Genomic DNA, 71073 nt, shown 5'->3' with positions numbered 1-71073 from the left:
AAAATATTGAATCCCAAATCTTGAAAAGAAACTTTAATATACATTATTAATGATGATGCCTTGGTATAGAAGAAGGCTTGATGAATTAAAGTAATGGGATTGATGATGCCTTGGTATAGAAGAAGGCTTGATGAATTAAAGTATTGGGATTGATGATGCCTTGGTATAGAGAAGGCTTGATGGTTTACAGAATGATATTAGTGGATCGGAGTGTCACGTACCGACACATGTAGGGGATCGGGTGTCACGAACCGACACGTAGAATTAGGAGATCGGGTGTCACGAACCGACACGTAGAATTAGGGGATCGGGTGTCACGAACTGACACGTAGAATTAGGGGATCGGGTGTCACGAACCGACACGTAGAATTAGGGGATCGGGTGTCACGAACCGACACGTAGAATTAGGGGATCGGGTGTCACGAACCGACACGTAGAATTAGGGGATCGGGTGTCACGAACCGACACGTAGAATTAGGGGATCGGGTGTCACGAACCGACACGTAGAATTAGGGGATCGGGTGTCACGAACCGACACATAGATTTAGGGGAGCGGAGTGTCACGTACCGACACAAGAGAAATAAAGATAATGAATCTTGAGAGATGTTAATATACTCAATCTAATGAACATGATTCCCAAATGAGTATGGTATCGAGACTTCAGTCCTCATGTGTGAACTTCACGGTAATTGTTAATGATATAGTATTTGTTGTTGCTACATGTTGAGTATCATAGTTGATTTTATGATATTATTCGGTATATATTGATTTCTATTTTGAGTTGGCCGATGATATCTACTTAGTACCCGTGTTTTGTACTGACCCCTACTTTTATGTTTTCTTCTTGTTTATTTGTGGAGTGCAGCAAACGTGCCATCGTCTTCAACTCAATAGTAACTCTAGCCAGTCTTTATTATTCCGGATATCAGGGTGAGCTAATGCTTCTAGCTTGGACTGGATCTTCTTCCTCATGTCTTGATGCCTTGAAGTTCCGGCATGGACTAGCTTTTACTTGTTTTAGCTTTCAGAATACTCTTAGTTTAGTAATTTGATCATAGATGTTCTTGTGATGATGACTTCCAGATTTTGGGGATAATAATAGTTATTGATTTTATTAATGAGTTTAAGTCTTCCGCATTACTTTCTGTTGATGTTATATTGAAATGTTAAGGCTTAGATTGGTTGGTTCGCTCACATAGGAGGGTAAGTGTGGGTGCCAGTCACGGCCCGGATTTGGGTCGTGACAAACTTGGTATCAGAGCATTAGGTTCGTTGGTCTCATCACACAAGAACAGGTCTAGTAGAGTCTTAAGGAACGGTAGGGGGACGCCTTTACTTTTCCTTGAGAGGCTATAAGACTTTAGGAAAATTTCACTCTTTCATTCTTTCTTTCGTGCTACTACTTGAGTCCAATTGGTATCTAGGCGATACGAATTGGTATCTGACCATCTTCACTCTCTTTCGCAGATGGTAAGAACTAGAGCAACGACTACGTCAACACCAACACCGGCCAGACAAGAAACAACGGAGCCAGCCACTGGGGCTGTGGCTCGAGGAAGAACAGCGGCGAGGGGCCGTGGTAGAGGTCGTGGGAGGACGTCCTCTAGGGGAAGAGGACGAGCACCTAGCCCATCTGATACTAGGGCAGTGACTCCTCCACCGACTGAGGAGGTAATAAGAGAAGGGGAGGATGGGGAAACTGAACAAGTGCGAAATGAGGAAATGCCACCCCAACCTACCCCAGAGATGATCAATCAGGTTCTGGCTTATCTTAGCGGGTTGTCTGATCAGGGCCAGACACCCCCAGTGTTCTCTGCACCAGCACCACAGGCTCCGGAGGTACAACATGCGGCTACTATGGCTCCCCGCATGGATGTTCCATTGGAAATAGGCACGTTTCCACGCCTAACTAATGGGCCTATAATGACAAGTGATCAGCATGAACTTTTCAGTAAGTTCTTGAAATTGAAACCTCCAGTCTTCAAGGGTGCTGAATCGGAGGATGCTTATGATTTTCTGGTTGACTGTCACGAGCTACTACACAAGATGGGTATAGTAGAACGGTTTGGTGTGGAGTTTGTGACTTATCAGTTTCAAGGGAACGCCAAAATGTGGTGGCGGTCACATATCGAGTGTCAACCAATAGAGGCACCACCTATGACTTGGGCCTCATTCTCTAGTTTGTTTATGGAGAAGTATATCCCCCGGACTTTGAGGGATCGGAAAAGGGATGAGTTCTTGAGCCTAGAGCAAGGTAGGATGTCGGTTAATGCTTATGAGGCTAAGTTTCGTGCACTATCCAGATATGCCACTCAACTCTGTTTCAGTCCTCAAGAGCGGATTCGCCGGTTTGTGAAGGGGTTGAGGTAAGAATTGCGGATTTCGGCCTTACAGATAGCGGCAACGGCAAAATCCTTCCAAGAGGTGGTAGACTTTGTGATAGAAGTGGAAGGAGTGAAGCCAGACGACTTCACCACAACATCGACATCAAAAAGGCTTCGAAAGGGAGGTGAGTTTAATGGTTCTTACACTAGAGGACAGGGTTCGGGAAGTTACTCAGTCCGACCAATTCAGTCTTCACTACAGACTGTAGTTGGGGGACCACTTCAGACCGGTCAACACTTCTCCGAGGGGCATATGATCGACTCCAAAGAATGTTATGGATGTGGGGAGATTGGACATATTAGGAGAAATTGTCCCAGACCGAGTTACAGACCCCCAATAGCTAGAGGTAGAGGTGGTCATGGTAGAGGCCGTTTTTCTGGAGGGCGTGGTGGTCGAGGTAATAGTGGTCACCAAAACGGCAGAGGTAATGGGCAAACTGGGGCCACTACATCACAACATGGTAGGGGCAACGGACAGACGAACGATAGGGCCCATTGTTACGCTTTCCCTGGGCGGTCTGAAGCGGAGGCATCTGATGCTGTCATCACAGGTAATCTTCTGGTTTGTGATTGCATGGCTTCTGTATTGTTTGATCCTGGATCCACGTTTTCTTATGTATCTTCCTCATTTGCTAATGGTCTAAATTTACATTGTGAATTACTTGATATGCCTATTCGTGTTTCTACTCCGGTGGGTGAGTCTGTGGTAGTTGAAAAGGTATATAGGTCTTGTTTGGTGAACTTTGTGGGGAGCAACACTTATGTAGATTTGGTTATCTTATAAATGGATGATTTTGATGTAATTCTGGGTATGACTTGGCTTTCTCCGCAATTTGCGATCTTGGATTGTAATGCTAAAACGGTGACGTTAGCCAAGCCTGGGACAGATCCGTTTGTATGGGAGGGTGACTACACTTCCAATCCGGTCCGCATCGTCTCCTTTCTTCGTGCTAAGAAAATGATTATTAAAGGGTGTTTAGCTTTCTTGGCACATCTCAAGGATGACACTACCCAAGTACCTTCGATTGAGTCGGTTTCAGTAGTTCGTGAGTTTCTGGATCTGTTCCCTGCAGATCTTCCTGGTATGCCACCGGATAGGGATATTGACTTCTGTATTGATCTTGAACCCGGTACTCGCCCCATTTCTATACCCCCTTATAGAATGGCTCCCGCGGAGTTAAGAGAGTTAAAAGCACAACTTCAAGAGTTATTGAACAAAGGCTTCATTAGACCAAGTGCATCTCCTTGGGGTGCTCCGGTTTTGCTTGTAAAGAAGAAGGATGGGAGTTTTCGAATGTGTATAGACTACAGATAACTAAACAAGGTAACCATAAAGAACAAGTATCCTCTTCCCCGCATTGATGATTTGTTCGATCAGTTACAAGGTGCTTGTGTCTTCTCTAAGATTGACTTGAGATCCAGTTATCATCAATTGAAAATACGGGCAACGGATGTGCCAAAGACTGCTTTTCGAACGAGGTATGGGCATTACGAATTTGTAGTGATGTCCTTTGGTCTTACGAATGCCCCTGCTGCGTTCATGAGCTTGATGAACGGGATTTTTAAGCCATATTTGGACTCTTCGTGATCGTATTTATTGATGATATATTGGTATACTCAAAGAGCAAGAAGGAACATGAAGAGCATTTGAGAATGGTATTGGAAATGTTGAGGGAGAAAAAGCTTTATGCCAAGTTCTCTAAGTGTGAGTTTTGGCTAGATGCGGTGTCCTTCTTGGGGCACGTGGTTTCTAAGGATGGAGTGATGGTGGATCCTTCTAAGATTGAGACAGTGAAGAATTGGGTAAGACCCACTAATGTGTCGGAAATAAGGAGCTTTGTTGGGTTAGCTAGCTACTACCGCCGATTTGTCAAGGGATTCTCTTCTATTGCTTCCCAATTGACGAACTTGACTAAGCAGAATGTCCCATTTGTATGGTCGGATGAATGTGAGGAAAGCTTTCAGAAGCTCAAGACTTTGTTGACTACCGCACCTATCCTTACCTTGCCAGTAGAGGGTAAGAACTTCATTGTTTATTGTGATGCATCCTATTCTGGTTTGGGTGCAGTACTAATGCAAGAGAAGAGTGTGATTGCTTATGCTTCAAGATAATTAAAAGTGCATGAACGTAACTATCCCACTCATGATTTGAAATTGGCCGCGGTAGTGTTTGCATTAAAACAATGGAGACACTATTTATATGGGGTTAAGTGTGAGATCTATACGGATCATCGTAGCCTACAGTATGTCTTTACTCAGAAAGATTTGAACTTAAGACAGAGGAGATGGATGGAGTTACTAAAGGACTACGATATCACTATCTTGTATCATCCGGGGAAGGCGAATGTTGTAGCGGACGCTTTAAGTAGAAAGGCGGGAAGCATGGGAAGTCTAGCTCACTTGCAAGCTTCTAGACGCCCATTGGCTAGAGAGGTTCAAACTCTAGCTAATGACTTGATGAGATTAGAAGTAAATGAGAAGGGAGGATTGTTGGCTTCGGTGGAGGCAAGATCTTCCTTTCTTGACAAAATTAAGGGAAGACAGTTCGATGATGAGAAACTGCGCAGAATCCAAGATAAGGTATTGCGAGGAGAGGCTAAGGAAGCACAAATCGATGAGGAAGGTGTTTTGAGAATCAAGGGAAGAGTATGTGTACCCCGCGTCGATGGTTTGATCAACACTATTCTGACAGAGGCTCATAGTTCAAGGTATTCTATACATCCGGGCGCAATCAAGATGTATCGTGACCTAAAGCAACACTTTTGGTGGAGTAGAATGAAGCGTGACATTGTGGATTTTATTGCCAAATGTCCAAACTGTCAACAAGTAAAGTATGAACACCAAAGGCCCGGAGGAACACTTCAGAGAATGCCCATTCCGGAATGGAAGTGGGAAAGAATTGCAATGGATTTTGTGGTTGGTCTTCCGAAGACAATGGGTAAGTATGACTCCATTTGGGTGATTGTTGATAGGTTAACTAAATCTGCTCATTTCATTCCGGTCAAGGTGACTTACAATGCAGAAAAGTTAGCCAAACTTTACATCTCGGAAGTGGTGCGATTGCATGGGGTTCCACTATCCATCATATCAGATAGAGGTACGCAGTTTACTTCTAAGTTTTGGAAAACATTGCATGCAGAATTGGGTACTAGGTTGGACCTTAGTACTGCGTTCCATCCCCAGACCGATGGTCAGTCTGAGCGAACGATTCAAGTGTTGAAGGATATGCTTCGTGCGTGTGTGATAGAGTTTGGTGGTCATTGGGATAGCTTCTTATCCTTAGCGGAGTTTTCATACAATAATAGCTATCACTCAAGCATTGATATGACCCCATTTGAAGCATTGTATGGTAGGAGATGTAGGTCTCCCATTGGTTGGTTTGATGCGTTCGAGGTCAGACCTTGGGGTACTGATCTCTTGAGGGATTCGATGGAAAAAGTGAGGTCTATTCGAGAAAAGCTTCTAGCGGCGCAAAGTAGACAAAAAGAATATGCAGATCGAAAGGTTAGAGACTTAGAGTTCATGGAAGGTGAACAAGTCTTGTTGAAAGTTTCAACAATGAAAGGGGTGATACGGTTTGGAAAAAGGGGTAAACTAAGTCCAAGGTACATTGGACCATTTGAAGTACTTAAGCGAGTAGGAGAGGTGGCTTATGAGTTAGCCTTGCCTACAGGGCTGTCCGGAGTGCATCCGGTATTCCATGTGTCGATGTTGAAAAGATACCATGGGGATGGAAACTACATTATCCGTTGGGATTCAATTTTGCTTGATGAGAACTTGTCTTATGAAGAGGAGCCTGTTGCTATTTTAGATAGAGAAGTTCGCAAGTTGAGGTCAAGAGAGATTGCATCCATCAAGGTGCAATGGAAGAATCGACCGGTTGAAGAAGCCACTTGGGAGAAGGAGGCGGATATGCGAGAAAAATACCCACATCTGTTTACAGATTCAGGTACTCCTTTTCGCCCTTGTTTTCCTTCTTTTGATCGTTCGGGGACGAACGATGGGTAAATTGGTATCTAATGTAACGACCCGTTTAGTCGTTTTGAGCAACAGACTTCAATTCTGGAAAAACTGGCAGAAGCGACGGACCCCACGACGGACCGTCAAGGGCACGACGGACCGTCGCAGGGTCTCGTTTCAAAACACTTAGAAAACCTGAAATTGGGTACTAAAAATCGACTCTCTGAACTTTGTGACGGAATGGCAGCACGGACCGTCACAGGTGTGACGGACCGTCACAGACCCTTGGTGGAAATTTGGGTCTCTAAACTCTGCGACGACCTGCAGGACGGACCGTCGCAGGCACGACGGCCCGTCACAGGTTGCGCAAATCCCAGGCAGAATCGGATTTCCTTACACGTTTTAAGGGACGTTTGGGACTATTCTTTCCTTAATTATAGATTTCGTGGGTTTATATTAATAACTCAAATTCTTGGGGGTTAAAAGAGGTAACCCTAAGTTAATTAGTGGGGTATTATTGCCATCTTTTATTCTTAATTATATGAAATAGGGTTTTGAATAAGAAAAGAGAAAAGAAAAGCGAGAGATAGATTGATCGATTGAGAGAGAGAGAGAGTCGAACGAGGAAGAAGAATATCAAAGCTTGGGAGATTGCTTGTTGATTCCAATTCTTCGGTGGAGGTAGGTTATGGTTGTTTCATGCTTTCATAAGTAAACTCTTAATAGTGATTGATATGTATTGTAAACCCTACTATATGCTTAATGGTATGTTTGCATGAATATGATTATGTGATTGTGATAAGATAAGCATGATGAAAATATTGAATCCCAAATCTTGAAAAGAAACTTTAATATACATTATTAATGATGATGCCTTGGTATAGAAGAAGGCTTGATGAATTAAAGTAATGGGATTGATGATGCCTTGGTATAGAAGAAGGCTTGATGAATTAAAGTATTGGGATTGATGATGCCTTGGTATAGAGAAGGCTTGATGGTTTACAGAATGATATTAGTGGATCGGAGTGTCACGTACCGACACATGTAGGGGATCGGGTGTCACGAACCGACACGTAGAATTAGGAGATCGGGTGTCACGAACCGACACGTAGAATTAGGGGATCGGGTGTCACGAACTGACACGTAGAATTAGGGGATCGGGTGTCACGAACCGACACGTAGAATTAGGGGATCGGGTGTCACGAACCGACACGTAGAATTAGGGGATCGGGTGTCACGAACCGACACGTAGAATTAGGGGATCGGGTGTCACGAACCGACACGTAGAATTAGGGGATCGGGTGTCACGAACCGACACGTAGAATTAGGGGATCGGGTGTCACGAACCGACACATAGATTTAGGGGAGCGGAGTGTCACGTACCGACACAAGAGAAATAAAGATAATGAATCTTGAGAGATGTTAATATACTCAATCTAATGAACATGATTCCCAAATGAGTATGGTATCGAGACTTCAGTCCTCATGTGTGAACTTCACGGTAATTGTTAATGATATAGTATTTGTTGTTGCTACATGTTGAGTATCATAGTTGATTTTATGATATTATTCGGTATATATTGATTTCTATTTTGAGTTGGCCGATGATATCTACTTAGTACCCGTGTTTTGTACTGACCCCTACTTTTATGTTTTCTTCTTGTTTATTTGTGGAGTGCAGCAAACGTGCCATCGTCTTCAACTCAATAGTAACTCTAGCCAGTCTTTATTATTCCGGATATCAGGGTGAGCTAATGCTTCTAGCTTGGACTGGATCTTCTTCCTCATGTCTTGATGCCTTGAAGTTCCGGCATGGACTAGCTTTTACTTGTTTTAGCTTTCAGAATACTCTTAGTTTAGTAATTTGATCATAGATGTTCTTGTGATGATGACTTCCAGATTTTGGGGATAATAATAGTTATTGATTTTATTAATGAGTTTAAGTCTTCCGCATTACTTTCTGTTGATGTTATATTGAAATGTTAAGGTTTAGATTGGTTGGTTCGCTCACATAGGAGGGTAAGTGTGGGTGCCAGTCACGGCCCGGATTTGGGTCGTAACATTTACTCTACATTTTAAAAAATTTATCTGTTAAATGTCCGTTTGGATTGATTTATTTTAGGTATTTTTAAGTTGAAATAGCTTTTAAACAATTATAAAGTGTTTGGATAACATTAAAAAGTGCTTATAATCATTTATTCATTTTAAACCCAAAATAACAAAAGTAAGCCAAAAACCATTAATTTAAAATTCTAACTTTTTACTCAAGCTAAAAGTCAATCTAAACAAACCCTAAAACCTTTATCACATAACATCAAGTACTATTAAAAACTCAAAATACTTTAGGTATAGTTATAAATTCATACACTGAATAATTCAAATGCGATTCAAAAATCGAAATACTTTAAATATGTTTTTGACCTCCGACCCCATCACCTTTATACAAAGCTCCCTAAATAGCCAATACCTAAAGAGCCCACCCCCACCCTCATCCCTTATAAATATAACTAGAAAAAAGAAAAAAAGAAAAAAAATCATATTTACGTACTCTCTCTCTCTTTCTTTTTGTGAGAGAGCTTTCAATTGTTCGCAATCGGTAAATCCTTTCTCGTCGTCATGGATTGAACCATAAATCAATCTCTCTGATCTCTCTTTCTCTCTCTAACAGCATGGCCACTTCCTTCTCTCTCTAGGATTTTGTGGTTTGATTTCATAAAATTTCTAGTTAGGTAATTGTAGGGGTTTTTTCCAGTTCTTTGTACGGTGAAGCGTGAAGTTTTCTTCTGGTTTTCGAGCTGAGTTCCTCCAAGTCGTTGGCTTCTGCAATTTCTTTTACGTTAGGTATGAATTCTTCTTCTTCTTCTTCTTATTATTATTAATAGTTTAATTTGTATTTTGATATGCAATTCGAATTCATTTTTCTTCTTCTTCTTCTTCATTTTGGGTGACATTTCTTTAAAAGGATTAATTTAGAGTTTTGGAGCTACTAATCATAGTTATTAGGGTTTAATTGTTATGTACCTTGATGTTGGATGCTTAGAATTACTGCGGAATTGATTTTGACTTTTATTTTTTCCCTTTCGAAAGTTATAATTTTTAAAAGTGACTGAGACTGATGCTTGGTGATGATATATTTTTTTTATTTGCATTGGCTATATATGTGTATTTGGGGAACACTTGCTGTTTGATTTTCTTTTCTTTTTTTGTTTGGGTTGGGTCAATTCAAATTTTTATGTGTTATTTTCTGTTGCTTTTTCCAGTTTTTTAAAAGCATGGTATCACACACTAGGGTTCATTTGATTTTGTTTCTTGCGCTTTTCTGCTTAGATTAATTGTACGTCTTTTTTACAATTTTAGTTTTTGCACTAATTGAGACTGAGCTTTTTTTTTTTTTTTGCTTCATTGGTATGATTTCTTTGGGGAGCATGTCTTGTTTGTTGGTTGCTGTTCAAGTGTGTTAATTGTCGGGGTTTAAATTGGGCTTTTATGTGGTTTCGAAATGGAATTGGTTTGTTACACTTGTTGGTTTCCATTGATGTCAGTGTACAGGTTTGTTCTTTGACAACCTAATGACATAGTTCACATGTCATTTATTAATTGAAGTATGGTGTTTTATGTTTGGTGGTCAGTCTTGTTGTTGGCAGCTTTCTCCTAGGGGAGTTGGTACTATAAGCGAATGTGCATAGTTAAGCTGGAATTGTTAAACATGGAGAATCCATTAAGAAACTATGTTTTTGTCTCAATTTTGTTTGGCAGTATCTGGATTGACACAGAGTTTAGGCTAAAAGTGCCTTCCTTCCATACCAAAATCTTTGTTTTTCTTATCTAGCGGGACGTACAACACGGCATGTCCTTGGTGAAATAGGAATGTAAAAATTAATTAGATGCCATCATCTTGAGATAGAGACTATAAGATGAGTTCCAATCAAAATTGTGACAGAGGGAGTATTAAATATTGGTGTGAAGAGTTAAATATTTAGCCAATTAGATTTAATTTGTGGTGATTTGGTCGTTGTTCTTTGATAATTTTCATGTCATAGGAGGTTATTCCTTCTATGCCATAATGCAACTGTCCTTGAAGTAGCATGTTATCATATCTCTTATCATCTGATCCTTTGAATGTAATGTGATACCCTTCCCTGTCGTTCGTTCCTGAGCACATACATGGGAGTTAGCTCTATACATTAGGAGTCGTTTGGTAGTTGGTTAAAGTTATGTTGGTATTAGTAATACATGGACTAATTATGAGGGAATCCATGTATATCTTATGCAAAAATTAGTTATGCAAGGCTTATTTATTCATGTATTACTTATTTCATCTTCTGCATAAAATAATACATAGATTCCCTCATAACTTATACATGTATTAGTTATGTGAATCTCTAAGTTTCTAACCTAAAACTAGCTACAACGTATCAAGCTGACCCCTAAGGCTGTCCACTGGCACTTATGTAGTATGTTCAACTAACCTACGTTGTGAACAACTGTCTCCACAGTCTGAATTTGCCTGTAGTAGTACTCTTTTGTCCACATTGTTCAACTCCTTTGCCCGGGGGTCCAAACTCCAAAGAATCCTTTGGCCCAGCAGGTTCTTTGATACCCTGCATCACCTGTGATGTTTTCAAATCTTGCTTTCTGCTCGACCAATATCGAAAAAAATGATGCTTGTACCGATCTCCTTCTATGGGTACTTCACTCAGACATTTCCAACCATCTCCCCCAATTTTGATTCTTGCTCACTTGAGATGTTATTGGGTTCAGTTTCTTCCTCAGTAACTACTTATCCACCTCATATATTCTCAATTTCAATGTAAACCTTTTGCGACCAGAGGTGTAATGAGATCCTGCTGCTCACATTAATCTTCTGGGAAGCTGGTAGACAACCTGTCGTGGGGCTCCAGCAGAGCAAGCTAATATTTCTTGTCCTCCATCTCTACTCCTTCCACAGAATTTTTTATGCCATTTACCTGTTTGGGAACTCAAACAAGAACATATTCCTGTCCATATCATAAATATTGTCCCCAAAGGCAGCTGTCCAAGAGATGGAAGTTCATTTCTTTATTCCGTTTTGGTGATGTGATTTTCTGACTCCTCGTGAAATTTTCTGATGCCACACTTGTTAAGAAAGCCCTTTTTTCCTTTCCTCCAGATGCCTTTGTATGTCTATGTAATACAGATACAACAACATACCCAGTGTCATGTAATCCCACAACCAGGGTCTGAGGAACCTATCTAATACATATGTCTCCACTATTTGTAGAGACTAGACTCCCTGAGAATGTTTGATTGTCATTTAATCTCGCACGAAGTTTTAGCAAAAGTGTAACCTTTGATGCTGTGTGGCTCTGTAATTTTCAGTTGGTTGTGGCATTTAATGAACCTTTCAATGTTGAAAGGCTATTTCATTCCTCCCCCATTTAATATGATCTCAGGAATTATTATTACTGGCTTACCTTTCCCCTGAAGCGAAAGGATGCTCATGTGCCTGCCATATACATTAAACTTCCTAGTGCATAGAAATTCTGATAGTTTATGCTTGGTTTCCATCTTCTGATTGAATTTGTCGTCTCTTTCGATGCCTCTTTGAGAATGTTGCAGATCCAAGACACGTGCTAAGAGTCGATTGTCTCATCATGTTACTCCTTCTTTCTACCGAATCATACTAGCTCTCCTTGCTATCTGACTACCTGGTAATATCAAAGGATTTGAATCCGGCATTGAAGTATATCCTATTGTCTTCCAAGCTGGAATAACTCTGGACTTAAAAGAAAGAAAGAAAGAACGAGAGAGAGAGAGAAAATTCCATACACAAGGTGAAATGGAATTTTATACTATATCTACTTTTTTGGTGTAAACAGTTGTGTATAGTAGACACAGATCAGATTGTAGATTTGATAAGAAGTTTGTAATTGACACTTTTTGGTGGTGGCCAGCATGCCCTTAATGTTGAAGAATACAACCTTACCAGTTTTTTTTTAAAAAAAAAAGAAACAGAGAAAGAGAATGGAGATCTTGTCAGAGATGACAGGTTGTGAAATCTTAAAGAAGAAGAAAGAGAAAGAAGACTTTGACAGCAATCACAGTAAACTGAGCTACCGAGCTGTTCAAATTCCGGAAAGAGGCTGTTCTTGGGAAGTAGGATAGAGAATACCTCAGTAGACGCGCCTGGGAGCATTTTTTTCCCCATGCAAGTCTGTACTATTCTGCCTATTTTGTGACTGTTCTCCACTTAGTGCTTGTAGGGTTGATTCATCCGGTCCAGTTTTTCTAATGAACTTATATTTAGGATCACAAGTGAACAAAAATTCTTTTAGAAGTACTTCTTCAATCACTCACTTTTTTCCTTTTGATTGGTAGAAGACTTTTGTGTCTTCACTTATCCTATTTTGTTCACTCACTTTTTTCCTTTTGATTGGTAGAAGACTTTTGTGTCTTCACTTATCCTATTTTGTTCCCTTAGGTTCATTTGATCCCTTTCTTCCAATGGAAAACTTTTCTTTTGTGGAATAGTCATAAATTTGCAGTCCTTCATATAATTGTATCCTGTCATTCAACAAACTCTTCATTCTTTCCCTCTGATCATATGATCAAAATTCTTTCTAGTTCAGATGACAAATATATTTAGCTTTCTAGTATTTCAAGTTCCCTTTTCCTTTTTTTTACGTGCCTATGCATCAATATCTAAAGCAAACGAAGTTAGCTTGTAATTGCGAACTCTAGACGGGAGCATAAAAGTAAAACCATAATCGTGTATAATGTACATAATGTCTCAAAGGGTTAGATTCATGTACACTTCCTGCATGTTCGAGGTTCGCTCATTTCCTCAACTTTTGAAATTACACTTACACTAACTCTGTCTTGGATGTTTTCTGCTAAAGTAGAGATAGTTACCCGTTATTTGCCTTGTTGTTTCATGACTATGGTCGTTCATCAACAATTATTCTCTCTCTCCTTCAAAATTGATGATTTTGTGTACTGGTGACACCAAATGTAACTCAAATGATCACACTCTGGAGAGCACTATGAGGGTTTTGGGTTGATATGTTTCTTTGTTCTCTAGTATCCGGCCATAAAAAGGGTTGTATTCTATCGTTTGAGTCAACTATTGTTCTGTTTCATGTCATCTAATCCCTGTGTTGTTTCCTTTTGTGTTAGGTTTTGTATTTCTTTAATTTCCAAATTTATGATGTTTGTTTGGTTCACTAAGTTTTAATATTTGGATGATGCATTGAGATTTGAATCAATTCAGACTTTTCAGTAGTCATAAAAGATTATTCGCTTATTTTTTATCTGAACAATTCGATATCCTCTCTTGTTTGTTGCAGGAGCAGAACTATAAATTGCTTGCAGGAACCTTGACATATGCTTTCTGTTGAGACTTGAATCACCAGCATGGATTTGAATGCCTTGCCACAGCCAGAGGATGACGACGAGATTTTTGGACAACAATTAGAAGATGAACCACAAGAACCTATTTTACGTAGTGATGAGCGTGCAGATTATGTCACGAGTGCTGTAGAGATTTCACGTCGCGTATGTTTCTGCTTATACTGCTCGCTGTATCAACTATTGAACTGTACTACTACTTGAACTTGCTCGTTTATTGGATATTTCTTTTTGGCTCCTTGTTTGATACATGTCTCTTTTATCTTGGTTGTTTCTTTGCTGCTTGTCATCGGCAGAGCAATAACTAATAGAAAGCTTTGTAAAATAAAATTTTGTTAAATCAAAATCCAGAGGATGTGATTGATTTATTTTAAAAAAAAGTATCCTGAGAGTTGAAATCCCCTAATTGCTCAAGGAGCTTACAACATGTAATAAATCTAAAGAGTTATTTAAGCAAAATGGTTTCTCCAAGAACACGATGAACTTATTTTACTTTCCTCCTGTAATTGCTTCCCTCCCCCCTATTTTTTTTTGCTTCTCCCCGTTTTAGCCCGCAGGCAGTTTGGGCTCATCAAATGGAAAAGGGGAAGAGTGGTTATTGAACAGTGGAAAATTCAGCATTGTTGTTGGTAATCTGGTTATCTCCAAGTCAGCTATCTCAATGATCTAATTTGAATTATCTTTGGTTCCACACTTTGTACCTCCTTTTACCAATCTCGTCTCCGTCAAATGGGGGAGAAAGTAAAGAAATAGAACTTGCTTCTTTGATAGTGGAAGGATAGGAACATGGGAGTAAGTGCCCATAGATTGGGGTATGTTCTTGTGAATCTTATTATTGTGGAGACTTAATTTTCCTTTTTAAAATTTTTATTTTTCTAGTTTTCTATCTCTTACCTGTCAAAAAATTATTTTCTAGTTTGCATGCCCTCTTTCTAAATGCTGTTTGTTTTAGGAGCGGGAGGAAAGGATTCAAAAACTTAAAAGACAACATCCAGATGATAGACCAGCATATCCATCTCAACCACGAATGCAGGATGAGATCTTTCAGCCAAAGAGACAGAAACCTAGCAGCAGACTTCCTCCAGGTTTTCTTTGTACACTCTCTCTCTCTCTCTATATATATTGTGTGTCACTTATCCCCTTTCGCGTGTGTGTGTGTGATTTATTGAAGTAGCAATAGTTCCTGCTTCCATCCGTATAGTCCATCTTTCTTTTTGCTCTTGTCATCTAAGTCCATCTTTCTTTTTGCTCTTGTCATCTAAGTCCATCTTTCTTTTTGCTCTTGTCATCTAAGTGTAACTCTAGGTTGCACATAACTTTACTGTGCCTTCTTTGACTATTATCTTATCATACGTTCTTAATTCTCTCCTTTTCCCCCCTTCCTTGCTGCTCATGGTTTGATGACATCATTTATCTTTTGGATTGAATATGCAGGTTGGTTGGATTGTCCTGCGTTTGGACAGGAGATAGGCTGTATTATTCCTTCAAAGGTTCCATTGGATGAAACTTTCAACGATTGTGTTCTTCCTGGCAAAAGATACTCGTTTAGGCAAGTCGTCCACCAACAGAGAGTTTTAGGAAGAAAAGTGAGTGTTAACCTGAATTTCCCTTAACGTGGTTTTTATCTTCAGAAATATGTGATTCCTTACAGCAATGATGATCTTCTCCTTCTGTGTATACCTTTACAGTTCTTTCTTGTTACTGGATTTTCAATGAAGTAACCTTTAACAATATAAAAAAGTTTGATTCGTAGATGTTATAATGGGGAAGAGTTTTATTGTTGTTTGAAGCTTTTCTTGTTTCGTTGTTAGTAATGCTTTTATTTGTTGTATATATCCTCTAGATTCTAATTTTGACTTAAATTACAAGTTGAATCAGTGAATAACCTGCTGCATAGAATATGGTCTTAGGGATGTTTTATATCACTATCTTAGAGATGTTTTATGAAGCTGTGGCTTATATTCTATTTTGTTTTGCCACTTAGTATGATAGGATCATTATATGCCTTGTTAATTTTGTCCTCTTAATTCATTTGGGTTACTTTCACAATCATTAGACGCCTTGTTTATTCTGACCTCTTAATTCATTTGGGTTGCCTTGACAATACAGGATCTTCTAAACTACTACTGACTCATTGCATGTTAATTTCAGCTTGGTATGGTGATTGATCTCACCAATACAAGTCGATACTATTCATTGTCAGATTGGAGGAAACAAGGCATCAAGCACGTAAAGGTTGGTACATGGTAATAAAGTCATGGAGGAGAAAAGGTGATGAGGGCATATTTTTTCTCTCTGATTTATTGTTGTTGTCCTGATTTTTATTCTTTCACGTGTATCAGATTCAATGCAGAGGCCGCGGTTCTGCACCTGACAATGAGTCTGTAAATTTATTTGTCTCTGAGGTAATTTTATATATGTTGGTTGCATGTTTAGTTGAATGCTGTACCTGAGAATAAGCTTGCATTACTTACCATGTAAAGTACTACAAGTTTGTTTGCGTACCTTTATCCATACATGGTTAGATCTTCGCTGTTACTATTATCATATATGTTACACTTGGTGCAATTATTAATGTGTGTTGTTTGCCAATCAAGTGGAAAACTAAGTTGATGACTAATTTGTTTGTAATCTTCTAGGAATAAAAAGGAGAAGCTATTTTGAGAATGATAGGGCCTTTGTCAAAAATAAAAATAAAAATAAAAATGATAGGGTAGATATTTTGTAATTTTATGTTATATAATGAATGTGCTCTATTCTTATCGAAAGAAAGAATATAATCCATTCCTTCAAGTGGAGCCTTGGTGTAACGGTAAAAGCTGTCATTGTGTTATTAGATCGTCACATGTTCAAGCTGTGAAAATAGTTTTTTGTGGGAATGCAATATAATGTTGTGTACAGTAGATCGAATATGGTCTCCTTGTTGGGTTTTTGTTATCTTTTTAGGTGATATTTCCTCCTATATTGTGACTATGCATCTACTTGATGCCTTTGTGATTTATAGAACACTTCATCAAAAAGATATGGTCCCCTCTCTGGACCTGGACAGTGGAAACTTAATGCACTAGGGCTCTACACTCTTATTAACAGGAAAAGGGAACATTGTTGGATCCTGCATTTCCTTTTTGAATTGTCCCAATTCACATAAGATGTCAGGAGAGCCTTGACACAACAGTAAAAGTGGTGGTCCGTCCTTCCTTGGACCTCATATATTATGGGAGCTTAGAGTACTAGGACTACCCTATCTTATTAATAGGAATATGAATGTCATTGTAACCTGCATCTCCTCCTTGGGTAGTCCCAATTCACATAAATATCATGTATCCAACCCCCCAATCCCGTAGAGAAGATGTTTCAATTTGACCAAGAATCACCTGATTTTATGGAAGGAAAAGAAAGCATTATGAACTTGAAAATCCATTTTAATCTTTTTCTTTTTCAGATGTGAAAAGTTGTGGGTAATACTGTATTTGCAATGGAAACTGTATTTTGTCAGAATTTATCTCAGATTAAAAAGATTTGTATTTCCTCAGAGTATTCGAAAGGTGTTCTGTTGACCTCTAGTTAGGTTTTCTTAGTATTAGGACTTAGCATTGATGAGAAGCGTGTTGTCATATGTGTTTTACTCTGTTCAAGGCTTTAAGCAAATAAAGGCTAACTTTATCACATCTTCGCTGAATGTTATATCCTATTGAATGGAACTTGATACTAATATTTATGGCTTCTATGAGGTTTCACAATTTCTTGCCCGTCAGAAACATGCAAAGAAGTATATTCTTGTTCATTGCACACATGGGCATAATCGCACTGGGTTTATGATCATTCATTATCTTATGCGCACGCTGCCAATATCTGTCAGTCAGGTCAGTAATTTTGCGATACTACATCCTTCTTGCTTTAAACTTAACCACATATCTCTGAGTATGAATAATGAGAGTACTTCTATGCAGGCAATTAAAATTTTTTCTGACGCTCGTCCTCCTGGGATCTATAAGCCAGACTATATCGATGCCCTATATGCCTTCTATCATGAGAAAAAACCTGAAATGGTTGTTTGTCCACCAACACCTGAGTGGAAAAAATCTTCTGAGCTTGATTTGAATGGTGATGCAATGCCAGATGACGATGATGATGGAGGTCCTGCAGCTCCTTTGACTGTATGTGCTTCTGCAAGAGAACTTTCCTCGTAGATATTGTTGAACTTTATTAGTGGTTGAAGTGTTTGATTTTTTCCTTCTCTGATGAAAGTGTAAGCCTTTAGTTGTTTTTCCTTCTCTGATAGAAATGCAAGCCTTCGGTTTCCACTTCTGTGGTGTTGAATTTGATTGAATGTGAACACTAAGCTATTCTAGTTGATCTCGATATTAGAATGAGAAACCTATCACTTTCTATCTTTCTGATACTTCTATGGTGAGAATTAGTGGAGCTTGATTTTGAGTGCAACATTAAGCTTGATTATGGAAATTGCCAATATATGACATTCCCAAGTTGTTTTGTCAATGGAGATTGTAAATGAGGAACTCTTGAGTAACGACCTTGCATACTTGGGATGCAAGGATTGCCACAGCTTTTTGAAGGCATGATTCCTAATCGGAGATTACTTGAATCAGGAAGGGCTGGTCATTAATGCCTCATGCCTGTCTAGGCTAGATGTATTGAACCACCTTATGCAAGTCTCCTTTCGTCAGCCATGAGACGTTCCCATGTATGGTCTTAATATTCACTTCCGTTTCGGTTTGATGAAATTTGTACCATAAAATGTTCATATGTTATTCTCAGAGTGAGGACTTCTTTTCCTTGGACTCCAACTAGTTTTTGTCAGGATATGAATCCTCTATATAATTTGCTTTATTGCACTCAATTTCATTTCAACTCTGGAGTGATAATTAAGAAAATGATCTCTTGTTCTCCTTTATCGTTCATTCCCCACCCAGCAACCCTTTATGAGTTAGCGGGTTAAGGGTGAAATAAGTAGCCAAAATTTAATGCTGAAGATTTTTGGGTCATATCTTCCGTTTTCTTAATGTCCGTCCTGGGTGGCTTAATGTGATGATAAAGGTTTCCTAGGATTGTTCTTTCTTGATTGAAAGAATTCTCCTATAAATTCTGAGAACTCTGTACTCCGCGAATTTCTTTCTTATTTGCATTTGAGTGTTTTTACCTCCATTGACAGCCTATTTTATCGCCTTTGGTCCCCCATCAATTTAGACACCCCCAAGAAGAATCTAGTTTTTTTTAAAAGCTTGACAAAGGTCGCTAAGCAGTGGTAGAAGAGATCTAACTTTTGCTTAGACTTAGAGAAAGCATAATATTTTCTAACTTGAAAAAGAGTCTCATAAAATTGTTTAAAAATACACATACTAAAATGGTGTCATATTCGCTGACCTTCTAGAAAGATCAACGAGGTTCACTCCACCAATCAAAGAAAGACGCACCCAAGAAGAAATCTAGTTTTTTCTTTAAAGTTCAATAGAAGTGGCTAAACAGTGCTAGAAGAGATCTGACTTTTGTTTAGACTTAGAGCAAGCATAATATAGAAAGATAAACGAAGCTCGTTCTCCTTTTCTCTAATCTTTTGCTTGGGAAAGAGCATTTTGATGTTTTGGTATATTCTATCATCACTCCTTCACTGCTTTTGAAGGTTTTGACGATTAGGATTTTTATCAAAAATGGTTATTGAATAATTAAATTGTAGGACTGCATCTACATAGGAAAGCTAGTGTACACAGACATTCAACTTTGTTTTTTGGATGTTGGATTTGATTCACCTTTTACTATTTGAAAGTTATGTTCCAGAAAAATAAACTTAACTGAGAGAGCCAGAGAGTTGAGCGAGAAAGGTGGGCATGGTGGTGTAGTAAAGAAGGTGTGAATGGGGTAAAGAGAGGCAAGAAGGGCAGTGCATCCGGGGGGAGGGTGTGTGTGTAAAATAAAGACGGGAGGCAATGCCGATGGAGGGAGAAGGAATGGGGTTCGAGAGGATTGTACTGAAGTGAAAGGAGGGGTATTATTTGTGAAATCATGTTATTCTTTAAGAAGAATGACTAGCTATTGCTTGATGTCGCCTAATCTACTACTCCATGCCAGTATACCTGTTGTTTCTTTCCATTTGCCATTTGTTGTGTCCAAAAATATGATCTTTTGTTAAATGAGAAGTCTCTGTTCCCATTATTCAAACTAATAAAAACTTATATTACTTCAAATTTTTCGACATCTTACCAACCAATTGTTCCACTTTTCACATTTCTAACAATTGTCGAGAACACTGTCCTAGAAAACTCAACTTAGTAATCTATTCAAATGGTGCAGGATCTACTGTACAAATTCAGCATGATAACATAATTAAGGTTACAGATGCTTGTGATTATGTTATACCAACATGTTATGGTTTTTTTGGTCTCTATGCTTTTGCAGTGGACTAAGTTTTTTCGAACTTTTTGGCATCTTTCCAACCAACTGTTCCACTTTTGACATTCCTAACAGTTGTCTAGAACATTGTACTAGAAAACTCAATTTAGTAATCTATTCAAATGGTGCAGGTTCTACTGTATAAATTCAGCATGATAACATAGTCAAGGTTACAGATGCCTATGATTACATCTTTATACCAACATGTTATGGTTTTGGTCTCTATACTTTTGCAGTATACTAAGGTTTATTTATTCGACACAGCTTTTATAATTTGCTCATAACTCATTTTCTCCCTTCTCAGGACAATCTTGAAGCACAAGTAGTAACCTCAAATGATGACATTTTGGGAGATGCAATCCCACAAGATCAGCAAAATCATTTACGACAGTTCTGTTATCAAGCACTGAAAATGACCCCAGGGGTAGGAATTTTGCAGTTGGTTCTGTTGGTGTCTTTATAATTGTTGCATTAAATGGAAATTTCTTGTATTGTTTATGTCCGTTACTTTTTTTTTTCTGACCTTGCTGTGGACTCACTTTCTATTGTGCAGTTGTGGATTATGTAGACTACTTACTGCAAAATATAGATGTGTGTGCTGTTTCAATTCTAACTCATAATACCTTTTGGTGTATTTGCCTTTCAGGGTAGAGGCCCACAATTTCCTGGCTCACATCCAGTCTCTCTTGACAGGTTTGGTTCCTGTCCTTATTCGGGGAACTTTAACTTCATTATATATTTTTTTTTTGGTCTAGTCAGGCGTAACCTTAGGTCTAGCTTATCATGCTTAACCATGCATACAAGAGGCCCCTTTTCACCTAAATTAACTTTAAAAGCAAGAAACATGTTGATTTTTCCCCAAATCAACATGTTTCCTCGACACCACTGAGTTGGATTAATTAAAATGTTGATTTGGAAAAAAAATTAATCTTGTTTGACTTGTTTAAATTGTGTTACTTATTTATTAAAATGCTAATTTATATATCAAATACAACAAACAACAAAATAGTCCACTACCATGTATCAATAAATTATCAATAATATGCTTAAAGGATAAATTGAAGCTTGTTAGTGAATATGGGTCCTGTCACTCCTGACTCCAGTGATCTTTGTTCTTAGAGATGGTGGCGTTTGTTTTACTGCAAAGTTTGTTACAGTGGCATGTAACATGCTAAATCACTTTTGAAAATATTATCATGATTATTTCTTTATCCTCTTCATGTGTCTAGTTCCTGCTTTCTTCAGTTTAAGCTTAAAGGTGTTGAATGTGATTAACAAATAACAGCCTACTTGGTATAGAATAAAATTTGGTGGCTTCTTCAGTTTAAGCTTAAAGGTGCTTCTTTCGATAGTTTCTTTTTCTTGCTATGAGACAAATAGTTGAGTGCTGTTCAGTTTCAATTAATAAATAAATAAAAATCCAGTTTTGGAAAATAGTTGAGTGTTGTTTCATCACTTATTAAGTGCCTAAATTGGCTATTATAGTTGGATTTTGGCTGGTTTATCTGAGTGATTTTAGCTTATGATATAAAATGGACTGTGCCATCTCGTAGGATTTTTGCCGATCATGTATGTATTTCTGTTGTTCTAGTTGCAGTTGGATTCATCATGTTTTTCATAGACTTTTGGATGACAGGTTCAGTGCTAACTATACTTTTTCATAGGGAGATGTAGTCTTCTTCATGCTTGAGCTCTTACAATATTATTTGGTGCTAAGGATGAAATACCTTATTTGTTTTGTTTTGTTTGTTCTTCTAATATTGTTTTACTTTGCACGATGACTTGTCCATCAAGTTTTCTGAGTAGTTGATGCAGTGTTTTAAAAAACGTTTTTGGAGCGAGTCCCTGGGCGAGTCTCGGGGTGGGGTGTACCAAAAATGCTCTAGAGCGTAAATTATAAACGTAGGCGTCGCCCTGAACATAAAAACGTAAAGTTCTGGGCGTAAAAATGTACACCCGGGCGTTTTTATTTTTTTTTAAATATTTTTTGCTTTAAATCATATTTTTATTATTGGTTTAATGATATTTCTCAAATAATAATTATAATACTTTTTTCTTCATTATTAATTATTAATACTTATCGCAAATAAAAATCATAAATTATTATTTGCGTATTTTATTAGTAATAAAACTATAAATTTGAATATACATGAGACTACTGTCTCGAGGCTTATGCCTCGCCCACACCGTATAAAACGCCTCGCCTCACGCCCCCCTGCCTTTTAAAGCACTGAGTTAATGTATTCTTTTAGATATCTTCTACAAATTTAACTCATGGATAACCTTATTGTATTGTCATACTTGAACCTCATGTGGACTCCGACATGGATATTAATATATTCTCTAACAAAACAATTGTTTATTTATTAAACTGGCTAGTTGCCCTACAAACTATGGTAGGATCCCGGACAAAACATGGAAGGTGAAAACCCATAAATTAAAATTCACCCAAGGTAATTGTTATCGTGTTGCGCAGGGAAAACTTGCAGTTATTAAGGCAGCGTTACTACTATGCCACTTGGAAGGCTGATGGGACACGGTATATGATGCTGATCACGATGGATGGTTGTTTCTTAATTGATAGGCATTTCAACTTTCGGAGGGTTCAGATGAGATTTCCTTGCAGACACACTAATGAAGTATTCTAATATCCAGTTTGCTATTAGGATGTTCTGATCTTTTCTTTTCCCTTTTATGTCTCACTGTTGGAAATTATCTGTACATATGATTTATCATATGAAATTTTCATATCTTCTCCCAGGGTTTAGCCGAAAAGACCCACCACTTCACTTTACTTGATGGAGAGATGGTAATTGATACTTTGCCTGACACACAGAAGCAGGAAAGGAGATACCTAATTTATGATATGATTGCTTTGAACCAATTGTCTGTCATTGAGGTTGGATTCTTCGATATGAAACCACTTCCCTTTTCTTCTTGAAAAAATTATGTTAATCTATACGCTTGGGGGTCTCTCTTCGTATATTATCTGTACATTGTTATTGCTCATTCTCTGTTCTATAATTTCAGCGACCCTTTTATGAACGGTGGAGAATGATCGACAAAGAAGTGATTGGTCCAAGGAATTATGAACGTCAACATATATACCAGAGTAGAAACCCTTATTATAGATATGAGTTGGAGCCTTTCAGGGTATGTTTCGTCAAAGTGGAATATATTATCATAAGATTATTTATAGTTATTTTCTAGTATTATTTGTTCTACGAAAGTGCTGCTGATCTCTCAATGTTTATCAGGTGAGGAGGAAGGATTTTTTTCTGCTCTCTACTGTCACGAAACTTCTCAAAGAATTTATCCCAAAGCTTTCACATGAAGCTGATGGTCTTATTTTTCAGGTGCTAAAGAGTACCTATACTGAATTGCTTCTTGTTCTAGTGTTGTATTGGACTTGCTCCTGAGGAGTTGATTTCTTACATCACTTAAGATGTTTCCAAATTATATGGGATGTATGTTTTGATTGCTATGTTGAAAAATTCACTGTGGAAGTGGTTTCGAACCTTTATCTATGTTTACTCTTATGTTGCAGAGAAGTAGAGTTAGTAGCACAGCCTCTTGCATGTTATTGCAAATGACATGTTTATGGCTAACAGTAGCACAGCCTCTTGCATGTTATGTTTATGGCTAACAGTGATGGAAATGCATAATCATACAGATGAATTTAGGTTCTGGATACTAAGCCACTGTTTTCTTTCTTTGTTAGGGTTGGGATGATCCTTATGTTCCTCGTACGCATGAGGGTCTCTTGAAGTGGAAATACCCTGAAATGAACTCGGTCGACTTTCTCTTTGAGGTTGTATTCTGCTCTCCTAGTGAATAGAGCTGTTGCTGTTTCCTCCTTGTACTTTTGGTTTCTTGCTGTCGTTATGCGCCTACACCTTACCTTTCAATATCATTTTTCCATGCTATAAGTGTGTTGAGATAGTTATTAAAATGAACCATTTTAGCTTTTAGGCGAGATGATCACACACGTAACATAATATTAAAGCAGGTAGTGGTTCTTAGTTCTAGTCTCGCTGTCACAGAATAGCCTTTGTGAAGTGGATCATGTTTCATGCTCTCCTATTGGAATTAAGTGTGATTTCTCTGATAATATGGCAGGTGGTTGACGATCGTGAATTGCTTTATCTACATGAACGAGGGAAGAAGAAACTAATGGAGGGGAGTAGAGTTGTTTTCCCAGGTCAGAAATCCCCAGTTATATCAGTTGTATACTTGAGGTGTCATGAAGGAATGTTTCCCTTAATTGGGGTTTAGTTGGGAATATAAGAGACTAATATCATCCACAGTCCACACTCATTAATTTTATCTTTTTGGAACTGTGAACTCGTTAAGATTTTATTGCTGTCTTGTATACTTACTGAGCCGGGTGGATGTTTTTTCTTAATAAAATTTTATTGTGGGGGAATTGGATGCAGTGCTATTATTTGATGGAGTTATTAAACTTCATTCGAGAATGATTTAAAAAGTTAAGGATGCTATTTCACACTCCCTTGAAACTGTCAAGATTCCTTTTCGGTGTTTGTGAGGTGCTAAGTAGTAGTCCCTCCGTTCCTTCTTACTTGGCGCATGTTGACTTAACTCCTTTGGGGTCTATTTTACTAAATTAACATTTTTAATTATGCTTTGGAAATATAAGTGTGACTAGTAGACTTTATGTAGTTACTTATGATAAGGGTAGTCTTTGAAGAAAAATAGTAAATCCTCTTGATATGCAACAAGTAAAAAGGAAAATCTATTTTTACCAAGGACAAGTAAAAATGAACTGACTACTACTGAGGGAGTAGTAAAATTATGGATAAAAATTCCACAGATACTTCTTGTGACTTTAAAAAACTTAAGGCAGTGCTGCTATTTCACAACTGATACTCTCTTGTAAGTTCAAGATGCATATTCTTCTTTGCCAAAAAGAAAAGAAAAAGATACATATTCTTCCTTTTATTTTCTGCTCTGTTAACGCCTAGTAAATTGAATTTGGATTTTCCACAACTTGAAATTGGATCAGTTGCTAAGGTTAAATAAAGGTCAGATGTGTAAGTTTGGATTATTTGGATTGTCACAATGGGAATTGGTCTTTCCTTCTGAATACTCTCAGACAAAAGGGATTGGTAGCAAATGGATGAAGTGGATTGAGGTATATATAAGAACAGTCTAAGTTTTCTGTCCTTGTGAATGGGGAACCCATGGGCTTTTTTGAATCAGGAGGAGGGCTGAGACAGGGTGATTCTCTCTCCCCTTCCTTATTCATTTTGGTAATGGAAAGCTTTGATAGTATGATGGGGATTGCAACCCAAAACAGATGGATTAGAAGCTTTCAGGTTGGAGATAGAGTGGGGGAGAAAAAGAAGTGTCATGTGCTCTATGTGGTTTAGTGACATACAGGCAAATGTCTAATCTGTTGTCCTATAGTGTTGCATATCTAAGCAGTTCTCTTGTGCTTTATCTGTGTCCCGTGAACTTTTGTGTTGTTTTTGTTTTTCTCTCGCTTCTCTTGGTTATTGGCCTTTGGAGCATATCCTGAAATGTTGGGTCCTTTCATGTTTCAGATGGTTCTGATCCATCAGCTTACTCCGGTAAAATAATAGAGTGCTCTTTTGACACTGATGACCAAAAATGGATATGGATGAGGACCAGAGTCGACAAAGGAACTCCGAATGACTACAATACGTACAGAAAGGTGTTCCTATAATGACACACACTAAACTAATGCAGTTGCTTGTTCATATGTAGACTTGTGGTTCATTAGAACCTTTTCCATATTTTCTCATCTTTTAGATAGATTATGCTACCTATTAGACTCTAATTATGGTTCATGTACAAAAATTCAGGTGATGAGAAGTATTACCGACAACATCACTGAAGAAGTGTTGTTGAATGAGATTTATGAGATCATTCGACTGCCAATGTATGCGGATAGGATACAGAGTGATAGCAAAGCTCATGTACGACGCAGATGAATGAATTGATGCTTAGCTGTGTTCATCTAATATCATTAGAAGGGCATGTACAAGCAGCCTTAGTTCCTAGGCGTGTTTTGTGTGCTATACTGGGTTTGTTATATGGATCCAGTTGGCACACTGTAAACTTAGTGGTCCATGACTCGGGCCTTGTGTTTTTTCTTCGTTAGCGATGAGGTTGTCTTGTATATTATAGTTGTTTTAGTTCACTTTTTTTTTACCTGGTTACTGTTATGTTGTCTAAGGTAGGTTTTAAACTTTCAAGCTCTATGCGATCTATTCCCTTGTGAATACAAAATTGTTCTACTAGTTATTTCTAGTTTATCATTTGCCTTCTTTCAGTATATTCATTAAGACTTAATTTGCATACTGGGCATTGTGCACACTATGAGAATAATACAATAGACTTCTCTGGTATTTTTATTGATCAATCTCCTTTGAAGATGGTCATATAGCTTAAGATAATGTTTGTATTGAATAATTAATAATCGATTTCCATGGAAAACTTTCAACAAATTACAATTAAAGATATGCTCTATAACTTTAACTATTATTGGAGATCAAATATATTTTAGTATATTGTGTACATTTAAAATTTAAGATCACTAAGTTCAAAAATAGTTTTTTAAATTTTAAACTCGCTCTTAGTCAAAAAAACAAACTGAAAACTAATTGGTGGTGAATTAAGACCATCTAATCAATCTCTTCAGCAATTTAGGGTCGAAGTAGTCGAGTTCAACCCAACTTGTAGTCATGGTTCCCTTGATACTCGAATCGAGAGTTATATAAGGCCTTTTTTTTTTTTTTAATTCAATCATGTCGTATTGGAAGCTCATGTTGATCCTATTAACTTGAGTTTAGATCCACTAATTTGAATTGGTTTTTACCAACACCCCTAGCGGTGCATATGAGTCGACTAAAACAATAAAATTACATACATAGACTCCACTAAAATGCAATAAATCGTGGCCTTGATAAACATTTCCCACATTTATAACTATATTTAGAGAAAAACTTCAAAGTCTTAACCAACTAAAATGCAAGAAATCATGGCCTTGGTAAACTTTTTCCACATTGAATAAATATTTGGTGAAAAACTTTAAGTCTTCCACCGAATGAACCAAAAAAGACTCAACACTAGACATGTTAAATAGTTTCTTTTGATATTTTCTCTGCTTCTTCTCCTTTTATCAGTTCTTTCTAACTTCACTTGTTGAGTCATCACCTTAACAAAATTTGCATAAATGAAAATGAGAATCCTACACTTTCTCTGTCTTTTCTTGATTCTTTTGTTTCAAATCTTATCAGGAAATGAGATTTTCTTTGTTTCCTCAAAATGTCTTGATGATCAAAAGTCATTGTTGCTGCAGTTGAAAGGCAGCCTACAATATGATTCTAGTTTGTCAACCAATATAGTTCACCATCTTTTATGATGATATGGAATTCTGATGTCATTTTTGCCAAAAATTTTCATGAACATCCGTTAAGACCTTAGTTTGGACCCAGTTTGCCCTGACGACTAAAATGACCCATTTTGAAAGTCAAATGAGCCCCGGAGCAAGTAAACCCCCTATATTTGCTGATTTTTGTGTGCTATAGTTCATGTATTTTTGGCGATCCAGAATTCCGTTGTCATTTTTTCTGAATTTTGTAATGGATGTCTTTTAATACCTTAGTTATGGACCCATACGCCAAAACGACCCATTATCAAGGTCAAACATTCCCTGCAGCAGGTAAACCCTCTCATTTTATCGATTTTTGTGTGTTATATAATCCATGGATTTTTGGTGATTCAAAATTCTGACATCATTTTCGCCAAATTATTTTATGAACATCTTTTAAGACCTTGGTTATGGACCCAGTTGGCCCTGACGGCTAAAACGGTCCATTCTCAAGGTCAGACAAGCCTCAGAGTAGGTAAGCCCCTATTTTGCCGATTAGCCTGTGATATAGTCAATGAATTTTTGGTGATTCAGAATTTCGACGTCATTTTGCCAAAATGTTTCATTAACTTCCGTTAAGACATTAGTTATGGACCAAGTTAGTCCTGACAGCCAAACCAACCCATTTTCAAGGTCAATCGAGTCTTGGAGCATGTCAATTCCCCAATTTAGTAAATTCTTGTGTGCTATAGTTCAGCATCTTTTTTGGTGATTCTGTTTTCTGACTTTATTTTTCCCAAAACTTTTCATGCATGTCCGTTAAGACCTTACCAATGGAGCCAGTTGACCTTGATGGCCAAAATGACCCATTTTCAAGGTCAAATGAGTCCCAGAGAAGGTATACCCCCCATTTTGCCGATTTTTGTGTGATAGTCTATGGATGTGTGGTGATTCGGAATTACGATGTCATTTTTACCGAAATGTTTCATAGACTCCCGTTGAGACATTAGTTATGGACCTAGTTGGTCCATACGGTCAAAACGGTCTATTTTCAAGGTCTAACGAGCCCCGAAGCAGGTAACACCCCCTCCCTCATCCTAAGTTTTGCTCATTTTCGTGTGCTATAATACATGGATTTTTTGTGATCTGAAATTCCGACGCCATTTTTACCGAAAATATCATGAATGTCCGTCAAGACATTAGCTATGGATTCATTTCACCCCAACAGCCAAAACAGCCAATTTTCAAGGTCAAACAAGCCCGGAGCAGGTAAACCCCTCATTTTTGCTGATTTTTGTACGCTATATAGTCCACTAAGACCTTAGCTATGGATCAATTTGGCCGTTACGGCCAAAACAACCCATTTTCAAGGTCAAACGAGTTCTGAAGCAAGTAAATCCCCTATTTTACCAATTTTTGTGTGCTATAGTCCATGGATTTTTGTTGGCCCAAAATTTCGACGTCATTTTTGTCAAACTTTTTCAAGTACGTCCATAAGATCTTAGTAATGGACCTTGTTGGCCCTAATGACAAAAACGACCCATTTCAAGGTGAAACGAACATAGAGCAGGTAAATCCCCTATGTTGCTTATTTTGGGGTGTTATAGTTCACCATCTTTTTTGTGATCCCAAATTGGGAAGTCATGTTTTCCAAAAAATTTCATAGACGTTCGGTAAGACCTAATTTATGAAACCAGATGGCCCTGGTTGCCAAAACTATCCATTTTAATGGTCAAACGAGCCCCAGAGCAAGTAAACCCCCCATTTTTACCAATTTTTGTGTGTCATAGTCTATGGATTATTGGCGATCCAGAATTTCTGATGTCATTTTTTCCAAAACTTTTTCATGGATGTCTGTTAAGACAATAGCTATGGACAAGTTGGCTCATACAACCAAAATGACCCATTTTTAAGGTCAAACGAATATCAGAGCATGTAACCCCCCCCCCCCCTTCATTTAACTTATTTATGTGTGCTAATAGTGCATGGATTTTTGGTGATCCAAAATTTCGATATTATTTTTACCAAAAAATTTTATGGACGTTCGCTAAGACCTTAGATATAGACCTAGTTTCCCCTTATGGCCAAAACAACCCATTTTATAGGTCCAACGAGTCTCAAAGCAGGTAAACCCCCTATTTTGCTAATTTTTGTGCTATATATATTCCGTGGATTTTTGGTGATTCAGAATATCCGATGTTAGTTTTGCCAAAAATTTTCATAGACGTCCGTTAAGACCTTAACTATGGACTCATATGGCCTTGACGGTCAAAACAATCGATTTTTAAGATCAAACGAGCATCGAAGCAAGTAAATCCCCATTGTATTTCGTATGCTTTAGTTCACCTTTTTTTTGTGATCCAGAATTCTAACATCATATTTTAATAAAGCTTTCATAGATGTTGTTTATGACCTTAGTTATGGAGCCAATTAGCTCTGACAGCTAAAATGGCCTATTTTCAAGGTCAAACGAGCCCCAAAGTAGGTAAACTCCTTATTTTTGCTGATTTTTGTGTGCTATAGTTCATGGAGTTTTGGCGATCTGTAATTCAGACGTAATTTTTGCCCAAACTTTTAATAGACATACGTTAATACCTTAGTTATGGATTCAGTTGGCCCATACGAATAAAACAGCACATTTTCAAAGTCAAACGAGCCATGGAAAAGCCTTATCATTTAACCGATTTTTGTGTGCGATAGTTTACTATCTTTTTTGATGATCCGAAATTTTGACATCATTTTTCTTACAATTTTTCATGGACGTCCATTAAGAACATAACTATGGATCCAGTTGGTCCTGACGACCCAAACAACCCAAATTCAAGGTCAAATGAGCCCTGGCAGGTAAACCTCCAATTTGGAAATTTTTTGTGCGTTATAGTCCATAAATTTTTAGCAATGTGGAATTCAGATGTCATTTTTACCAAAATTTTTCATGGACGTCCATTAAGACTTAACTATGGACCCAATTGGCTCATGCGACCAAAACAGCTCATTTCGAAGGTCAAACGAGCCCCAAAGTAGATAAAACCCATATTTTACCCATTTTTGTGTGTTATATCCCAAATTCTGACGTCATTTTTTTCATAATGTCTCATGGACATCCGTTAAGACCTTAGATTTGGAGTCAGCTGGCCTTGACGGCCAAACGGTCCATTTCCAAGGTCAAAAGAGCCCAGAGCAGGTAAGCCCCCCATTTGACCAATTTTTATGTGATATAGTTCACCATCTCTTTTGGTGATCTGTAATTACACGTAATTTTTACCAAAAAATTTTACGGGCGTTGGTTAAGACCTTAGTTTTGGTCCTAGTTGGCCCTGACGCCAAAATAATCCATTTTCAAGGTCAAACGAGCCCTAGAGCAATAAACACCCTTTTTTTACCGATTTTGTGTGCTATATTCCATGTATTTTTGGAGATACGGAATTCCAACTTTATTTTGCTGAATTTTTTCATGGATATATGTTAAGACCTTAGTTATAAACCCAGTTGGTCCATACGATCAAAAGGACCCATTATCAAGGTCAAATGTGTCCCGGAGCAGGTAAACCCCCTCATTTTATCAATTTTCGTGTGTCATACTCCATGGAATTTTGGTGATGCAGAATTCTGACGTCATTTTTGTCAATTTTTTGTGGACGTCTATCAAGACCTTGCGTATGAACCCAGTTGGACTTGACGGTCAAAATGACCCATTCCTAAGGTCAAACGAGCCTCAAAATAGGTAAACCCCCCATTTTGACGATTTTTCTGTGATATTGTCCATGGATTTTTGGTGATTCAGAATTTCGATGTCATTTTCACCAAAGTATTTCATTAACACCCGTTAAGACATCAGTTATGGACCAAGTTAGCCATGACAACCAAACCGACCCATTTTCAAGGTCAAACAATTCCCTGAGCAAACCCCTCATTTAGCAGATTTTCGTGTGTTATATACTTCACCATCTTTTTGGGTGATTCGGGTTTCCAACATTAGTTTTTCCAAAAAAATTCAGTGACGTTCGTTAAGACCTTAGTTATGGAACAAGTTGGCCCTGACGGCTAAAATGACCCATTTCAAGGTGAAACGAGCCCCGAAGCAAGTAATATATGCATAGCCTATGGATTTTTGGTGATCCAGAATTTTGATGTCATTTTTGTCAAAAAAACTTTCATAAACATCCATTAAGACGTAAGCTCTGGATCGAGTTGGCACATACTATCAAAACGGCCAATTTTCAAGGTCAAATGAGCCCCAAAGTTTGTAAAACAAAAAACTCAGTTTTGTCGATTTCCGTGTGAAATTCACCATCTTTTTTGGTTATAGATCTGTTGAGTTTGATCTTTTTTCTGAATGTACACATTTTTATTATAGTTTTTCCTGCAGAAAAGGAGCCTGAAGGAACATATCGGGATTTCCTTACTATTGATCAAGGACATGTCTCATTTTTGTACTTCTCCAGTGTTCATGTTCTTTTGGACATGAAAATCATTTGCTATCTGTTAGGTTTTAGCAAAATGTGAATGGGAAAACTATAGAGAAAAATGGAAAAGCGAGGGAACCAATTTTGGAGGAAAAATGAAAAGTAATTTGTCGAGTGCAATTGAAAGGTCATTTCTTCCATATTGGTAGAAGAAAGGAATTTGTTGTCCTTATGTTAGGAAACACTTCATGTACTTCTTAAAGGGTTAAGAAGAAGGTGTCACCTCACGACGTCGTCGCCGACTTTGGCTTTGGCAAATGATGTGATTGATTGATAAATTTTTTTGACAAAATTTATTTAATCAATTTCTTTTCTCTTAGAAATTAATTCAGAATGTTAGTTAAATAACAAAATTGATTTTGGCGTAATGGAATTTATTTGAAATTTGCCTGCAACAGTAATAACAATCTGATTTCGGAAAAGTCGTTATTTTTCCCAAAAGACACATTCTTCCGAAAAGTTGTTATTTTTCTCAAAAGACAAAACTTTCTGTAAAAATAACGAGTTCATTTTTCATTTTTTCAAACACTGAAAATCTTTTCCTTCTCTCTGCATACATTTTCTCTCATAAACAAAAAGTGTCGATCGACTAAGACTATGTGTGGCTTGTTACTATTCTTACGTTTGCTGAAGTTATCTTGGGAGAAATTAAATTTCTTAAGGGATTAAAAGTTTTTCTTTCTATTTCATCTTGTTTCTGTTTCTGTATTTTTGACTAACCTTAATACACGTAATAACACTATCTTCTTCTCTAACATTTGTATTTATCTAGTAATGCTTTTCTTGAGTTGTTCTGGTGTCTCCCTTGTCTTTTGGGTTCTGATAGTCTTTTTCTTCATGTGGTGTATTTCTGCAAGTCTGCTTCTGTCTCCTTGATTTAGTTTGCTTTGTGATTGGAGACTTCATATTTTTTGGGTGGTAAATTGGAACCAGGAGCTGAATCATGAACCACCTTCCTTTTTTCTAAGAAAATCTTTTGGTGCTAACTATAACTGAAGTATTAGATTCTATCTCACCTGAATAAGTAGTAGTAACTGTAGCATTTATGGAGGCATCATTTAGATTCTATATCATGCATGTTTAAATAGAATAACCATTATCTTGTTTATTTTATTTTGGTTCTAATCTTTTCTAGGTTATGTAGATTAAAAGGTTCATCCAAATAATTTGAATAATTCTTTTTCTGAACTTTATGTTATCATGAAGTTATGAATGATGAGTAATTTGGTGTCCTTGAAGGTAATATAGTTGGTACTTTTCCTATAAGTTCAAGTACATGAATTGAAAAATCGAAGAGTCGTTGCAAGCACATCTAGTTGTGCTTGCTTCATTATAGTATTGTACACATACCACCTTTTTCAACCAGAAGCATACACAGCTCAAGTTCAATCTTCATTGTTTATAAATGGAGTCAATTCCATGAATCAGTAATAGAATCCCCTGGCAACCAGAAGGAAGGACAAACATTTTGCAGTCTAAGAATAGTAAGAGTAAGGTCCCCTAAAAAATGGAAAAACTAAATGCTTCTGAGCTGGTTTCTATGGGTTCTCTCCAATGGGAATTATTCGCGAAAAACAAAAGAAGGGGAATATTGAAAAATATCTTTGTTCGATTCCATCTTGTAATGAAAATCCATGTTTCATGTAAATTAGTAATCCTCTGTTTGATGATCCATCCCTCTTTGACATCAAGGTGATTCTAAATTTTTAACGAACTTCTTCGCCTGCCAAAAAATAAGAAATAAAGGGTAAGCCACTTATTTTTCAAAGCCTAATGGAACAAAGTGTTGCCAAGTGAACAGGAAGCTACTGGAAATTGAGAACGCCTCTCGTTGAAGCAAAACATGTGCTAGTCTGGGATAGTAATCTGGCATAAAGTTTTATCAACAATAGTTTACCTGCTCCAATGTTAGAAACATAATGACATTCCACGATCCCAAGCGTCCAAAATTTGGGATAAAGCCTTTATAGAAAGCCAAAGGCCCCTGCAAACATAAAGGCCAACAAGACAAGTGTCATTTTTAATGTCATTACACAAAGGTTGCTGTTGGCAATGAACTGAAAACTACACAAACAAAAAACTAATAGCAGGGGAAATTTGACAAAATAGGGAGCTGGTTTTAATAAAAATTTAAACTATCTTGAGAGAAATGAGAGGTTATGTTGTTTTGGGTAGAGTTCTGCATCTTGTAAGAAGCCAAGATAAGTTATTTAAAAAAAACAAGAGGAAAATTTATGTCTGCAGAACGGCTGGATTCTTCAATAACCAATAGAGAGGCCAGATGATGAACTCACATCATTCTTCAATGTCTTGACAAAACAATCAAGAGTGTTTTTGTATGCGGAATCTCCCATCATTCTTGACTTTACCTGCATCCACAGTTTACCATGTCAGTGCTTCATGGCTATGCAAGAATTATCAACAAAATTAATCTAATAGGTTTTTACAAGTCTACGGATATTGCAACTTTACATGGATGAAATTAGAAGACAGATTAAAAATGGTGATCTAAAAGATTTTTAGTATTGAATAAAAATCACCTAACCAAAATATAAGAAGTATTTTGGTGATTGGTGAACTTACTAAGAACATGAATTTGGAAAAAAAAATTGTATTACCATCATACATGACCAAGTAACAATATATCAGTACTATTGACCCCAGTTCTACTATGTTTGATTCCAGGAAGGGGGAGGAAAGAGTGCAGAAAAGAAAAACTAACTTACCTCTCCCTAAAAGAATTATCTATATTTGTGTATGATTCTCTCTATGGCTGAATAGAAGTAAAATAGACAGGCTTCCACCCAATTTTAGGACGGATTATCCCTCTTATTTATGTTTTACCAGTGATCCTCTTTTAATTACAAAACATCCCCTTAACACTTCCAAGGTTACTTTAACCTTTAATCGCCCCGACAGGCTTCCACCCAATTTAGGACGGATTATCCCTCTTTATTTATATTTTACCAGTGATCCTCTTTTAATTACAAAACAATCCCCTTACACTCCCAATGTTACTTTCAACCTTTAATCCCTCCTCCATTTACCCCAGCCAAACTAGAGATTTATTATTGTGCAAGCACTGCACAATACTAAAGAGAACTCGCAAGCAGAGGACTTCAAACTCACAAGATGAAGGTGTGTGTCTAACAGGTTAGATACTTTTTCATGCAAAGTAAGACTATATGCATAACATTTCCCCTATGTGTCCAAGAAGATCCTCTATTTGGGCAAGAAGATCTAAAATATTAACAAATATTACTGAATCATGGGTAGCCATCAGATAGGACTAAAAGAAAAGCAATTCAAATAATAAGGAACATAGAAGATACCACATCAACAGGGGACCCTATGCAAACTGCAAAAAATCCAGCTCCAAGCCCCGCAATCAAATGAGTAACAACATTGTCTGTGAACCCAGGAATCCTGAGAACAGCCTGCACAGAAATATTTAAAGAACGACAAGTCAAAAGATTGACAGCATAAACATCCAAATCAAGAAAATACCACATTACTGTACATAAAATGAGGTGGTAATAAGAAATTTATGGTTTCTCTACCTCCTTCACTTGATCATAACTTGCTAATTCAGCTGCATTGATGATGGCATTCCGCCCAATATTGGGTCCAAGACCAGTCCACAGAGCTCGAACTCCTTCCTAAAATCAAGGGGTTAAAAACAAAATGCGAAGAGGTTAAGATAAGAGTTAAAATAAGAGTCTTTTTTGTGGGGAGAACTATTGACTCAACGTGAGTTAACTCAAATTTTCACTAGTGAAACCTGTTCTATTTTCATTATTTTGCAAGTGGTCCAGTAAGCTGCTGACCTTGGAGTTTAGATTGATTTAAATGAAATGGAAATTTTCATAATTTCCTAACATTTCCAGGAGAACAGAAACTACACGGAGAAGAAAAGCACTACTCTTTTCTCCGGGAAGGATGAACAAATACACCAAAATTAGATAAAGAAGGAGAAAGTTGAACAAGGAATCAGTTATCTAATAATAGGCCAACAAAGGAATCATTAAGAAATGTTATGTCTCCAATTCTGGGGTCATAATAGTTGTTAAATGTTACATACTAAAGGCAAATACTTTTGCAGATTGTATGCCTGCTTTATTGGTAGACATTGTGGGACTTCAAATAGCAACACGGATTATTGTTTAGGTTGTTTTGAATTTCAATTCAAGGGGCAAATTAGCTCCAAGTCATGATCCAAAGTAGGTGTACACAATTTCACAACCCTACCTGCCGTTAGTTATCATAATTTTGGTAAATAATTGAGCTAGACAAGACATATTACCTGTTTCACTATAGTTGAGTAAGCATTTAGAGCTCCAGAATAACGCCTTGGCACGCCTGCTGGCAATTTCCCTTCAGCTTGAAGACGTACTTTAACTAGATCTGTAGGATTTGCAACTGTAATGCCCAACGCACCTATTTGACAAAGAATAACCAAATTACTTTAAAATATATTAAAATACCAAATTACTTAAAAACATTTTGAAATACCAAACAGCAAAAAGAACAATACAAGGAAAAACAGAACATCCGTTATTGATAATCAAACACTGAATTTCTAGTTCCTATCGGGATGTTTTCAAAATGGAAATAAAAGCTCTACTATCTTACTCTTGAGCAAACTGATGATAAACAAAAAACATCTAAAAGGCACTCACCAGTTGTAAGTGCAGCAAGTATTTTCTTAGACAATGGCACATCCCCAACATGATCTTTGCCAACATATAAGTTTTTAACCTGCTCACCAAGCAAAGAGTCCGTAAAAGACCAAAAACCACAAAATAAACATGTAGATGTTGTAAGCTACGCTAGAAATGATAACTTACAGGTTCATACATCCCAATCCGAAGACCTCCGTATATACATTGACGATGTAACCCAGGTACGATACCCTTCCATAGTGAAGCTACTCCTTCTTCCTTTGCAATGGTCCCAACAGTACCTAATAATCCCCTATATTTAGGTAAACCTAGCCCATCCCCTTCAACTGCCTTCTTTTGAAGCTGAAGTCTAACTTTAGCAGTATCCAATGGTAAAGTACACGCCTGGAGAAACAGAATTGTGTATGAAGGGAACAAGATTAACAGGCAATGAAGGAATCATCAACAGGAACAATAGCACAGCATGCACACTTCAAAAGAATCTACTACATGTCTACAACATACATGCCGGATGACCCAAAAGACGGCATCAAAACTTAAAGAAACCTCATTTCCTACAACCATAAGCAACACACTTTTTTATTGGAAACCACATATGTAATCAAGGCCTAGCTTCATGAAAAGCAATAGAAAGAAAACTGATTCCTCCAAATTTAAGCAAGACATGTTTTTTCACAAAAGTATTATCACAATCAAGTCCACCAAATTTCTACAAGCAATTATTTTTAAGGAAGCATGAGTACAAATTTTTTTGTACCATCATCACCTTGTTTAAAGGTCATCTGGTATCCCCTTTCCCTTCTTAACAGATGCTATAGTAAGGTGATTTTTCCCTTCTTAACAGATGCTATAGTAAGGTGATTAATCTCTTAACTAAAGATAGAACAAACCAAGCCTCACTTACTTCTAGGAGGATCAATTGTTTCCCTACTGACCCTCCAGTGTGACTCGAACCCTCAATCAAACCTCACTTATCTGCCGAAACAGATTCCCCACCCCCTTAAAAGGAGGATCAATAGAATTCCTACATACCCTCCAGTGTGAGTCGCACCTCCAACCAAGCCTCACTCATCTGCTGAAACAGATGCACCACCCCCTAAAAAGGAGGATCAATAGTGTTCCTACTTATCCTCCAGTGTGACTCGAACCTCCAAACGAGCCTCACTTATCTGCCGGAACAAATCCCCCTAAAAGGACGATCAATAATGTTCTCACTTACGTCTTACCCTCCCGCATGACTCGAACACTCAACCAAGAGACTCATTTATCTTCCCAAACAGATTGCACCTTAATACAAACATACAGCATTAGGAGATCAAAACAAAATTTAAATTTACCAGCAAAGCAACCCAGTAAAGGATTTAACAGAGGATTATAAACTCATAAACACTTAACAGCTCAATGGGATCAGCAATTCCCCAATCCAGAAACCAAAAAAGAAAAAAGAAAAAGGAACAACCCCATTTCTCCTATTCGAATCATCAAAATCTTAGAAACAGATATAAGACTGCAAATTTCAAGAAAAGATTGCAAAAAAGAGATTAGATAGATGGAAGAATTACCTCAGCGAAACAAGCAGCAAAGGCGCTACTTGCGAATATTCCGGCGAATGAGATATCCGATTTGCCGCCGTGATCTCCTCCTCCCATGACTAAATTGACCCAAAAAAAACAAAACAAAGAGAAGCTAAAAGGGTTCTACTAGATGAGTACAGATGATCACAGAGCAAGATATTGAAGAAGAAGAAATGGGTATGTAAAAAATGGGGTTTTAGGGGCAATTATATAAAGATTTTGCAGAGAATCTTGGGAAATGCGAAAACGGGCTGCTGCTGTGCTTGTCCTACGCAACGACCATTGCTGTCATTTACTACTAATATTTCATAGGTTTTACTTGCTCAGTCAGCACGAGTCTGTTTTCTTTCCTATTCAAATTGTTGTTCCCGGTAATTAAAGATTTTGAGTTTGAGTTATATGTATTTCATTAAATAATATTTTTTTTATTTTAAAAAGAATGTTTATATTTAAAAATTTTGAGTTTGAGTTATGTATCTTATTAAATAATATGTTTTTCGTTTCAAAAAGAATGTTACTATTTCCTTTTAGTTTATTTTTTAAAAAGAAAATTGATCTTTTTTCTTTTTCGACAGTAATTTAACTTTAACTTTCCACATAGCAAGACCACAAGATTAAAGGATACGTCGATATCTTTGACATAACTTTAATTTAAAATCACAAGATTAAAAAGTCTTCTTTCTTTTCTTAAACTCTGTTCCAAGTCAAAATAGATTATTTTTTTTTAAATGGAGGAAGTAAATATTTAAATTATCGAAATTTTATAATATGTGATATAAATACTTAACACAAAGTTGATCTTAGTTTTATTTTTCCAAAAAAGGACGGGGATAAGGAAATAGGTAAGATAAATTATAAAGTAAAGAATCGATTATATAAAACTTAGCCAATTTACAAAAAAAAAAAAACCTATTTTTTTTTCTTTAAGAGAGGAAGGGTAAACTCATGTTAACAAAAGGATAGAAGTGTGAAAGACGAATATCCTTACATAGAAGGTAATAAAATAAAAATAATACATATATAATAATAATATGAAGCTAAAGATGAATAAAGGCAATAATATATTTGCAAGTTCATCCACTCAACCATGTGCTTTTGACCTAATTATTTTATTAATTAGAATAATGAATAAAGCACACTTTATTAGATAATCAGAAATTGGTTGGAGCTTGCACATATGCTGATTAGATCATCATTAATCTATCTAACATTTAATTAAGGATGTGTAAGCGTTACTCTTTCCTATCGAATATACGGCTTGTCATATATTCAAGGGCCATGTTGAAGTCCACCTATTTCACATGGTAGATTTGTTAATTGTGATGAAACGATCGCGATGTTTCAAATATGTTATTTAATTATTTTATATATTATTTTATTAATATATATAATAATATTTTTTGATAAAAAATGTCTAATTAAATATTTTTACTATAAAATACCTGCACTCCGTGCATAGACTAAAGTATGATGAATAATCAAATTAACTAATGTCTAATAATATGAATATGTGATGTGTTTAGTTGGAAGAAAACATTTACTAGAAACAACACAAAACGAGGGTTTCGCTCGTTATAGGACTTGACCAAACATCTCATGACACGAGCTGACGACAGCTATGCAGCACCTGTATGAAAGTGAGTACCATCCCGTTAAGGACAGGTTTTCTTGTTCATATGTCAAGGGCTTGTAAGGTTTTGCGTGTTGTATCGAATTAAACCACATGCTCCACCGCTTGTGCAGGCCCCCGTCAATTCCTTTGAGGTTCGGTCTTACGACTGTACTCCCCAGACGGAGTGTTTCACGCGTTAGCTGGGCCCCTGATCCGCGTAGACCAAGGGCGAACACTCATCATTTACAGCATGGACTACCAGAGTATCTAATCATGTTTGCACCCCATGCTTTCGCACCTCAGCGTTGGTAGGGACCCAGAGAGTTGCCTTCGCTTTTGGCGTTCTATTTTCTTATTTTCTTAAGTTTGATTGAGAAGTCATGATATAGTTAAAAATCATGATGACTATCATGATAAGACAAGTTTTTCTCTTTAATTAATTAGAAGTTTCAACATTCTTTTAACAATGTTTTTTTTTAACTTGGTTAAACAACTTTGTAGAAGCTATTCTATTAGACATACATAATATATATACTAATTTTACCTAGACTTTTAAATAATTATGTATCTTATCATTAATCAAGAGTTTTCTATCATATATCGAGGAAGATATGTTGGGATTTAGCAAGTGTGAATGGGAAAAGAAAAGAGAGAATGTGAAAAGTGAGGGAACTATTTTAGAGGGAAAATGAAAAATCATTTGCAAAGTGCAAATGAAAAGTCATTTCTCCCATATCGGCAAAAGAAAGGAAAATTGTTGTCCTTATACAAGGAAACACTTTCATTACTTCTTAAAGAACTAAGAAGAAAATGCCCCCTCGTGCCGTCGACGTCGCTCGCTCGGCCTCGGATTTGGATTTGGATTTGGATTTGGCAAATGATGTAATTGATTGATAAATTTTTTGGACAAAATTTATTTAATCAGTTTTTGTTAAATCAAATAAATCCTGTTAATATTATCTCTTATAAATTTGCAGGTAATGGTAACTTTTCGAAAAGTCGTTACTTTTCAAAAAAAATCGTTATTTTCCTAACAGACACATTTTTCTGAAAAGTTGTTATTTTTTCCAAAAGACACAACTTTCTGGAATAAACGGGTCTGAACAGACACGTTTCTTGCTGAAAATGGCTATAAAAAGAAGTCAATTTTCATTTTTTAAAACACTAAAAATTTTCCTTCTTTGCATTTATTTTTCTCTCAAATAAAATTAAAGTGTCGATCGACTGAGTCTGTGTGACTTATTGTTGTTCTAAAGTTCGTTGAAGTTAAAGAAATTTGAGGTACCGCTATTTCTTTAACAGGTTTAATCCGTTTTATCTTAGGAGAAATTAATCCATAACCTTGGGTACAGTGAGGGGATTAAATTTCTTAAGGACACACAGTAGTTTCTGTGGACTCGGATTACTTCTTGTATTTTATGTATTTTTTGCTTCTTCTTATTTCTGTTTCTATTTATTAACCTTATAAATACAGGTTACTATAAGAATAACAAGATACATATAGATATATGTATTTTTCCTGCTAGATACAATTAAATAGAGAGAAGCTAGCGAGATAATCATTATCACATATATGTAGTTGTACGTATCTGAAATACCAAGGAGAGCGGTGAGCGAGTTTTATCCATGTATATTATATACATGTGAATCCCACGTGGATATCGTGTATGTCGAACAAATCACACCTAATTTTGATCTCATGTAGCTGAACACACCAAAATCTAGTAAAATTTATAAGTATATTTAATGAGTTGATAACTTTAATGGTCACTCAACTATCAATTGTTTTCACATAAAGTCATTCAACTTTCATTTTTAACTCAAAGGTCACTCAATTATAACTTCTTTGCACAAAAAGTCACTCAACTTTCATTTTCAACTCAAAAATCACTCAATTATGAATTCTTTACGCAAATTGTCACTCAACATAATTAATTATTTTTCATTAAAATTTGGTGATGTAGAATTTTAATTATTAACCAAAATTTTAAGATTTTTTTGCACAGAAAATCACTCAACATAATTAATATTATATTTTTAGCAAGTTGGATTAAATGGGCGGGGTCATTAAATGAATTAAATGGATATAGATATTTTATTCTTAAAATTTTAGTTAATAACTAAAGTTTCATGTCATTAAATTTTAATGAAAAACAATTATATAGGTTGAACCATTGAATGACTTTCAGATCATAGTTGAGTGACTTTTGAGTTGAAAATGAAAATTGAGTGACTTTTTGTATAAAAAAATCATAGTTGAGTGACTTTTAAATTAAAAGTGAAAATTAAGTGACTTTGTGTGAAAATAGTTGATAGTTTAGTGACAATTAAAATCAAAATTATTAACTCTATATTTAATTAATAAATTTCTAAACTAGTGAAATTTCTATAAATTTCGTAAAACTTAACTAGTGACCCCCATAAATCCTACTTTTGCAAATATCTCCATTAAAGTAAAGCATTTACCCTTTTAAGGCATTGACTTGAGCGGGAAACCATTGTGCATTAGTATTAAGATTAGGAAGAAACCCTAAAAGAAGAGTAGCTTTTAGAGAAGAAGGAATCCACTCTCCATTAAAAGGTATTTTTCCTTCTTCTTCTTTCGTCACTGTATAATATTAAAATTGTAGTCTTATGATATTCCCTGTTTAATTATTTATATATATAACTTGTTGTGACTATGGGTTTGGAATATTATTTGTTTTTGCCCTATTTGGCGAAGGGAAAATAAATGGATTTTAATATTACATGTATGATATTAGTGTGAGATGAGTTTAAATAGAGGAAAATGGGTCAATAACGATTCATATAAACAAATATATTACTACAAGTTAAAAATGGGGCACATGAGCTCGTGATCTCTGTGTAAAACTAGGTATTTTATGTATATATTTTAACTACTGACACCTATGGTATAAAAGGACTAAATAATGCACTTGATTGGGTATTGATTTATTTGCGGAGCCAGAATTTTCACTGGGTTCTAAATCTGTAGAAATAGACACAGTAGCCGAAGAAAGTTCAACATCTATTATACCATGTTCTAAAAATCCTACATTCGCCTCTAGATAGGACTAATATGCAATGCGTGTTTATGGTGGTATTAGGCATAACTGTTTGTCGATTTATTAGAGTATAAGAACATATTTGTTAATACATTAATACAATAGTGTGCAAAAAGTTGTGTCATGTTCTGTTATCTTGGTTATTGACTAATAAGTGATAACTTGGATCAGCCAGGAGCTTGCTACACCAGTTAACTGCTTTAAAATGGAAAAAGAGGAAGAATCTAAGGTTGTTTTGAAGCTTTTGGTGGATGAAAAGAAAGATCAAGTTGTTGCAGCTGAAGCCAAAGTAGATTTTATGGACATATTCGTTAGCCTTCTTACTTTACCATTGGAAACCATAATACGACTCATTAAAGCAGAGGCTGGAGTTGTTGGTTGTATGTACAACTTGTACCAAAGTGTTGAAAACCTCGATGTGGAAGATCTGTTCATAGAGCATTGCAAAACCATGCTGCTAAATCCAAGAAATCCCTATTCGAAGTATTGTACCAGGTTGAAAGTGAACATAGATGATTCAGGCTCCGAGAAGTATTATGACTGTTCAGGTTGGACAACGCGAACGTATTGCTCAAAGCGAAGCTATTTCATGAATGTTGAGTGCTCATGTGAAGGTACGTTTAATCAAGAGACTATTCTATTTCATGAATGTTGAGTGCTCATGTGAAGGGACGTTTAATCAAGAGACTATTCTAAGTGAGTCTTGTAGTGATAAGTACGTATTTCTTATAGGAGGGATATCATATCTAATCAGTGACGACTTGCAATTCAAGCCTGCTTCTCTAACTACCCTTTTCCAGATGCTTTCTAATGTTGGCCTGAGTGATATGAATCAGATTAAGGAGATGAATGTAGAAGTTGGCAGGAACGAGGTATTGTCCTTTACCATCCGATTAATTAAAAGAATTAGTGATTACTACATTCTTAATAAAAAAAATTATGCTTTCTGATGATATGTTTTGCTGTGATTTTCGTAAATTGGCATTTGCAGCTAGTAACATGATCTTTTTCTGGACCATTTAGGTGATTCGTCTACTTGCTCGTTCATTTATTTCAAAGACTCCCTTGTCTGATGTGTTTCTGCCCAAGCAAAAACAAAGAAGGGCACAAGTAGACATTGTAACAATGTCCGAGTCTGGAAATTTGTCGTCCATTTCTGAAAATGGAACGAGTAATAGCACCAAGAAGTTGGAGCTGAAGCTAACAGTAAGGAAGTCTACAAAGAAGGTCTTGTGTGCAGAAGCAGACAATGATTTTATTGATTTTCTCTTCAACTTCTTGACGATTCCTATAGGATCAATTGAAGATGTTCTAAAAGGGAGTTCTGGCTTGAGATGTATCGATAACTTCTATAAAAGTGTGGAGGCTTTAGATTCGAAATGGTTCAATATGCCTCCAAAGCAGAATAGTTACCATAGTGAGGATACATCTAATGACAACTTTAAGACAGTATTACTCAAGCCCAATGTTGCCACACATTATAATTCTGAGTATCAGCTGCTACAGATTTCAGAAGGAAAATCAGAATTTTACAATTTGTATGATCCAAGGCAACATATAAGGGGTAGTCATGTTCCCAAATTTCGTAAGTTCGCAAAGGAACCCTCTGCTTTCTACGTTATGGACAATTTGGAAGTAAGACCTTTGTCTTCTGCATCAACTATTTGCCTACTTCAAGAACTAAATGTGCCCCTGAATGATATTGAAGAGCAAATGATCAGTGTTGGCGAGTCAGAAGCATTGAACTTGCTGAGGGCCTCTTTGACATCATCATCATCAGCTTTGACAGAGGGCTTAAATCACAAGTTGAGGCAGCAAATAGACGAAGATGTGAAGTGTAAAACGGAGAAGCTTTGTTAGCAAACACATAGATAACTCTCTTGTGTTTTAGCCTCAAAACTTGATCCCCTGTGGCCTGTACATCAAAACCTACATGCAGGGCCAAGTATTTTTTTGTTGACTTCTATAGATATGATTAGTCCAGTAAGTGTTAATTTTGTTCTAGTTGATAAGAGGGTGAATCTAATTACATGTCATAGCTGCAAGCTACTCTAAAAGTAACAACTCTTTACTAGTACTAGTAGATTTGCACCACTTTTTTTGTCATATGCTGTTCTTTAGCATCTGGTGCTAATGCAATATTCTCTATTTTCTATTTCTTGGATTGAAATTCTCATTCTGGATATTTTGTTTATTCTCACTGTTTCAAGATAATTGGTTTGCCTATAAGGAACGTGAGACAAGTAGTATATTATTGTTCTTGATAATATCATTTAGTATTTGGTTTTAGTGTTACTTCCAGTATTTTCCTTTGTATGAGATTTTATTAAAGAAAAAGACCATTTGATTTGAATTCACGCTGAACCTTATTAAGATTTTTTTTACTTGCTTTTAGTGAATGCTATCGAGATGAAACTATTAATTAAAGATGGAAGTAGGGGTGTGCATAGATTGGTTTAATCAATTAATCGAACCAGAAAAAAAAATGTTATTGGCTTTGGGTTATTGAATTAATGAATTTTAAATGTGAAGAAGATGATACAACTGCAAGAAAATAGACAAAGGAAAAAAGAAGAGATTGTCCCACTTAGTAAAAATAAATATACAATAACATACTCAATGAAATCCCACAAGTGAGGTCTGGGGAGAGTAAAGGCCTCTAACCACTACCTCGTGGAGGTAGAGAGGCTGTTTCCGAAAATGTAAAAATATAAATATATTTTGTAATAAGAAATTAAGTAGAATTCATAATGATTCATCATGAGGGAGGAAAAACAAGAGGCCAGAAGTTACATTTAGAGTGACTTGGAACTATGACAACATTAACTTCATGGAAACCTCCAAAACTGGTGGAAATAATAGAACTACAAAATGATGGATTCATATCTGAAAACACTTGCCTCTCCAACAAGGCTTTGATGTACAGGGGATCAAAAGATGAGTTTGCTAACCAGCACGACAAAGTTTCTTCACGTTACACTGCACATCTTCATCTATCTGCTTCTTCAACTTGTGATTTAGGGCCTCTGTCAAAGCTGATGATGATAATGTCAAAGAGGCCTTCAGCAAGTTCAATGCTTCCGACACAACAATCTATTTTTCAATCAGGTCTATTTCGATTTTGAAGATTCATAAATACGTACAATTTGATGCATTAAACATTGTGAGACTGTATTATAGTCTTTAGGGTGGCATTGGTTGTTTTTCAACAAGAATAGAGGATAAATAAACGTCCAGAAAATTACAACGTTAAAATAAGTATAACGAACATGAACTATTGAAGAAACCTCCAAAACTGGTGAAATAATAAACTACAAATAGATAATACAACTCTGAATCAAGGCTTTGATGTACAATGGAACCAAGTTTTGAGGCTATGTGTTATGTATGTGTTTGCTAAACAGCGCGACAAAGTTTCTTTACGTTACATTTCACATCTTCATCAACCTGCTTCTTCATGTTTTGGTTTAGGCCCTCTGTCAAAGCTGATGATGATGATGTATGTCAAAGAGGCCTTTAACAAGTTCAATGCTTCCAACTCGCCAACACTGACCGTTTGCTCTTCAACATCATTGACAGGCACATTTAGTTCTTGGAGTAAGCAAATAGTTGATGAACAAGACAGAGGCCTCACTTCCAAATTGCACATTTAGTTATATCGTCTTTAACATTTTTCTCATGCGTGTAACTGTTCCTATTGTTAGGTTGTGGAGCCTGATTAATATTTGATGTACTGTCGTATATTAATGTTCACGCGGTTTAACCTCTGCGGTGAGGTTGTCAGGGGGTTATGGGGGGTGGTTTAACAAAAGGAGTTGTTTGTGCTATATTTTGAATATATATATATATATATATATATATATCTACACGTAAAATGTGTTAGCATGATATAATTGAGACCTTTTATAATTTACGAAGTAATAATACCTTATTATACGAGTATGTATTAATCAAAGTTGAACAAACTATGATTACCTATCATATCGTAAAATATCAAAATCGAACTTTAAAATACTTAACCATATTAATATAATATTTTAAAACCAAATAAAAAAATTATAATATCGAAACTTTCAAATATTATACCATATCTACCCTAGCCTCCATTCAGAGCGCAGCTACCTGTCATGAAAGGGGTTCAATTAGATTTCTTTTATTGAAAATTATTATGCACAAATAGGGTAATATGATATTTTTATGCATTGCGTGATCCTCCTAATCTAGGAAATAATTTTGGGGTCATTTGATAGTAAGTTATGCAGGCATTAGATCATGTGTAAGTAATAACGCTATCTGTTCTGATTTATATGTCATTATTTTAGATTTTACGAGTATTAAGGAACTAAGTAAGTTTAATATTTTATTCTTATTTTTTTTGAAACTCAAGTTTTCAATCAATGAATATGAGGTAATTTATTTTGATTAATTAATTTAACTAATGAACATGAATCATTTATTGAACTTTTCTAAGTTGATCAAATGTATATTTCAAGGCTAATAATTCACAAGGGTTAAAAAAAGGAAAAATATGCTAATTTATACATTAATTTTATAAAATGACAAGTATTATGAACCAACTATTTATAAAAAGAATTGACATATAAAAAAGAACGAAGAAAGTAACATTTTTGATAGTTAAATATGAACTAAATTATTCATGTATGGATTTAATAATATGTTAGGTTTGTTGTTTAGAAATCCACTCAAGTGCATACATAGTTTGATTCATAACAAAAATTAAAGACTATTTAAGATAAGAAGAGGCCAGCCCAACATCAAATTAAGCCACAAAAAAAGGAGTTCAGTTCTGTCCTAGCGCAAAGACCCAACCAGCTAATCCTCCCTCATCGCCTATAGAGAAAAGCTATGTGGTATTTATATTGTAGAACCTTATCAGTGTAGTTTGTCCCTTCGGGGACATCCGATAAAATTGGAACGATACAGAGAAGATTAGCATGGCCCCTGCGCAAGGATGACACGCACAAATCGAGAAATGGTCTAAATTTTTTTTGCCACACAAACACCAAAGTTTTGAGACTTAGAGCCTGTTTGGCTCAGCTTAAAAGCTGGTCAAACTGACTTAAAAACTGATTTTTGACTTATTTAACTGTTTGGCAATACTCAAAATAACTTATTTTAAGTTTAAAAAAAACTTATTTTAAGCCAAAAGTTAAAAGCTGGGATAGGGGTGCTTTTTCTTTTTTAGCTTATAAGTTGTTTTAAGTTGACCAAATTTTTATCTTTTTGCCCTTAATATTTTTATACAATCTTCAAATATAACCCTAACATTTCTTTCTTTCATTTTTCCATTTTCACGTTTGGCATAGCAACTTCAACACTTTTATCCAAACGCATAACTGCTTATTTTAAAAATAAGTTTCAGCACTTTCAAAAGTACTTTTTAAAGCTGTTTTTATTAAGCCCATCCAAACAGGCCCTTAACGTAACAAGTGAGTGCAAAATACAATGAGAAGTAACTGCAAAAAGTTAATAACATGTATTTGCTAACCAGAACAAAGAAGTTTCTTTGCATTAGACATCACATCTTTGTCTCTCGGATTCTTCAACATGTGGTTTAGGCCTGCTGTCAATGCTGATGATGTAGACGTTAAAGAGGCCTTCAGCAAGCTCAATGCTTCCAACTCGCCAACACTGATCATTTGATCTTCAATATCATGCAGAGGAACATTTAGTTGTTGGAGTAAGCAAATAGTTGATGTAGAAGACAATGGTCTCACTTCTAAATTGTCCATAACATAGAAAACGGAAGGTTCCTTTGCAAACTTTTCAAACTCACTACTACGATTATTACCTACGGATTGTCTTGGATCACTAAAGTAAAGTTCAAACCCTTCGTTAATCTGCAGAAGGATTTATGCTAAGGGGCTATACCAGGCTTGAGTAATATCATCTTAAGAGTCTTCTCATGTCTGTGTATATTCATATCTGGAGGCGGCGTATTGAACCATTTTGAATCTAAATTCTCCACACTTTTGTACAAGTTATCTATGCATCCCAACCCAGAATTCCCTTTTAGAACATCTTCAATTGATCCTAGAGGAATCGTCAAGAAATTGAAGAGAGAATCAACAAAATCATTGTCTGCTTCGGCACACAAGACCATGTTTGTAGACTTTCTTACTGTTAGCTTCAGCTCCAATTTCTTAATGTTATTCCTAGTTCCATTTTCAGAAATGGAAGATCCAAACTCGGTCATTGTGATAGTGTCTACTCTTGTCCTTTTTTGTTTTTGCTTGGGCAGAAACACATCAGACAAGGGAGTCTTTGAGATCAATTTACGCACAAGTAGATGAATCACCAAAATAGTCGAGAAAAGGTAATGTTACTAGCTGCAAATGTCGATATACAAAGCATGTAGAACATACAAGCAACCACATAAAGATACAATTTTTATATCAAGAATTCGGATGGTAAAGGATCATATTACCTCATTTTTGCCAATTTCTACATGCAGCTCCTAGATTTGATTCATATCACTCAGGCCAATATTCGGAAGCATCTGAACAAGCGAGCTTGGAGAAGCAACCTTGACTTGTAAACCGTCAGAGATTAGAAATGATATCCCTCCTTTAAGAAACACATACGCATCGCCACAAGTATTTTCAACTGAATCTTTCAGAAACATCTCGTTGTTATACTTCCCATTACATTTGCACTCAACATCCATGTACTAGCTGTTGTATCGACAATTTGAACACTTATAATATACTTAGATCCTGAATCATTCAAGTTCACTTTTAACTTCATGCAATATTCTGGATATAGATTAATCGGATTCAGTAACAAGGTTTTGCAATTTCTCTATGTACAGATCTTACTCATCGAGGTTTTCAACACTTTGGTACAAGTTATTCATACAACCAACAGTTCCAGCCTCTGCTTCAACGAGTCGTATTATTGTTCCCATTGGTAAAGTGAGAAGGCTAACAAGTATGTTGTTGAGCTAAAGTGTATAGTTCAAAAGTTAGTTATTAGTTAGTTACAATTAGTTACAAAAGTTTGTTATGATTAATTGTAGTTAGATATCTTAACTAGTCTAGTTAGTTAGTTGATTAACATCTATATATAGTGATGTATAGATATCAATGTACACTTACTGCATTCATAAAATTCAAACAGAAGTTTCTTCCTTCTTCTTCCTTTGGCCTGCTGTTCATCAGTTTATGCACCTTTGTTGGTGCTTTTCATGGTATCAGAGAAAAAATGTTGCTCATGCGATTGTTTAGCTTTCAGTGCAGTTGAAGAATTGAGATACTGTATTGTCCTAGAAGCTATTGAAGATCGCAATTACAACAACAATTGATCATGCCGACTGAGTCTTCAACCAGTGGTGCAGTTCAAGGAGGAACTACAATGGTGGATTCTCATCATCCACTTTTCTTGCAGTCATGTGATACTCCAGGTAGTTCTTTAGTTTCCATTCAACTTTCTGGATCAGAAAACTACTCATTATGGAGTAGATCTATGAAGATAGGTCTTCTAGGTAAAGGAAAAATAGGATTTATTGATGGAAAATGCAGTAAGGATAAATTCAATTCTTCTCTACATGATCTATGGGAAAAATGCAATGCTATAGTGCTATCATGGATAATGATCTCTGTAAGTAGGGAATTACTGAGTGGAATATTCTATGCAAGTAGTGCTCAACAAGTGTGGACTGATCTAAGAGAGAGATTTGACAAAGTTGATGGGTCTAGAATCTTTTATCTACATAAGGAGATTGCTACACTACAACATAAACTTATGTCTGTTTCTAGCTATTTTTCTAGGCTTAAAGAATTGTGGATGGAGTATGATTCATTGATGCCTTGTCCTGGCTGTGCATGTGAGAGTTCTAAGAGCTATGTAGAGCATTTTGAGTATCAACGACATATGCAATTTCTTCTAGGACTAAATGAATCTTATAATCAATCTAGAAGTCAGATTATGATGCTTGATCCAGCACCAGGTGTAAACAAAGCTTATTCTCTTATAATGGCTGAAGAAAGTCAGAGAATCCTAGGTAAATCGAGCACAACAGGGAGTGATAACTCTGTTTCAGCTAATGTTGGTGGAATAAATGAGACTATGGCATTTTTTAGCAATGGTAAAGGACACATGCTGAGATCAGGATCTACTTCACAGTCAGTGTCTAATCCTCCTATGGGAACTGGTTTTAGATCCAATCAGAAACAATTTAACAGTAATAACACTCTTTACTGTGACTATTGTAACTGGAAGGGCCATGTTCGAGTTAATTGTTACAAATTACATGGATATCCTGCTGATTGGAAAGGTAAAAGGAGAAACAATACTGCTTCTGTTTCAGCTAATCATGTAGGATTCAACAATACTCCTGGTTTACCTATGCATCATCAGAATACAACTAATGAGTCTTGTTCCTCTAAGGTTCAACCTACTGTATCTTCTGGTGTTTTCTCTCAACAGCAGTAGTTGCACTCTCATCAACAACAATTTCACCCTCATTTCTCTCCACAATAGTATATGCAGCTTTTGAAACTGATTGAGCCAGAGAATTCCAAGAGTAATTGTGATAATGCTACTGCACATGCTTCAGGTATAGGCACTTCTCTTATTCCTGATGCTGACAAATGGATCATTGATACAGGTGCATCCAAACATATGGTACACAATTTAAATATGTTAACACAGTGCAGCTCTTTAGATAAGAATATGTGTAACAAGGTACATCTACCTACTGGTCGTCTTGCACATGTTAGTCACATAGGGTCTTCTCAAGCGTTAGGAGGAGCTAAGATCTCAAATGTGCTACACATTCCTGAATTTCACTATAATCTTTTATTTGTATCCATGCTTACAAGGGAGTTGAATTGTTGTGCTATGTTTTATCCTGATCATTGTGTTTTCCAGGACCTCTCAAATGGGAATGTGAGGGGGACTGGCACAATGGACAATGATCTATATGTGATTCATGTTGATACTCAGTTGAAGACTCAGGGAACTCAAATAAAGTCTCAGCAAACTCAAGCTACAACTGCTAATGTGGTTTCTTCACTTAGAACTTCAAATTTGACTCTGTGGCATCAAAGGTTGGGTCACTTACCTGTTAGTGTACTAAGAACACTTAGTTGTTGCAAGCATATGCCTTCTTCCTTTATTGATATATGTATTGTTTGTCCTCTTGCTAAGCAAGTCAGATTACCTTTTCCTTTGAGTACCACTACTACACCAGCTTGTTTTCATACATTACATGCTGATGTATGGGGTCCCTATCGAGTTCCTACTCATGACAATAAGAGATATTTTCTTACTTTGGTAGATGATTACTCTAGATATACTTGGGTGTTTCTGTTGAACTCTAAGCCAGAGGTTATTGTAGTCTTACAGAACTTCTTTCAAATGCTTGGCAATGTTTTCTCTAGCACTATCAAAGTGTTGAGATCTGATAATGGTTGTGAGTTTTTCAATTCTCAAGTTTCTGCTTTACTTACAACATTGGGTATCTTGCATCAGAGTTCTTGTACATATACTCCACAGCAAAATGGGATTGTAGAGAGAAAACATAGACATATTCTTGAGATGGCCAGGTCTTTGAATCTTATCTTCCTCTCAAATTTTGGGGAGAGTGTGTTCTTACAAGTGTGTACTTAATCAATAGGATACCCTCTAAAATTCTTAAGGGTAAAACTCCTCATGAACTGCTGTATAAAACTCTTCCTTCTCTAGATCATATTAGAGTGTTTGGTTGTCTTGCATTTGCTTCTGAGGTAAAAAAGATTGACAAGTTTTCTTCTAGAGCTGTTCCAGCTGTATTTCTTGGTTATTCTAGTCTTCAAAAGGGCTACAAACTTTATGGTTTATATACAAAAAATTTCTTTGTTAGTAGAGATGTTGTGTTTCAAGAATCCATTTTTCCTTTTCAACATTTGAATTCTTCCAGTTCTTCACTTTTTCCTGTGTTTCAATTCATAGATGATACTTGTACTTCTACAAATCTGCCTTGTGATCAGCCTCTAACTATGACTTTTGATTCCTCTATAAATCCTGACTCTATTTCATTTGAATCAATATCTTTACTACCCATTCCTCCACCAGCATCTGTTAGTCTTAGAAAATCTTCTAGACTAACTAAACCTCCTATATGGACGACTGATTTTATTACTCCTAAGTCTAAATCTGCTTGCTTATATCCTGTCTCCAATCATGTGTCATATAATCTTCTCTCTACTTCCTATGATGCTGCTCTTACTGCTTATTCTTCTGTCTGCTTATTCTTCTGTCTCTGAGCCTACATCATTTACTGAGGCTTCTTCTCACCCTCAATGGGTTGATGCCATGAAGGCTGAAATTAGTGCTTTGGAGGCTAATCACACATGGAGCATTGTTGATCTTCCTCCTGGCAAGCATCTTATTGGTTGTAAATGGGTGTTTAAAGTCAAATATTTGGCCTCAGGAGATGTTGAGAGGTACAAGGCTCGACTAGTTGCCAAGGGGTTCAGTCAAAAGGAGGGTGTCGACTATACTGAAACTTTTTCTCCTGTTGCAAAGATGGTTACAGTTCGATCAGTTTTGGCTGTTGCTGCTGCTAAACATTGGCCTATATTTCAGATGGATATTCATAATGCTTTCTTACAGGGTGATCTTCTTGAGGATGTATACATGGTGATTCCTCATGGTTTTAGTAAGTCTGAGACATCTACTAAAGTGTGTAAGCTTCACAAATCACTGTATGGTCTCAAGCAGGCTCCTAGACAGTGGAATCTGAAGTTAACAGAGGCATTACTTCAGCTTGGTTTTGTTCAGAGCCACTATGACTACTTGTGTACTTGTGGATGATCTTCTTGTTACTGGGAGTTGTGAGTCCTTGATTGTACAAACAAGGAATGATCTTCAGCTCAAGTTCAACATGAAGGATCTGGGGGAGTTAACTTTCTTTCTTGGCATTGAATTTGCTAGGTCCAAGGAGGGGTATGTTATGAACCAACGCAAATATGCTTTGGAACTTATTTCAGAGATGGGATTAAGTGGTGCAAAACCAGTTCACACTCCAATAGATCCTAATGTAAGGTTGACTTCTATTGAATATGATTTACATGTGCAAGGTGATTCAGGAGTTATACAAGGAGATAAACCCTTGAAGGATATTGGAAGATATCAAAGGTTGGTAGGTTGATTACTATATCTCACCATGACCAGAATAGACATATCATTTGTTGTCCAAGTTTTGAGTCAGTATATGCATGCTCCAAAAGAATCTCACATGGAAGCAGCTCTCCAGGTAGTCAGATATATTAAAACAGCTCCAGGGTTAGGACTGTTTATGCCTTCACAAAGCTCAGAATTACTTACAACCTACTGTGACTCAGATTGGGGTACTTGTATGCAAACAAGGAAATCTGTCACAGGCTATCTTGTGAAATTTGGTGATGCTATCATTTCTTGGAAGTCGAAGTAACAAGAAACTGTTGCTAGAAGTTCTGCAGAAGCTGAGTTTAGGAGTATGGCATCAGCAGTAGCTGAAATTACATGGCTTATTGGATTATACAAGGAGTTAGGAGTCAATATTAAACAACCAGTCAATCTATTTTGTGATAGTAAAGTTGCAATTCAAATTGCATCTAATCCTATCTTTCATGAACGAAGTAAGCATTTTGATATAGATTGTTATTTTGTTAGGGGAAAGATATTACAGCATATGATCAAGACACAACATGTATCAACAAAAGATCAACTAGCAGATTTACTTACTAAAGGACTTTGGAAAGCTCCACATCTACATTTAATGGCCAAGCTGGGAGTGAAAGATATCTTTCAGCCATCAGCTTGAGGAGGGGTGTTGAGCTAAAGTGTATAGTTCAAAAGTTAGTTATTAGTTCGTTACAAATCAGTTACAAAAGTTTGTTATATTTAATTGTAGTTAGATATCTTAACTAGTCTAGTTAGTTAGTTGATTAACATCTATATATAGTGATGTATAGGTATCAATGTACACTTACTGCATTCATAAAATTCAAACAGAAGTTTCTTCCTTCTTCTTCCTTTGGCCTGCTGTTCATCAGTTTATGCACCTTTGTTGGTGCTTTTCATATGTCCATAAAATCTACTCCGGATTCAGCTGCAACAACTTGATCCTTCTCTTTATCCACCAAAAGCTTCAATAGAATCTTAGATTCTTTCTTCTTATCCATTTTGAGGTAGCAAATGCCTAGCTGATCCAGGTAAGAACACTGATAAAAGGAAGCAAGCAATGTTCACGAACATGGAAACAGAACACAAGTTTTAGCACACTATTGTATATGTAAATATGTTTATGTATTCTATTAAAAACCAACAAGCAATTATCCAAATGGATGATTATAATTACATAAACATGCACTGCAGATTCCATAAATACTACAATAACATCATTTATCAAATGACAACTCCAAATTTTGTGTCTTAGTGATAACACCAAATTTAAGCATAAGTCCAAAACTACCACTCATTCCCTTTCAATTTATGTATATTAGCTTAAATGGACTCGATCACTAATACAAAAATCACACTTTTTAATCTTATGATCTTAAACTAATGATTATAGAATATATCAAAATGCCTTTTGAATCTTGTAATTTGAATAAGATATAAAAAATAAAATTAAACCCTCTATAGCACTGATCCAAGGGTTATACTTGTATTAGTGGAGTCAAAAGTTAATATATATATATATATATATATATATATATATATATACACGATATTATTTTTCAACTAAATTGATTCCACTTGACCCTCTGTTGGTCCGCCCCTAGTATCGGATCTTGCTTGTTTTTGTTTTTCCTTGGGAAGAAACACATTAGTCAAGGGAGTTTTTGAGATCAATAAACGCGTGCTAGTAGATGAATTACCTAAATGATCGAGAAAAGGATCATGTTACTAGCTGGAAATGACAATCTATGGAAAATACGTTATATAGGCATAATATAAATATTGGACCCTAAACTTGGTTTCAAATTTTAACTTTGACCTTCAACTTTCATAGTGCACAAGCAGAAACTGTAATTATCCTACCTCTAAACAAATAAATACGCGATTTTTGGAGCTAAAGAGAGTGAAATGCGGAACGCTCCCACGTGTATTAGAATTAAAATGAGATTTTGATTTGGAAATATAAAAATATATATAAAGAAATTCATTAAGGGTAGAGTTGTCATTTCAACATTTTTTCCCGTTTTGGGCCTAAAAAATTGCACCTCACTCGCGCAAAATACGTGCACATCACGCGTTTTGCCAGGTAAGACTCGCGTGTTTATTTATTAAAAGGTTGGATAGTTAAAATAATAGTCCGCCTCATTTTTACATTTTTGTATCCGTCTCATTTTTTGTCACCTTTTTGTATGCGTCTCATTTTATGTCATATTTTTGTATCCATCTCATTTGACTTAAAAATGAGGAATTTTAGGTATTTTTAAAACTAATAGGGGATAAGGATAATAAGTGAACTTAATGTATTGTATTATTATATCAATTAAAAAATTTGTGTAATTATAAACTTGTAAGAGACAAATGGTAGTGACATGTGTCCTTTTGTCCTATTATAATCGCGGAGATGAAGATCGCAAATTCTTAATTAATGACAAAAAAAACATTTTTTTTTCTTGTAAGAAATGGACTATTGTGTTTAGGCTAAAAATCTACAATGTAAAACTTGAGTTATAATTTTAGACTAAATTGACATTTACAAAGTCTTCTACATATGAAATTGGCTGAATCCCTACAGCCTCGTGCCAGCAATGCTCTAGACCCCACACCCACAGCAAATGGCGTGTGAGAAGATAATCTCCTACATATCTTACAGTATATGACTATGTACTTTCTTCTTCATTAAGGCACAAATTGGTTTATATATCATGTGGATAGAGGGATTATGTTAAAATCTACTATTTGAACTGTGATCTGAGTCTTAAATTTGTTGGGGAGCAATGGAGCAGCCACTGTTGATAGGTTAGTCATTTTTTCTATCATCATTAAAGCTTAAAGCTTGAATCTTTTATGTCAGTATTTTATACCCTTTTCTTGATTTACAATCTTCCAATTTTATATAGCTAAATTGCTTAAAGATTGAATCTTTACTGTTAATTTGTATACCCTTTTGTTGCTTATACCATTATATGCATAGCCTAGTTGCTTAAAGCTTGAATCTTTTCTGTCAATTTTTATGCCCCTTTTCTTGGTCTGCCCTTTTTGCATATCTTGTATTCTGAAGCTTGAATCTTTTTATGAATGTTTAATACACTTTTATTGCTTTTCTCATTTTTGCACAGAATCATTGGTTAAAGCTTGAATCCTTTCTCTAAATATTTTATACCCTTTTATTACTAGTCCAATTTTGTATAAATGGTTCGAGATGTAGAAATAGCCTCTTGTGTAGAAATATAGGGTGCGGCTGCATATAGAGCCTTGTGGTCTGGCCTTTCTTGGACCCTGCACATCACGGGAGCTTTAGTGCATTGTGCTGCCTTTTTTCATTGCTTGAGACCTGAATCTTTTCTGTGTTCGTTAACCCTCTTCTTGCTTTTCCCTTTATCTTTTCTGAAAAAATCCTATACCCTTTCATTACTAGTTCAATTTTGCACAAATGGTTAGCCTCTTACAGAATTAATACTGTGTATAGATCCTTGTGCTCTGGCCCTTTCTGGACCCTGCATGCTTTAGCACACCGGACTGCCTGTTTTCATTGCATAAAGCTTGAATATTTTCTGTTTAACCCACTTCTTGCTTTGCCCTTTTTGCATCCTTAATTGCTTTAAGTGGGGATCTTTTCTTTTTTCAATTCTTTCTAGCTTTTACCTTTTCGCATAGCTTAATTTTGTGTTTGATGTGACTTCCAAAAAGCAGGGAAAGTAGCTAGTGAAACAGGTCAAAGAGGGAGTGAGAAATGGGGTTCTTATGAGTATGTGGGAAGGGCTGGCTCTGTGATTCCCACGACTTCCTTAGCTGGATCAGAAGTCAGCGTTGATGAGATTCGGTCTGCTGCTTCTATGTCAGTTCCTTACTCTCCTTCTCTCCATGCCCCCTTGATCAGCTCTCCTCAATCCCAATCCCAGCCACAGTTTTATGGTAAGTTCCCTACTAACTCATCAATTCATACCTGCTTATTCTATGTTGAGTTCTATATACTACATCCATTTTATATCATATGGTAGTGTTTGACTGTACACAATTTTTTTAATAAAGAAAGAGAACTTTTGGCATATGGAAAGTACACTTAGAGCTAGTAGTAGAGCAGTATGCCGTTAAGGTTGAAATAAGAAGTTTAAAATTAAAGAATTTCCAAATATAAAAAGGTGTTGTTCTTTCTTTTTGGAACATAGTTAGAAGGAATAAGTAACATATAAAATGAAATAGATGGAGTAACTCTTATATTTTGCTGAGCAAAAAGGGTTCTTAACCGTTGCTTTTAGCTTGGTGCTATTACAATTTTACTTGATTTATCATAATGTACACACATTTAAGTTGTTTTCTAGCTTAGGGACTTCCCGATTTATTAAGCATACCCCACTTAATTGGTATTGAGGCGTAGTTGTTGTTGTTGTTTGTACAAACCCATACCCATATGGTGCTTCCTTATTCATGGTTGCCTGCTGGTTAGTAGTTAATACCAGAACTGTCTGGCCTTATGATTTGCATTAAGTTTTACCTCCATAGTTCTTGTGAATTTTCTGAATATAATTAAGCTATCTGTTTAAATTTTTATCTGATTTTAGCTGATGATAGGATGTTGGTACCTTTTACTTTCCTTTTGTTTTTCATTGGTAAAGCTCATAACTGTGATTAGATCACTTGCACGGTGCAAGTGGTTTCTTTGCTCTAGAGTATGCATATGACTTCCCTGCAGTGTTGTCACTATGTCTTATTTGTAACATCATGTTTATCTCTTGTTGCAGAACAAGGGATTGTTTATCAGGGTGGGTACTACGGAGATGCAAGTGGGACTACTGGTGATCAACGGAGGTAATTACACCACATTCTTCTTAACACTGGTCTTTCTTGGGTTACATAGGCTATATCTTTTGAACTTATTACTCGTTAATTGCTGCACAAGTTTCCTCTCCTGCCGACTTCAGGAGACCAATTAGAGTTCTGAAACAAGTAACGAGAAATACAAGGAATTATAATATTTGAGTTACAATATAAAGATGATTTCCAATATTTTTCTTCATAGTTACTGTAGTTTTATGCATGCGTTTATTCTTTTTTGTCTCCTTGATTTTGCTTTATGGTTTTTGCAACAGCATTTTGATTAACTCAATTTTTTGGCAGGCAAGTGCTAGACGAGGTAGAAGTACGAGAGTTGCTTATAGATCATGTTGGCCATCGCTGCTGTTGGGGAAGTCGTCCAGCTCGGACCTGGAAGATTCATGCAATTGAAGACTGCAATGTCTATGTGGGAACTCTGGAAACTTTCACGGAAGAGAGAGATACAGTTGTAGAGAAGGAGCTGTACTCCGGTGGCAGCATCGAAGGAAAGGACAAGGGACCTGAAACAGGAATATGGGAGCTAGATTTAAGGTCTGAGTTTCCTGTTTTATTTGTACCTTACAAGGAATCAAGGCTGAGAATTCCTCATTCAGAAACTATTGAGAAATGTTCAGGTAATAGACATGGTTCGTGGGATAGTCATCTTGCATTTGTTAATAGAATAACAAAATAATCACCTAAAAAAAAGTATATAGCTCTATCTCTTGTGTTACTATTGTACTGTCTAACATTTTTCCTTCCGTGATTTTTGCTTATGTTATTTGCTTCACAGGTTGTGATGGTCGAGGCAATACAGTTTGTCCTACTTGCAATACAGATCAAGATCCAGGGTTCTACAAGGAGGGTCAAATGACTCAGTGTACGACTTGCTATGGAAGGGGTCTAATTGCTCATAAGGATGGATCTGATACAATGTGAGCTTTTGACTGAGAGTTAACTGTTGCACAAGTTTTTGGTGTTTTATGATCTATATAGATGAAACTCTTACCCTATTTCTCATCTAAATTTCCTTCTCCTTCATGGTTTCTGTTGGTGGAATTTCTGGTAACAAATGCCAATTTTTGTGGTGTCCGACTGATGTAAGCGATTTACTGAAAGAATTTTCCCCCCTCTTTTGCAGATGCCTGAATTGTAAAGGTAATGGAAAACTTCCTTGTGTGACTTGTGAATCTCGTGGCCTCATCAAATGCCAAACATGCCAAGGTGGTGGTTCTCTTTTGACACAGAAAGTAGCTGTTGTTAGATGGTATTTCATCTTTACTTTTGATTTATTATTACTCAAATCTTTATTGAAAACTAAAATCAAGGAAATCATGACGCTGTCAAGTGACGTTTTACTCGTACAAATTATCTAGTCTTTTGATATTATGCTGTGTAAATAAGCTAATTTGGCTGTCTTAGGCAGAAACACACTAATCAATCAGTATAAACTACTGAAACGTTTAAGAGAAGTTTTGTGGTTTCGAGTCGTGATTAATTAGGAACTCTGTATTTCTTGTGTTGGCCTCGTTAGTACCCTGCTTCTTGTCTAGAGAAAATAAAAACAATTCCCGGGCAGAATACGCATAAACTGATACCCATTGCAATTAGAATACAGACCCAAAATGTAATCCTTTTGTGGTATCATAATAGTCCAGTCCAGAACTGCTATGTAAACCACTTGTCTAATTTGACGTAACTGTATGCCATGAAACATGAATGACAGACTTCAGTCATCCTTATAGCAAACAGTTTCTCATCCATATGATTTGAGGTATCGTGTAGTATTTTTGGTGTTTATGCAGAGCGATGGATCATATAAGACGTAAATGTACTCTTTGTCCATCTAGTTTTTACCAACATGGCCGAAGTATACAATACCTATACACTTTGGTTAAAGTATAGACTACCTTTACTCTGTGTACATATTCTGTAAACTAGATGACCCAAAGGCATTGGAATGTAATTGACTTCTTATCGTAGGAGGACGCATTCAACCAGGAAAGTTAATGCTACAAGCGGAGCAGCTTCTGTTCCAGACGACGTGTTTCACAGAGCAAAGGGAGTTCAGTTGTGCAATAACCAAGCTTACCAGTGCACGCCAGCCTACTTTGCTGATTCGTATTTCCTGAACAAGTTCTCTTCTGAAGTAATTGCAGAGAGGCCTTCTGTACCTACTACTGCAAGGATCATATGCGAGCGCCACATCATCTCAGTTGTCCCAGTGACTCGCGTGACTATGACTGATCGTAACCGCTCCTTCAGCTTCTATATTATTGGAAATGACAGAGAGGTTTATATGAAAGACTACTATCCTTCTAGGTTTTGTTGGGGCCTTTGCCCTTGCCTGGAATGGTTGAAGTTATAATTCAAGAACTGGATTTGTTGTTGTCATCATTGGTTTGAGTTTGTCCCAAGTGTTCAAGGGGACAAAATGTTGGTTTTTGTGTAGAATAATATGCTTTATGATTTGCACTGTTCCCAAATAAAAAGAAAAAAAAAAGTTGTCTTCCTATCAATAATTGTCATGATAGGAAATCCTAGTAGCTCACTTCGTTGGTTGTCTATCAGCTTTTACACCGTTGGTGATCATTGGTTGGTTGGATACCTTTCATCACGTTGGTTATTATTAGTTGATCGGTTACCTGAACTTCAATCTCATTTTTGAGTTGAATTTTTATCTCATTAGTTATGATTCGATTCTCCACCTTTGTAATCCTCTTTCCAATTACCCTTTGTAGCTACCCTGTTTTATTTTATTTTTAAAAAGTTAATATAATGTCATAATTGTTTTTCGTAAGTGCAAGTATTGAGCCCCATGTGCTGGAAGCGTCTAATAATAATAATTCTCCCAATGAGCTGCCCTAATAATTGTTAAGTCTCCCACATGTGTGGGGATGAGTCATTTAGTCTCGTTAAACTAGGGTTTGAGGTTGAGTTTAGACGAGGCTTTTAATTTTTGGCACATATGACGAGAGTTATTTGGTCTCTTTGTATATAGACCGGAGCGATAATTCCTTTATGAGCTGATTTTAGAGATTGAATTAGTTACAATAATCAACATTTGTTTTAATTAATAATCAACATGTTGATAACGAGCTTATAGCTAATACAACTAATAATATCTATAAAGCCACGTTGTAGTTGAATTTCTATGAATTATTTATTTAATTTTTAAAAAATCATGACAGGTGTATTAAATTTTGATGGAGGGAAGTTGAGATTTTTAATTTATGAGTTAAGCCAATCTTTCCGTCTAAAAAGTCCGTACCTAATCTTAGATGTTAATTTAGAGATAATTTTAAGCATGCAGAATTTAATCTTAGATATTTAATTTTGAGTCATCTTAGATATTTAATTCGGAGTCACCTTTGTACGAAGTATCTTATTTTTAATGTGAGATTTTGAGGTGCAAATCAAAACTAGTCAGGCTTCAATGTGAATACAGTATACTGAGGGTGAAGTAAAAAAAAAATCTCTTCAAGAAAAGAATTTCTTCCCAAAGGAGAAAAATTACGACAATAATATTATGTGTAATTTTAAAAGTAAGGCTTGGAAGAATGGTATGTATATAACTTTATTATATTCCTATCTTTTGAAGGTGAATGTGTTATTCTCGATAAGAGAAAAATAACAACAACAAATATTATGATAACTAAAATAAAGAAAACAACATATAATAAAAATGAAGAATAAGACGATAAAAGAATAACTACCTACTAACCTTCTGCTCTAATCATCAACCTCCATATCCATCTATCTAAAATCATGTCTTCGATAAACTATAAATATATCATTTCTACTCCATTAATCACTTTATTCTAATATTTCTTCGATCTACCCTCGTCTCAAAAAAAAAAATTACATTACCTACCCATATTTATCAAATCACAAAGCTACCAAACTTGGTCACATGTTACTTAACAAAAACATGAAATGGTGCACTAATTATACAAGGCCACACATAAATTAAATAAATATGTGACTATTCATAGGTTTTGGAACTTGCTAGGAATATTACAAGAAAGTCACTTGCAAATAATAAAATTAAGCAGCCCTGCAACTTTGACATAACTTCACGTGTTAATAATACTCCTCCTACCCAATTTAAACAGAATATATGTTTATATTATTTAATTTACTAAATCAAAAATTAATTATTCTTTTACATTTTGTCCCTGTAATTAATATAACCTTTGAAAGTTAAAACAAATTCTGAAAAATCAAAAGAGGCTATTTAATATGAATGAAAAATAATATTAATCGATTTTTTTAATGAAGTTTTAATCATTATATAAGAAATAATTTATATATATATATAGCCAAACTTACAAAGCAAACAAACTCATTGAAACTCTACAACCTTAGGTTGACTGTTGACCAAGATTTGCAAAGTCAACAAAGTCATCATCAAAATAAATATTTAATTCAAGATAAGACAAATTATCTTACAAGTACTTTGAATATAGTTCCAATATTTATTCTTTTAAATATAAATATTCACTTTTGTTGAATAATTATAACTTACCTTTACTAAAAAAAATTTTATTTAGCTTGTTTTATTACCTTTCTTCCAAGTATCCCTATATATACCCTTTAGCTATTCATTTTACTCCTTGCATCACACCAATTTTTTCTGTCTTTCTTTCTTTGTGTTTTTAGTCTAAAAGTTATTTCTTTTCTTCTCTCTCTTATTAAAGAAAAAAAATAATAAGAGGGAGAAAATAAATTTCACATTCAACCATGTTTTCCCTTTCATCTATACAATCTAACAATATTCAATCTCAATCATCTTCGTCGCTACTCTTCAATCATCATCACCAGCATTCAACTATTTCAACTCGGTTTCATCACCACCGCCTACTCTTCCCTCTCCGTGCCCAAAATAGCGACTTAACTACAGCCACCACCAATAACAACTATGTCGATCTTGATGACAATCTAACCAGACTTGATAAATTTTCAAAATCATTAAGTATTTCGAATATCGAAGAAAATACATCATTAAATCCCCTCTTATGTTCCAATAACAAGCTCAAAATAGCTATCATAGGCTTTGGAAACTTTGGACAATTTATTGCCAAATCCTTTATCAAACAAGGCCATGTTGTATTAGCTCATTCACGTAGTGATTATTCCCTCATAGCACAATCCCTTAATGTCCACTTCTTTCAAGATCCTAATGACTTATGTGAACAACATCCTGACGTTATTTTACTTTGCACATCCATCAATTCACTCGAAAACGTCATTCGTTCCCTTCCCATCCAAAAGCTTAAACGTAACACACTTTTCGTAGACGTATTATCAGTCAAAGAATTCCCGAAAAACATTTTTCTTCAATCACTACCAAAAGAATTTGATATTTTGTGTACTCATCCTATGTTTGGTCCAACAAGTGGTAAAGACAATTGGAAAGGACTACCATTTATGTATGACAAAGTTAGAATTGGACAAGAAGAGTCAAGAATTAAAAGAGTCAACAATTTTATCAACATTTTTGTAAAAGAAGGTTGTAGAATGGTTGAAATGAGTTGTAGTGAACATGACAAGTATGCTGCTGGATCACAATTTATTACACATACTATTGGAAGAATGTTACAAAGACTTGGGACACAAACAACTCCTATAAACACAAAAGGATATGAAAGTTTGTTGAATTTGATGGAGAATACAACTAGTGATAGTTTTGATTTGTATTGTGGTTTGTTTATGTATAACAATAATTCAATGGAGGTGTTAGAGAAACTAGATGCAGCATTGGATAGTTTGAAAAGGGAATTATTTGGACAAGTTCTTCAAAAGTTGGAGAAAAGAGTGGAAAAGGGAAGTAGGTTAGCTTTACCTACTCCTGATTTTAGTAAGAAAATTGAAAAATTGAAAGTTGAGAGGAAGGAACTAGAGGCACTTTCTTGATACTAGCCGTGCCTGAATTCAGATCGGACCAGACTCTTCTTTGTTTGAGCTGCTTCCAGGCATGCAGGCCGAAGATCTCATTTGTCCTGAACAAGTAGAGTGGTTGATTTGTGTAATAATTTTTATCTTTTTCTAATAAAACAACAAAGATTTGTAATTTTGTATAATAAGAGTTGATATATTGTTCTTTCTGTTCGAAAGACACGTTTTCTTTTTTAGTTTGTTCTGCAAATAAATTTTATCTTTTTATAATTATTAATAACTAAAATTTTTTACCATTTATGAAATAATTTATAGCAATATATAAACATCTAAAATTTATTTTAGATCAAAATTATAATTGAGCCTCTACTGTACATCTCACTATATCTCTATAATAGTTTGCTAGATAATATAAATGTTATTGAAATAATATTTTCTCACTTCTTTTATCATACAGTAGAAAATAAGTGACTAAGAAAATAATTTCTATGAATAATATTTATTTGTCATACCAATCATGAAATAAAAGAAGAGAAAAGTGAATTGAAGTGAAATAATATAGTATTTACCAAACTTGGTCATAGGGGTGGAACTAAAATTTTCAATAAGATAATTTAAAAATTGTAAGAATAGACACATGAAATAGTCGAAGAGAGTACAACATCTATTATATACATATAAAATTATTTTAACCATATATAAGCAATATACTTTTCTACCAAAAAAAAAATTGAATGAATCAATTTATACAAAATAACTCCGTCCCTACTGTATCACGTTATGTTTCTTAAATATGAAATATAATATTCATAAAATTTTGGAACTTGCTAGGAATATGACACGACAGCCACTTGTGAATAAAAATAATTTAGCAACCTTGGAATTTGACATAACATCGTGCTAATAAGGTTTTCTCTATTTTAATTTGTTTATTTAATTTTAATTTAATATAAAAAAAATAAAGTAAATATTTAGAGTTGTAATTTTTTAATTTTTTTTGTCTTTTTGCTATGCATAAAGTTCCAAAGCAAAAAAAAAACATTGAGAACCACCAACCATAAGTTGACCAAGACGTTGAAGTAAGCAAATTGTCTTCATTAAAATAAAGCTATAATTTAATTAAAGACAATTTATCTTACGAATGCTTTGAATAAACTCAATCGTCTTCGTTACTACTCTTCAACTACCATCTACATAGGTTTATAATTCAGCTATTTGAATTGATATCGTCACCTTTACATCTTAGTAGGATGATTCACTGGAAATGCAGTGTGCTCAATTCACGTGTCCAATATGATAATTAAACGACCACCAACAATAGTAAGTGTTGTTTCAATATACTTCAAATTTTGATGACGGTCTAATTAGACTTCACAAAGTTTCACCCTCAAAAAATCAAAGAGAAAACGTCATTCATCTCCTCACAAGTTCCAACAAGCGCAAAATAGCTATTAACAACAGAGGATAATTTAGAATTTTGAAATGTATTGCCCAACTTATAATCTTTTCACGCGTATTTCTTATGGGATTGTACCTCAAGCTAACTGGATTATAATACGTTTAACTAAAATTATATTACATCGTCTTAATTTTGAGTGTATCGCCAAACGACCTTCGAAAATGCGGAGACCACCTTATTATGAAAAATTTGAGGACAACTGAGAGGGGGTGGTGAGCGGAAGGTAAAAATGTACAAATTGGCCCACAAATTCAAGTGTCAAAAATTGAATAGAGCCCTCACACAATTATTGTTGGTTGTGCCTCTAACAATCTTAAAAAAATTTCCATATTCCACTTAAAAATAATTAATTACTCTCCATAGCAATAGTTTGATAATTACAATTTGTATCGATAAGTTATATGGAGGAGAGAGGCAAGCGAGACTGGGAGATAGAGTGGAAAAAATTTGAATTGTATATGTATACTGGTTAGATAATTGTATATTATATATATGTAATTATATATACTGCAAGACAAATTGGGAGAGGGAGAAGAGAGGCGAGCGAGATAGGACAGAGAGTGGGACAGAGGTGAATTGTATATATATAATTGTATATAACTGTATATTATACATATACATTTGTATAATAGCAAGCGAGATTGGGAGAGGGAGGAGAGAGGCGAGTGAGAGAGGGCAGAGAGTGGGAGAGGTGAACTGTATATGTATATAGTCTAAAAAGTTGTATATTATACATATTTATTTGTATATTCTGGCAAATTATACATATACAAATATGACTAATTATACAAACTCGAAGTCAATTCACGTAATTAATGTATAATGTTAACCGCAAGTGGTAATTATAACAAACTATAGCTATGATAGACAATTAGATAGTATAATTTGCTTATCCGCGTAATTTTCCCTATTATAAATCACCCTCCGTACCTAGTGAAATCATCAATACACATTAACCTAAAATGTTTTCAAATCGGAAATGGACCAACTATTTGGGCCTGCCTTACAAATGTGAAATGGGCCAACTATTTGGGCCTAATTCTACCGAAACAAGTTAATTCTGAAGAGGGATCTGTACTAGGCAAGGCACACTATAAAAAATAGGGCAACTTTCACATATAGCAAACAAAAAAATCATATTTGTATAATATAGCAAACTTTGCATAATTGCGATCCATAGCAAACATAAAAACTGTATAATTCGCTATACATATAAAAGTGTATAATTCGCTGGCCTAAATTGTATAATTCGCTGGCCTATTTCGCTGCAATTGTATAATTAGCTTTGCATATAGTTGAATCGAATTAAAATGTATGTATATTGTATAATTATATGTGTATAGCAAGAAGACATATGTTTTTCTCGCTTTATACAAAAACAGAAACACAATATATACACTTCTGTTGTATAAATCTAGAAAAAATTGTATTTCACTGCAATTGTATAATTCACAGTTGTATAATTCTTTGGCCTTTTTCTCTGCAATATTTGAAGTAAAATGTTTGTAAATTATATAATTAAGTGTATAACACGAAGATATACATTTTTGCATGTGTACATACAATTTTCTCTCGCTTTATACAAAACAGAAACAGAAATTATACACTTATGTGTATAAAGCGAGAGAGGCGAGAATGGGAGAGTGGCGAGCGAGACTTCTGGGAGAGAGACGTCTGGCAAATTTTTGTCAACGTTTGCTATGGAGCACAATTAAATCAAACCTAGCTATTCCATTTAATTTAGGTTATTAGTTTGCTATTTTATACAATTTACCCTAAAAAATGCACACCTTTTGTTTCAGTTATTTTCATTATCTCTTACTATTTTTAAAAATTTCTAAAATTTCTTTTTTATTAATGTATCCGGTTGCATATTAATGTATCCGAGCTACATGTTATGTATCGAGCTAGTTTTTAACATATTCAAGCTATATATTAATATATCCGAGTTAGTTTTTAATGTATCCGAGCTATATATTATGTATCGAGCTAGTTTTTAACATATCCAAGCTATATATTAATATATGCGAGTCAGTTTTTAATGTATTAGAGCTACATATTAGTGTATCCGAAACAGTATTTAATGTATCCGAGCTTTAATGATTGTATCCAATTTTTTTAAATTCTTAAGGGAATTAATGTAATTAGAAACTTATTAAATTATAATTTTATATTAAAATAATGGACTTTATATAATTTACACATATTTTTTTGGCAATTTGAGCTGATAAACTTAAATAGCTTTAAAGCCAAACTTGGCTTTTATCCAAATTTTATTTCATATCAAATAGTGTATAAGATAAAGGGTATCATTACTGTCTTAAAAAAACTTTACAGGGCATATCGAAAGAAGACTATCGATCGTTTGATAGAGTATAAGAATAGTGATAAATGTGATTCATAATTTTTTCAAAAAACAAAAATTAAAGATCACCTCAAATTAGAAAACAATCTATCTGAATACTTGATTTTATACTGCACTATGAAAGCACATCGTTCCGATCCCATCATATGTATTTTTTTAATAAAAAGTTATATATACTTCATATTTATATCAATTTATCATGATCAAGAGAAGTATATCGTTTCCACAAGTGATACACTATTACCCAGGAGATGAGAATGTATTTTGTGTATAAACCTTAGTCTTCATATAATAATTAAAATTTCTTATTTTAACACCCATAATAGTGTATTGATATATAATCTAATAACTATATTTCTAAGATTGTGATGGTTTCAGTATTTACATCAACCTAATAAATACATAATATAGTATATATCTTTAAATATAGTTTTAATTACTAAATTATAATTAATTAATTAACTAATATACATTTAACTTATATAATGGTAGAATAACAATAAATTAGTAGGATCAGAAAATTTGTTTCAATACTAGGAAAAGTACTCCTAAATATAAGTGTTAGCGTTCTGTTATGTGCGAACTAATTTTCACTTCAATAAGAAAAGAAAAAAAAGGGAAAATGTATAACGATCCTTCTCTGGTCCCAGCGTATGTTGACATCTTTTTCAAGCTAATGTCAGAATAGGGGATAATAAGACTTTATCATAGTATAAGTGTATATTTGAGATTTCGAACAAAAATTAGGGAACATACACATTCCCCGCCCCAAAAAAGAAAAACTTATAACGATGTATGATTCTCATAATAAGGTGCGGCTTTTTAAAAAGAAGTTATAGTAGTACATATTAATTTATATTTTGAAGATACGTAATATCGCTTTATTCATGTACAAATACAAATACAAATTAATTGAATTGTGTTCTTTCTTTTCTTTATTCTCTGCATTTATATATTCTCACAAACTATTTTAATAAATTTTCCCTTTTGTACTTTGGGAATTTTTTCCAACTAGACCATAATCTTTCTTTTTCTTTTTTTTTTTTCATAATTTCAGCTCAAAAGATTCACAAGTAATTGATTATTTTGCTAGGGAGCGATTTATTTTTAATGTTTGAGATTTTTTAGCTTAAATTTAAATTTTATCGGACTCAAATATGAAATATCGAACACTGAAAGTTTTTTTTTTTGTATTATACTTTGTCTTATACTCCATATATCTAACTAATATTATTCCTTGTACACAAAAATATAAATAAAAATACTTTTGCAGATTTTATGGCTTTACAACAATTTTTTTCCCTGGCAAAGATGCCTCTTCTGCTGTTTCTCTCATAGCCAATGAAAAAAAAGTTGCCTATAATACTAGTGGAGAATCAAAATGATTTTTTCTACAATTAAAATGAACAAAAATGAAAAAAAAAATTAGTTATATTTAAGATAATTTTTTTTAAATAGTCATTTGCATTTGTTACTGCTAAGTTTTATCTTACAAAAAATTTTATTCAGAAATAAGAAAGGTGATTATTTATATTGATAGTATTGTTTATCAATAATAATGGTCTCAATCAATAATTCCAAGGGTTAATAAGAGAACATAATGTAATTATTGATTTATTAAAATACTCAATTTGTTATAGTAGTTATAACATATATTTGATTTATTAAAATACTCAATTTGTTAATTATATATATATTAAGAGTTAAATAGTTTAGTTATATATAGCATGAGTCTATTATTTTGTTCATTTGACTATTTATAACCCTGTGACTAATGAAATTTAAGAGACAAAATTTTCTGCAGTTTGCATTTTTCAATTCAAACTTGGTTAAGTGTCAAAAGTTTAAAATGATGAGACTGTTCTTTCTTTAAACGGGATTTGATGTAAATTTAAATTAATCAGCTAAGTAAATTTTGAAAAAATAATGAGTAACACTTCATCAAAATTAAGAAATTATGTACTCCCTTTGTCCTTATTTAGTTGTCCACTTTAGAAATAACGCACATATTAAGATATCAATAATTAGTATAATGAAATTATAATTTTACCCTTATTAATTATGGTTTCAAAAATGATGAAATAAAAATTGAAATTTTTTAAAAAGTTTAAATAAGAATATAATAGGAAAAAAAATTTGTCTTTTCTTAATTTGTCAAAATTAACAAATAAATAAAAACAACTAAATAAAAACATATAAACAAATTATTAGAGACAGAGAGAGTATCGGAGAGATGTTCCTGCCTAAATTCAGCAGACAAAAGAAAATCCCAACAAATACTAATTGAGATACCATATCATAAAATATAAGAATAAAATCAATATTTAATTTAAATTCTTCATAATTGCTCTACTTAATTTTATTTGTGGAGTCCCATTACACTTGAAAAAAAATGGTCTTCATTCACATCACTTGGGAATTATTTATGGTCCTACAATTAATTAGGAGAACAAAAATACTATACTACCTATGTGA

The 71073-nt window shown here is 35.3% G+C and overlaps 6 protein-coding genes, 1 non-coding gene and 1 pseudogene across 15 annotated transcripts; 6 read left to right on the top strand and 2 right to left on the bottom strand.

Annotated features, from left to right (window-relative positions):
* Positions 1-8727: 8727 nt before the first annotated feature.
* On the top strand, positions 8728-26441 carry LOC101258480 (uncharacterized). 7 transcript variants are annotated; one of them, XM_069288701.1, is made up of 18 exons: positions 8728-9186; positions 13671-13878; positions 14684-14816; positions 15166-15317; positions 15883-15966; positions 16074-16136; positions 17487-17594; positions 17682-17888; positions 20444-20563; positions 20786-20832; positions 22616-22778; positions 22901-23038; positions 23170-23292; positions 23397-23495; positions 23861-23950; positions 24259-24340; positions 25704-25834; positions 25986-26441. In XM_069288701.1, the coding sequence occupies exons 2-18, from the start codon at positions 13738-13740 to the stop codon at positions 26112-26114; spliced, it is 2010 nt and encodes a 669-aa protein (XP_069144802.1). In that variant the 5' UTR covers positions 8728-9186; positions 13671-13737; the 3' UTR covers positions 26115-26441. The 7 variants fall into 7 exon arrangements, with proteins under 7 accessions (XP_069144802.1, XP_004246357.1, XP_010325809.1 ...); XM_004246309.5 differs by having other exon boundaries at positions 17463-17594; XM_010327507.4 differs by having other exon boundaries at positions 8851-9186; positions 14684-14825.
* Positions 26442-33335: 6894 nt separating this feature from the next.
* Positions 33336-38483, bottom strand: UCP (putative uncoupling protein). The gene is made up of 9 exons (NM_001247655.3): positions 38207-38483; positions 36810-37028; positions 36642-36720; positions 36266-36399; positions 35523-35621; positions 35295-35399; positions 34257-34331; positions 33860-33946; positions 33336-33685 (listed from the first exon to the last, which is right to left on the bottom strand). The coding sequence occupies exons 1-9, from the start codon at positions 38291-38293 to the stop codon at positions 33650-33652; spliced, it is 921 nt and encodes a 306-aa protein (NP_001234584.1). The 5' UTR covers positions 38294-38483; the 3' UTR covers positions 33336-33649.
* A 3790-nt stretch (positions 38484-42273) lies between these two features.
* LOC101258777 (uncharacterized) lies at positions 42274-45050 on the top strand. Of its 2 annotated transcripts, none has more exons than XM_010327511.4 (4): positions 42274-42411; positions 43071-43509; positions 43628-43767; positions 43919-45050. In XM_010327511.4, the coding sequence occupies exons 2-4, from the start codon at positions 43101-43103 to the stop codon at positions 44753-44755; spliced, it is 1386 nt and encodes a 461-aa protein (XP_010325813.1). In that variant the 5' UTR covers positions 42274-42411; positions 43071-43100; the 3' UTR covers positions 44756-45050. The 2 variants fall into 2 exon arrangements, with proteins under 2 accessions (XP_010325813.1, XP_004246358.1); XM_004246310.5 differs by having other exon boundaries at positions 43067-43509.
* A 2750-nt stretch (positions 45051-47800) lies between these two features.
* On the top strand, positions 47801-47903 carry LOC112940004 (U6 spliceosomal RNA). The gene has a single exon (XR_003248320.1). It is a non-coding gene; the product is annotated as a U6 spliceosomal RNA (small nuclear RNA).
* Positions 47904-48326: 423 nt separating this feature from the next.
* LOC109121058 (uncharacterized) lies at positions 48327-49735 on the bottom strand (annotated as a pseudogene).
* Positions 49736-50221: 486 nt separating this feature from the next.
* On the top strand, positions 50222-51349 carry LOC138338270 (uncharacterized). Its single transcript, XM_069289059.1, has one exon. The coding sequence runs from the start codon at positions 50222-50224 to the stop codon at positions 51347-51349; it is 1128 nt and encodes a 375-aa protein (XP_069145160.1).
* A 5167-nt stretch (positions 51350-56516) lies between these two features.
* LOC101259068 (uncharacterized) lies at positions 56517-61398 on the top strand. Of its 2 annotated transcripts, none has more exons than XM_004246311.5 (7): positions 56517-56860; positions 57755-57976; positions 58804-58870; positions 59180-59511; positions 59670-59811; positions 60018-60143; positions 60860-61398. In XM_004246311.5, exons 1-7 carry the CDS (start codon positions 56839-56841, stop codon positions 61242-61244), a joined length of 1296 nt encoding a protein of 431 aa, XP_004246359.1. In that variant the 5' UTR covers positions 56517-56838; the 3' UTR covers positions 61245-61398. The 2 variants fall into 2 exon arrangements, with proteins under 2 accessions (XP_004246359.1, XP_010325815.1); XM_010327513.4 differs by having other exon boundaries at positions 56520-56860; positions 57752-57976.
* A 1774-nt stretch (positions 61399-63172) lies between these two features.
* Positions 63173-64992, top strand: LOC101259361 (arogenate dehydrogenase 2, chloroplastic-like). The gene has a single exon (XM_004246312.5). It carries the CDS (start codon positions 63620-63622, stop codon positions 64790-64792), a length of 1173 nt encoding a protein of 390 aa, XP_004246360.1. The 5' UTR covers positions 63173-63619; the 3' UTR covers positions 64793-64992.
* Positions 64993-71073: the final 6081 nt, after the last annotated feature.

This window comes from Solanum lycopersicum, chromosome 9 (assembly GCF_036512215.1).
Source record: "Solanum lycopersicum chromosome 9, SLM_r2.1".
NCBI classification, from domain to species: Eukaryota; Viridiplantae; Streptophyta; class Magnoliopsida; order Solanales; family Solanaceae; genus Solanum; species Solanum lycopersicum.
The sequence above is the reverse complement of the archived record's forward strand: the minus strand, read 5'-3'. Positions and strand labels throughout refer to the sequence as shown.

Coding starts and splice junctions, on each gene's coding strand:
- LOC101258480 (XM_010327506.4), top strand. CDS start 13,738: ATGGATTTGAATGCCTTGCCACAGCCAGAGGATGACGACGAGATTTTT. Junction 15,318..15,882: donor AGAGAGTTTTAGGAAGAAAA/GTGAGTGTTAAC, acceptor TGTTAATTTCAG/CTTGGTATGGTGATTGATCT. Junction 24,341..25,703: donor GAGTAGAGTTGTTTTCCCAG/GTCAGAAATCCC, acceptor TTCATGTTTCAG/ATGGTTCTGATCCATCAGCT.
- UCP (NM_001247655.3), bottom strand. CDS start 38,293: ATGGGAGGAGGAGATCACGGCGGCAAATCGGATATCTCATTCGCCGGA. Junction 36,400..36,641: donor ACTTGCTGCACTTACAACTG/GTGAGTGCCTTT, acceptor TTTGTCAAATAG/GTGCGTTGGGCATTACAGTT. Junction 33,947..34,256: donor TCAAGACATTGAAGAATGAT/GTGAGTTCATCA, acceptor TTATGTTTGCAG/GGGCCTTTGGCTTTCTATAA.
- LOC101258777 (XM_010327511.4), top strand. CDS start 43,101: ATGGAAAAAGAGGAAGAATCTAAGGTTGTTTTGAAGCTTTTGGTGGAT. Junction 43,510..43,627: donor TGTTGAGTGCTCATGTGAAG/GTACGTTTAATC, acceptor TATTTCTTATAG/GAGGGATATCATATCTAATC. Junction 43,768..43,918: donor TAGAAGTTGGCAGGAACGAG/GTATTGTCCTTT, acceptor TGGACCATTTAG/GTGATTCGTCTACTTGCTCG.
- LOC138338270 (XM_069289059.1), top strand. CDS start 50,222: ATGCCGACTGAGTCTTCAACCAGTGGTGCAGTTCAAGGAGGAACTACA.
- LOC101259068 (XM_010327513.4), top strand. CDS start 56,839: ATGGAGCAGCCACTGTTGATAG. Junction 56,861..57,751: donor GGAGCAGCCACTGTTGATAG/GTTAGTCATTTT, acceptor ACTTCCAAAAAG/CAGGGAAAGTAGCTAGTGAA. Junction 60,144..60,859: donor AAAGTAGCTGTTGTTAGATG/GTATTTCATCTT, acceptor TTCTTATCGTAG/GAGGACGCATTCAACCAGGA.
- LOC101259361 (XM_004246312.5), top strand. CDS start 63,620: ATGTTTTCCCTTTCATCTATACAATCTAACAATATTCAATCTCAATCA.